The following is a 67,322-nucleotide window of genomic DNA, read 5'->3' on the forward strand; positions in this document are numbered from 1 at the left end:
GCCCATTGTTAACTTTGTGTCTTGTCCGGATGTAAAGGAGTTTGTATAACATGACTACAAGTAACATAAATATTTTTAAAATGACAACGTACATTTTAATAACATGAGAAACCTTTATTTTTTAATTTTGTGTTCTTTTATTTAAACAAGATTGAACTATTTAAATAGTAACGTAAACATTACTTTATTTTCAGTTGGGTGTCATTTTACACCAACAAAGTTCAGGTCATATGGCGACTGGAGGAAGACCAAAGGTGCCCTGCCGTGCATTGTGTCGGGCACGAACGGGCACCTGAGTAGAACAACCTTCAGACAAATCTTTGCTGATGGAGAGAACGTTATCGGCTTTTCTATTGACTTGATTAATTGTTCAATATAAGGGTAAGAGTATTTTGTCTGTTATGAAGTTTACACGGAATGTGGGGCGATTGGTTTAACGTCAACGATCTTAACCACTCGGCCACTGACGCCCCTAGTCCCTATGTATAACCCATATTAAAGATCTAATAAAAAGACATCGGTTTTGCTTTTAATTATTTTTAAGCATAATTGAAAGTTATCAATTAAGAAGATAATGATGGTATGATACCTGTCCAGTTCGACATTGTGTGGTTGAAATACAGTTGTTGACTGATGACACACCCGAACATGAGTAGCATTTAGGGATGGCAACGAGTAACCGGTTAACCGAGTACTCGATCGAACGTCCGAATATCGGTTAACAAAATTGATATTCGATTACTCGAAAAAAAAAATTTAATTTCTACTTTTTTTCGATTTAGAAAGATTAGTTCAGAAATTCGGAAATGTACAGGTATCTGTATAAATACTTGTTAAATGCAATCAAAACATCCTTGCAGAGGTGTGAAAATGATATCGTAAATTTAACGAGGCGATCCACAGTTTGACCCGTGTATGGGATTATTACACAGCCCTGTGTCGTTTACGTCATTCGGCCTCTTATGATATTTAATCACCTTTAAAATTATTAGACAGTTTGTAGCCGAAACTTGTTTATTATAAAAACGTAAATAATACGGAATATTATTTTGTAGCTTTGTATTTTGCTACCTACGTGCAGTGGTGGAAAAAATTGATATCTGCAAAATTGACATTTCTTATGTTTATATTTATTATATCTATTTCTTGCAGTCCTATTTATAGTTAAGAATTCTATGAATTAAAATAGAAAACGAAAGTGGCATGCAGACGGTGTTGATATTGTGTGATAAAACTTTAATTCAAAGATCATTGGAAATCATCCGAGTAACCGAGTACTCGATCGGAAAAATGACCGAGTACTCGAGTATTGATTTTGGTATTCGTTGCCATCCCTACTAGCATTCCAGACAATCTGAGTATTAACAATATGTAACGACTATTTACTTTTTGTAACAACATGTAGAATAGTCTGATATGTTATCATATTTATTAACCAACTTTCTTTGATTTTTCCCCTACCTCATAAATACATGTAAAAAGCTTACTTATTTTTGCAAAGAAAAAAATATTTGGCCACTGATACGTTATAATATGTGCTTGTTGCTGGACATGTAGTCTTGGGAATGTGACAACATGTGTAGAAATACTTCGTTTAACATGCAAAGATATGTTATCGGTTTGGTAGTTCTTTTATTCCATTGTAGATCAATTACCCAGTCAATAAGTTGGTCCATGATTCAGATTAATTAAGATTTAAATTCGTATCTCATTTTATAAATTAAATTGATGAAAGTATTTAACTTTAAAAGAAAGTACAAACCAACTATACTCAGTGATCCAAGTAGAACGAGGAAAGGTATATCTGAAACAAAATTAACAAAACGTTGAGGTTGATTATAAATAATTTATGTTAAGTATAAAAAGAGAGTCGAAACAACTTTTCAAATACTACAGGTTAATACTAATAATAAATTGTTTGATTTAACTCCACATTTAGAAATCGAGAAATACTTTGTTATGTCACGTTTTCATTTCTTCTTTATAATTATTAATGCTTCCTTTTAATATAATATCTATAACAAGTACACTTGTATGATATTTTGAAAAAGACATCCATCAAGAACTAAGTCAACATAACCGAAAGGTTCGTCTATGACGATAAGAGAACATCTCTAAAATAAAACAATACTAAAATCTCTAAAATAAAACAATTTCTATCAAAGTACTTACATAATGAATGCATATTGCGCTGAGTATTCTTCTTAAGTTTGTTAAAGTCTTCCTTCCATCTCGTGAGCAGAAATAAAGCTTCTTGAGATTTTTTTTTCTAATATATACTCAAAATATTGCTCTACATTGATAAGGCCATATAAAAAGAGGGTCGTTCACTTGATTTTATTTCAAGTTAAATTGTAATGTAAAGAATAAAGTATAATCCCTCATTTTTGTAACCTCAAAATCTAGTTATAAGTTTGCCCTAACACCACTAAGACGCTGAAATTTGCAGGGCTGATAAAGCGTAGGGAAAACACTTAAGCAAATGAAAACCAATTAAGTATTCTTAAATAAATGGCAGTACAATTTCGTATTTTTGTAGACTGTCTTTTAATTTTGGTATGATAGCACATACCTGGAAAATATCAAATGAATGACCCTCGAGGAAAACTCTCTAGATATAAGTTATCATCACATATATGTCAGTAGCTTCTTAGATCTGTCGGCCAATGTTTTAAAATAGAAAAATGGTATTACTAGTATCATTTGTTTTGATTCTGGGCCATAGTGAATGGTTCTTGAATTGATTAGGTTTTAAACATTGCTTTCGCAAAAAAAAAAATATCAAGAGCTGTCGACTCGACTATTTTAAGTGCTTGATAGTAAACTATTGCTTGATTAATGTAGAAATATGATAGCCAAAAAGGGCCAAAATTCTGTAAAAAAAAGTCATATAAGAGTTATGAGCGTTGGGCAGTGACCCACACAAAACCATAATAAAAGAGTGACAAGTACAATAGCTCTCCCTACTTTTCCAAAAGCCGAGCTAAATTAGACAAAACAGATTTAAATAATGGAATACAATCGTGAACAATGGGTACACATGTCCATATTTTAAATGCCAGAATTGATATCACATAATTTTCATTGTTTGATTGCTTTTAATAATTTCTTTATAAACAGGTTAATTTTACTAACATTTCTTGTTAACTATACCGAAAATAAGTATCACTATTTTAACCAAATGTTTAGTAAGGTCATTTGAAACTAATATTAAGTGAATATTAGACTTCGGGCACCTTCGACTTGTAAGTACATTTAAAGACAAGTACACCTCTGTAGGCTATGTCTGACATTATGAACATGTAGAAAAAGAAAATGGAAAAGACATCATAAATCAAACATCAATTCGTGCAATGGATTGATTACATGGCTTTAAAACGCATGGCAAACGATTCCATTGATCCTACTTGCAAAATTAACAGGAGTTTGTACAATATGATTAATAATCACCTTTCAGATTTAGTTCACCAACTTTGTCTCAGATAGATTAGATAGTGTTAAATGTCATTGCCCTAGATATTGGAAAATAATGGTGGTTGTCACCAAATAAACCATTAGATAATGTTACAAATTTGGAATTTTATGAAAAGGCTTTGAATGTAGGGCAGGACAAGTCTACATCGCTCTCTATACCAACTGTTATTTCGAACACCTGGCAATATTTCATGTTAACTTGTAAAGTTTTAAGTACAATAATATAGATCGGGCACGATTTAGGCTAAATTTTAAATAGGACTTGAGCTCTCAAACCGTCTCTCAAAGAATTTTAAAATATGTGGAAGAAAATTAGGGAATCGATGACTTTAATATTTCAACTTAATTTAGCGTATGGTCTATTATATGCGATCACGTTAACAAGTTATATTAAGATAGTGCTTTCATTAGCTCATGAAAAACATGCCAATTACTATAATTAGTTTTTTAAAAAAAATTTGTCCAATAGGATTTTAGTATTTTAAATGAATCGTAACACATTTACTATGGTAAAATCAGTCTAGTAAATCGACAGTTTGTAAAAATAATTTAAAACCGTAAACGGTTAAAATTTATTAGTACGTATTGGCCAACTAAATTTTGTAAATATGTACTTATAAACTTCAATCTATACTAAGTTAATATCATATAATTTTCTTAACATAGTGGATAGAAGAAAATTAATTTTATACACCTGATATTATTCTGAATAACATTTTGTTTTTTATATGTACATTATTATCTAGAAAATACCTTTGCTATTCTTCTAAACCTAATATGATTAATTGCGCCTATAATATCTTAGTATAGATTGAAGTTTATAATACCTTTGTGATATATTAAATGTTACCCGGTATTTTAATTTACTTCAGTAGATCCATTTTATAACAGATGTTCACAACTCGGATTTAAATTAGCAAGAGTATTTTAATTTTTTTTATGTAAATAGTAATTAAACATTTTGTTCTCTATTGACAATGTGCATTCATATTACATTATATATTATGTACTTCATTTGTGTACATCGATAAAACTCTAATAAACTAATAATTAAAATAAATAAATAAAATTAGAGATTTACTATGTCTTTAAAAAATCGAATTGACATATATTTAAATCGTAGTCATAATCTTTAAATCATCATCATTATCATCATAGATCTTTTGCTGTTGTTATAATAAATGTGATTTAAAGTAACCAGTGCTAGTTGCAATATTGCCTTACTTTCTTTGATAATTTATACTCGGTATTAATTGTTTTATTCATTTCTTTTGTCATAATTATTTCAATTGTAAAGACAAAAACAAAGTAAACTAAAACATCAATTACATCAGGAATATAGTTCATATTATGTCCCATTTTACTTGTATAAAAGGTCATGTTTTTGGTTCATAATTTTAATTTAAACGATGGAAAGATAAAAGAAAATAGCAATATTTGTGTCATAAGGTAAACTTGCCATTGTTCAAAAAATGGTGAATAATACCATTGTTTAGGTTACTTTTTTATATAATGATAACAGATATTGATTGAAATATATTTTCCCTAACCAGTGTTAGGACAACGGGGTTCGGATTTTTGAGCTGGGGTTATACATGTGGCAAAAAATACTTTTATTCTTGTTTGTTCAAATTATTCATGCGGGGCACGAACACACACAAAAGAATCCTATCCGTTCAACATAAAAGGAGAGATTCCAGTTTTATAAGAATCTATAATTACAAACTAACACGGATACAAAAACTGGCCTCTGTTGTGGAAATAACTTATTCACATTTGAATACAAATGTAACATGAAAATGCATGCACGTGTAAAACTAACTGGCACAGGGTAGAATTGTTATCAAAATACTACAATGTATTTCTAAAAGGGACTCTTTACTGGAAGCAAAAGATAATCAGCCAAACTTGACCCCTGGACCAGAGTCCGTACAATCCTGATAGTGGTCAACTACACAGTGTTTCATGTCAAGTATCCAGACTGTACCCCGAGGGGTTTCATAAAAACGTTTTGAAGGTTTTATTATATACATGACGTAACATAAAAAGAAAACCAAAGATCACCGTGGCAGCCATTTTGGATACCAGGGCCATAATTTAAACAATATCAGTAGAGATCCACTAGATGATTGTTCGTGCTAAAGTATAAGCTCAAACACTTAAAGTTTCAGAAATGTTTACCATATAGATATACATGTAAAGAAGCACATCCCCTGTGGCACTGTCAATCTTGATCACAGGGCTATAATTTACACAACGTTGATAGAATTCAACCAGATGATACAAGTATTGATCAAAACGTTCTTGGTGAAATTTACTTCTGGTAGTCAGAGAACACAACTAATGATCTTACTTTTCAATATAATGGTCCTCTACATCAATGCACTTTGCTTAACTGTGCTCCAACTTGTTTAACCCTTAAAAATAGAACTCTCTATTTTGGTCATCAAAGAACTCATTGACCGCCTCCGTGACACCTTCAATGCTTCCAAAACGTCTACCACGAAGCTCGGTTTTCAGTTTCGGAAACAGGCAGAAGTCAGAGGGGGCCAAGTCCGGAGATTATGGGTGATTGAGAAGAATTTCAAAACCGTAGTCAGTTGCAGTGATTGGCCCTTGTTTTATCCTGAGTTACGATCCGGTTGATAAAATCAGGTTCATTCTCGTAGCGAGACAAAAGATATCATGAAATGTCAAGCCTGGTCCGTTTCTGGTCGTCACTCAACTGTCTGAGGACACATCTAGCGGAAACCTTTGACATGTCATATACATCTGTCAGAATTTTTCAGACAAGATTATTGCATTTTGCGTTTTTGTAACTCCTTTTGGCACAGAGATCTACTTATGCAATAGGAAGGAACCATTTGAACAACTCTGATATGGTACTACCAAAAGATCATTCCTGTGAAGTTTTGTTTATATCCAGCCGTTGGTTTCAGATAAGATATTGTTCATATGAATTGTAGGCCATGAACGACTTAAGACGACAGACTCCAATAGCTTATCATGAGCACGTTTTGTTGAAGTAATATACTAGGTAGACTTAGGATGTCCATTGTAAACTATATAGAAACTAAAACCAAAACTTTTGTTTGTTTTCTATAGTTTTGTTTCAAACTTTAAGAAAATGAAAATAAACTACAGAAAGTATTGACTTAACATAAATCTGTATATCAACATGTCAACTCAAATACAAACATCCTAAATTCCCTGATTACAAATATTACAAAAGTTGTTTCATAAAATGACAAATATGAACCCATTTAGACAAGTGTTATGAGAGTACAATTGTAAAAAAGTGTTGTCATTAAGTCAGTAGCCTTGACTATTCTGAAAACATGAATATATAAACAAAAAAAAAAACACAACGAATTACGAACAAAGATATTTAAAAAACACAACCAAAAAGAGGGCATGTGGGCCCTAAATCGATTATCAGAGAATAGGATCTACATATGCAAATTATATTACCAGGACATTCTTTTTAATTTTAATCAAAATCTACCAATGGGTTGAGGAGATTTCATGTTTTATTTCTGTATTAAGCATGCTCGATGTTGTATGTCTTATTTTTTCAAAAGTACATGTACTTCTAAAAGATACTTTTTTAATGAATGTAATCAAAATTAGCTTTGCATCTAAAAAGTTTATGATATTGACTTCTTAACTATGTTGCAATGTTAAAACTTTACAAATTTTTCATGATTAAAAAGAAAAGTTATTATACTTTTTAAATTATATATTTGTTTTAAAAATACTATAAGCAATAAAATAGGGAGACATTACCTAAAGCTTTTTTTAGTCTTTTATCAAGTATGCAAGTTTGCTCATATTAATTTGATTAGCCCCTTTAAGGGTCTCTATAGAAATACCTTTAAATGTCTTTTTCTACAGAACTGAAGGATGGATGATCACCAAACTTTGTTTGAAGCATTGTTGGGTAGTCTTTTATCAAGTCATATTATTTTGATTGGCCCCTTTTAGGGGCCGCTAAAATTAAAAATAGATATACATTTAAACGTCTATTGCTACAAAACTAATTGATGGATGATTACCAATCTTTGTCTGAAAAAAAACAAAAAAAAACTTGTCTGTAGCATTATTGGGTAGTCTTTTATTAAGTTTGCTCATATTAATTTGATTAGCCCCTTTTAGGGGCCGCTTAATTAAAAATAGAAATACGTTTAAACATCTTCTCCTTCAGAACTAATTTATGGATGATCAACAAACTTTGTCTGTAGCATTTTGGGGTAATGTTTTATCAAGTTTGCTCATATTAATTTGATTGCTGAAGCTAAAAATAGAAAACCTTTAAACATCTTCTACTTCAGAACCAATTGATGGAAGATCACCAAACTTTGTCTGTAGCATTCTTGGGTACTTTTTTTTATCAAGTTTGCTTATTTCAATTTGATTAGCCCCTTATAGGGGCCACTAAAGCTAAAAATAGAAAAAGCCTTCGAACATCATTTCCTACTGAAATAATTTATAGATTATCACCAAACTTTGTAGCATTTTAAGTAGTCTTTTATCAAGTTTGCTCATATTAATTTGATTAGCCTCGTTTAAGCTACAGCTAAAATGCCCCAGGTCATGGCATTTCTTCAAATTATTATCTAAACATATTCTATGCTCAATTTAATATTAGAATATATTGACATTCCAACACTGAAAAGCAGTGGTTTCTGGTGAGCGACTCAGGGCCATCATGACCCTCTTGTTTTCTTTGAAGCCTATAGCACTTTTAAATGGCCATCACCTCCACTTGATCATAGCATTGCTTAAAATCATAAATTATTCATTAATGACATCCAGATACATTTTTAGGCTAAAACTACGGTGTCCTTATCGTGCCATTTAGAATGTCGTCCGTCCCGTCTAAGGGTAGACACACGACAATGCGAAGTGACATCGCGACAATGCGAAGCGACGCTCGACAACGCGAAGCGATATGCGACAATGCGAAGCGACGCTCGACAGTGTCAAACGATATGTCGCACTGTCGCCTAGAAATGTCGCGGTAAAAAAGGGCGACATTTAAGAAATGTCGCTTCGCGTTGTCGAGTGTCGCTTCGCATTGTCGAGCGTCGCTTCGCGTTGTCGCGATGTCACTTCGCGTTGTCGCGATGTCACTTCGCGTTGTCGCATTGTCACTTCGCATTGTCGAGTGTCGAGGTTGGTAGAAGTGCATACCACGACACACGACAATGCGAAACGACAACGCGACAATGCGATACGACGCTCGACAATGCGAAGTGACACTCGACATCGCGAAGCGACATTTTTTAAAATGTCGAGTAAATGTCGCGTTATTTTTATGATTTTTACACCGCGACGCTCAACATTGCGAAGCGACACTCGACAATGCGAAGCGACACACGACAACGCGAAGCGATACTCGACAACGCGAAGCGACACTCGACAATGCGAAGCGACATTTGGAATAATATCGTATCGCATTGTCGTGCGTCTACCGGTGCTTGGTCAGAATTTACTAACTCACCGACAAACGGTGCGATCATGGAAGGGGTCGCACTAAACTGCTGACGAATTAGCTGACGATATAGATATATAGGAAACTGCTGACCAGTTAAATAAAGAAGGATTATCGGAAAATGCTGACCAGTTACACAAAGAAGGGAAACATTGAAGGTGTGAAGTTATATAAACACGCCGTAGGGGGTAATAAAAAGATGGGAAATTACTTTTATTCTTTTAATTATATTTTTAATTTTTGCATTTATATGACTATGTTTATAAACTAAATTAATATATACATTTAAAGTACCATAATATCATACATTTTAACACGGATTTACATTACTACATGTAATATAAATCCGTGATTTTAAAAGGATATATTAAACAGCTTTTTATACCTCTAAAGATATGCAAAAATTTGAATTAATGTTTTATAAAGAATTATGATGTTATGAGTTTTATCAAAATCTCTTGTTAGTGATATTTCAATAGAAAAATCTTGTAACGGAAAAAAAATGTATTTTCAAAAGCAATAATTGCAATTTGAATTAATATTAAATAAGTCAGCAGTGTTTTAACTTAATTAAATGTCGACAAAATTTTATACAATATATTGAATTTCGTACATTATAAAATGAATTAAAATTTCACGACAAAATATATTTTTTTCTATATTTCTAACTGGTCAGCAGTTTCCCTATATATCTAACTGGTCAGCAGATTCTACTACATGTGTATATGTTTAACTGGTCAGCATTTTCTCGCCTGAATGTAAAGAGCGTTAAATTTGCTAACCATATAGAATAAGAAGAGTTTTACGGCTTAAATCAATTAGAAATAACATTAATTGGTCAGCAGTGTTTTTACTTAATTAAATGTCGACATAATTTTATAAAATATATTGAATTTGCATACATTATAAAATGAATTACAATTTCACGGCAAAATATATTTTTCTCTATATATCTAACTGGTCAGCAGTTTCCCTATATATCTAACTGGTCAGCAGATTCTACTATATGTTTAACTGGTCAGCATTTTCTCGCCTGAATGTAAAGAGCGTTAAATTTGCTGACCATATAGAATAAGAGAGTTTTACGGCTTAAATCAATTTGAATTAACATTAAATTGGTCAGCAGTGTTTTTACTTAATTAAATGTCGACATTATTTTATAAAATATATTAAATTTGCATAATGAGTAACAATTTCGTAGCAAAATATATTTTTCTCTATATATCTAACTTTTCAGCAAAATTTACAATATGGTCAGCATTTTAATAACATATTTTTGACTGTTTATTGTATTTTGTCATAGATAAATCAAGAAACACGTCGCGTGTGAAATCGATTTTAATATGACCTTGGGGCATATCGATCTCGATAAATTATCAGTTTAATGGATATCTGTGGAAACATGTTGTTTATAATGTAATAAAAGCTTATTAACTATAACAATTAGCACATTATTAATTTTTGTTCAATATTACTTATACAATTATAACGAACAACAAATAAGGAAACAGAAATCACTTTATTTCATATTTGCACTAAATACGACATAATATTATATTTTGTTAAAATATACATTACGTATATGTACATGTATATATTTTTAACCTATGATGCATAGTTTTATACATACTTGAAACAAATTATGATTTTTCGTACATCATATTTTGACTACATTTTTAAAATTTTAACCAATATATAACACATAGAAGAAAATTCATTAAGGTACTTAAATAAAATATTATATCAAAATAAATTGAGAAATATACAGTATATATCAATTGAATTTTTTATAATTAATATGTATCATTTGTAATATTGACATCTTGAAAAAACATTTTATCAAGTATTTCTCGACCTCGCCTGTAATATCACCAACGGCAATTTGACACCTTCATTGTTTTCCCTTCTTTATCTAACTGGTCAGCAGTTTTCGATAATCCTTCTTTGTTTAACTGGTCAGCAGTTTCCTATATATTCTATATCGTCAGCTAATTCGTCAGCAGTTTAGTGCGACCCCTTCCATGATCGCACCGTTTGTCGGTGAGTTAGTAAATTCTGACCAAGCACCGGTAGACGCACGACAATGCGATACGATATTATTCCAAATGTCGCTTCGCATTGTCGAGTGTCGCTTCGCGTTGTCGAGTATCGCTTCGCGTTGTCGAGTGTCGCTTCGCATTGTCGAGTGTCGCTTCGCAATGTTGAGCGTCGCGGTGTAAAAATCATAAAAAATAACGCGACATTTACTCGACATTTTAAAAAATGTCGCTTCGCGATGTCGAGTGTCACTTTGCATTGTCGAGCGTCGTATCGCATTGTCGCGTTGTCGTTTGGCATTGTCGTGTGTCGTGGTATGCACTTCTACCAACCTCGACACTCGACAATGCGAAGTGACAATGCGACAACGCGAAGTGACATCGCGACAACGCGAAGTGACATCGCGACAACGCGAAGCGACGCTCGACAATGCGAAGCGACACTCAACAACGCGAAGCGACATTTCTTAAATGTCGCCCTTTTTTACCGCGACATTTCTAGGCGACAGTGCGACATATCGTTTGACACTGTCGAGCGTCGCTTCGCATTGTCGCATATCGCTTCGCGTTGTCGAGTGTCGCTTCGCGTTGTCGCGATGTCACTTCGCATTGTCGTGTGTCTACCCTTAGACGCGACGGACAACATTCTAAATGGCACGATAAGGACACCGTATAAAACACATATAACTCTGTCCTGTGATATAATACTGAATTTTAAAGTTTCTGTTTCATTTTGTTATGATTATGATATGTAAAGTTAATACTGTGCAACATATTTGATATTTTAAGTAAAGGTAATACTGCATTTCCAAATCATATGGTTCTGATTGAAATACAAAATGATATATTTCTCAGGTACCAGTGAGATAACGATGGATAAAGCAAAACTAAAGGAATAATCTGAGAAAGATTATTATAAAGACATTAATGTCATATACATTTGTTGATTCTCTCATTAATTTTAATTAATTAATAAAACTGTGAGTACCAGCAGGAATCTCGGATATCCCAGCCTAGAGTAATATTAGGAAGTATATGAGGGTTACTGTTAATTTCATCCAGAGTCAGGAAGAACATTTCAATAGAAATTTTACCTGAACTATGAAAAGGTTTATTAGTTCACCAACTACATGTACATAATAATGTTCAACCTCGATATAATTATTGAATAGAAATTTTACCTGAACTATGAAAAGGTTTATCAAATAGTTCATCAACTACGTGTACATAATAATGTTCAACCTCGATATAATTATTGAATAGAAATTTTACCTGAACTATGAAAAGGTTTATTAGTTCACCAACTACATGTACATAATAATGTTCAACATCGATATTCCTATATAAATCCAATTAAGATTATGCTTGACGGTCTTCAAGTTTTTGGACATTTTGAACTTGCACCCATGTCTATATGTTGTAGTGCTGTGAATTATATTCAAGGTTCCATACAAAAATCAAATATACCTAAGAGGTTCTGTATCATGTTTTAAAGGATCAGAATTCGTGAATTTTACTCTTTTGTTTATTTAATTAAAATAAGATAGTTATTATCTAAAATATGTGCCTATACAATTACAATTTCGACTGCTATGTTTATCCCTTTTGATCCGAGTTGTTATTTAATTTAATTATTTTCAATTAATTAATTAATTAATAATAATTGAAACTTTTATTAGCTTATGTGGTTTTAGTGTATCTTGAAAGGTTTGCTATATACATGTATATGTTCATATTAATGTTGGTATTTCTTTACATGAATATGGGTATTTTGTTTATATTTGTGCTCATCTGCTTATAAAATATGATTGCATAATTTATACAGCAGATTTGTAATGATTTGAAATTTGAACTGTTTATTAGCTCACCTGTCACAAAGTGACAGGGTGAGCTTTTGTGATCGCTTTTCGTCCAGCGTCCGTCCGTCCGTCCGTCGTCCGTCCGTCTGTAAACTTTTACTTTTAAATGACATCTCCTCATAAACCACTAAGCCAATTTCATCCAAACTTCACAGGAATGTTCCTTTTGTGGTCACCTTTAAAAATTGTTCAAATAATTTAATTCCAGGCAGAACTCTGGTTGCCATGGCAACCGAAAGAAAAAACTTTAAATATCTTCTTTTAAAAAACCATAAGAGCCACAGCTTAGATATTTAGCATGAAACATCTTCTAGTGAGTGTCTACCAAGTTTGTTCAAATAAAAGCCCTGGGGTCAAAATTGGCCCCGCCCCGGGGAGTCATTGATTTTCCCCTTTATGCATATAGTAAAAATTTACAAAATCTTCTTTAAAAGAACTCAAAGAGCTAGAGCTAAGATATTTAGCATGAAATATGTTCTAATGGGTGTCTACGAAGTTTGTTCAAATGAAAGCCCTGGGGTCAAAATTGGCCCTGCCCCAGGGGGTCATTGATTTTCCCTATATGCATATTGTAAAAACTTAAAAATCTTCTTTTAAAGACCTCAAAGAGCTATGGCTAAGATATTGAGCATCAAACAAGTTCTAATAGGTGTCTACCAAGTTTTTTCAAATAAAAGCCCTGGGGTCAAAAATGGCCCCGCTCCAGGGGGTCATTGATTTTCCCCTTTATGCATATAGTAAAAACTTAAAAAAATCTTCTTTTAAAGAACCAAAAGAGTTAGAGCTAAGATATTTAGCATGAAACATGTTCTAATGGGTGTCTACCAAGTTTGTTCAAATAAAAGCCCAGGGGTCAAAATTGGTCCCGCCCCGGGGGTCATTGATTTTCCCTATATGCATATAGTAAAAACTTAAAAATCTTCTTTTAAAGAACTCAAAGAGCTATCATGGCTAAGATATTTAGCATCAAACATGTTCTAATGGGTGTCTACCAAGTTTGTTCAAATAAAAGCCCTGGGGTCAAAATTGGCACCGCCCAGGGGTCATTGATTTTCCCTATATGTGTATAACAAAAACTTAAAAAATCTTCTTTTAAAGAACTCAAAGAGCTATGGCTAAGATATTGAGCATCAAACATGTTTTAACAGATGTCTATCAAGTTTGTTCAATTAAAAGCCCTGGGGTCAAAATTGGCCCCGCCCCGGGGGTCATTGTTTTTCTTTATATGTGTATAGCAAAAACTTAAAATCTTCTTTGAAAAAACCCAAATAGCTAGAGTTTAGTTATTAAGCATGAAACATCTTCTAGTAAGTGTCTACAAAGTTTGTTCAAATAAAAGCCCTGGGGTCAAAACTGGCTTGGCCCCAGGGTGTTCATTGTTTTTAACTATATGTCACCGTATATGTGTATAGTAAAAACTTTTTTAAAAAAAAATCTTCTTTTAAAAAGCCCAATGAGCTAGAGCTTAGATGTTTATCATGAAACATTTTCTTATGGGTGTCTACCAAGTTTGTGCAAATAAAAGCCCTTGGGTTAAATTGGCCCTGCAACGTTGGGGGGGGGGTTGGGGGGACTATATACAAGTGAGCGATCTCAGGGCCATCATGGCCCTCTTGTTTATATTATAATAAGATAATTTTGAGAGATTTTAATATCAAAATAACGAAATTTAGCAGCTGGACTAAAATTAAAAATTTGGACATGCTGAATGAATGAATGTTGAGGTGGCCTAGTGGCTCTATTTTGGTTGAATCAACAGAAAAATATCAATGCCTGATTTTAACCAGTTTTAAATCAAGTGAAAAAGGTAGGAAATACATTATAAATGAGAAAATAGTCAATTGACTTTTTAGCTAACCTGTCCCAAGGGGTTATTGAATTTCCTTATTTGTATATAGTAAAAACTTAAAAATCTTCTTTTAAAAAACCCAAATAGCTAAAGCTTAGCTATCAAGCATGAAATATTCTAGTGAATGTCTGCAAAATTTGTTCAAATAAAAGTCCTTGGGTCAAAATTTGCCCAGCCCCAGGGGGTCATTGTTTTTCCCTTTATGTATATAGTAAAAACTTAAAAATTTTTTTTAAAAAAACCCAAAGAGCTAGAGCTTAGCTATAAAGCATGAAACATCTTCTAGTTGGTGTCTACCAAGTTTGTTCAAATAAAAGCCCTGGGGTCGAGATTGGCCCTGCCCCAGGGGGTCATTGTTTTTCCCTTTATGTATATAGTAAAAAACTTTTAAAAAAATCTTCTTTTAAAAAACCAAAAGAGCTAGAGCTAAGACATTTAGCATGAAACATCTTCTAATTGGTGTATACCATTTTTGTTCAAATAAAGGCCCTGGGGATTAAATTGGCCCCGCCCCGGGGATCGTTGATTTTCCTAATATGTATATAGTAAAAACTTAAAAAATCTTCTGTTAAAAACCCAAAGAGCTAGAATTTAGATATTAAGCATGAATAATCTTCTAGTGAGTGTCTACCATGTTTGTTCAAATTAACGCCCCTGGGTAAAAATTGGCTCCGCCCCGAGGGCCTATAAATAGGGGGGCGATTTCAGGGCCATCATTGCCCTCTTCTTTATTGAATAACATAAATATTTGGATTTTCGTTGTTGTAAATATGGCAATATTGTTTTCAAAATCTAAAGATATTGTGATAAAATATTACTTTTTTGCTTGTTTCAAAGTGTGTAATAAATGTAGAACACATGGAAGTTTTCTTTTATTCTGATACATGTACGTGTATAATTGTTTGTAACATGATTTTTTTTAACCATATTTTTGGTGTTTAGCGATTCGGTTCCTACGTCATTGTGCATGTTAAACGAGATTTGGATGATTTTATTGCTGATTTATGGCCTTAGAATACAAAAGGTGTTTTGGTCTTATAATGATTTTATATCCAAAATCTAATGTAGTATTATAGCCTATACATTATATAGCCAAATTACAGCCGAATTCTAAGTGAGGTTTGGTTGTTGTACCCCCACTATAGGGGGGGATTTAGATTTACATTTGTCCGTCCGTCAGTCCATCCGAGCTCACTGAAATGACGATGTGGGGTGAATATCCATGTTCAATCCGTATAGACGGTACTTGTGAGGAAAAAGGTTGCTTATGGGGTGCAAATACGTTGCTTATGGGGTTTTAGAGATCAAAGGAGATCAAAAAAAAAAACCCATAATGTCAACTCAGTAGGAACGTCCGTCCTTCTGTCCGTTACATTTTTGTGTCGCACGTAGCTCAAAAAGTAATTGACCTAGAGTCATGAAACCTTACAGGAATGTTGATCAGCATGTGAAGTTGTGCACCTGGGTATTTTCATGTGGATATATTTAGTATTTTTAGAGATTTACCTTTGACTTAGTAAAAATTTCCAATTTTCAACTTGTGTCACACGTAACTCAAATAATATTTAACCTAGAGTCATGAAACCTTACAGGAATGTTGATCAGCATGTATAGTTGTGCACCTTGGTATTTTCATGTGGTTATATTTAGTATTTTTAGAGTTATTTCCCTTGAATTAGTACAAATTTCCACTTTTCACCTTGTGTTACGTGTAACTAAAAAAAATATTTGACCTATAGTCATGAAACCTTACATGAATGTTGCTCAGAATGTGTAGTTGTGCACCTGGGAATTTTTTTTTTGTGTGGATATTTTAAGTATTTTTTAGAGTTATTGGCCTTGACTTAGTATAAATTTACAATATTTAATTTGTGTTGCACGTAACTCAAAAAGTTTATGACCCGTAGGCCTGACAATTTACAAGAATGTTGGTCAGCATGTGTACTTATGTACCTTGGGGTTCTCTTCTGGCTTTATTCAGTATTTGTAGTATTTGCCCTTTACTTAATAGAAGAATTTTAGTTTTCAACTTGAGCACATGTAGCCGAAAAAAATTGACCTAGAGACATAAGATTGACAAATCGGTGGAGTGTGGGGGCACCCGTGTCCTATGGACACATTTCTAGTTTTTGTTCACAGTCAAACATCTTTCCAGAAATAATGCACAGAGGAGCACATTATCGGGATAAATTCTTTGAGATTAAAACATCATAACCGAACAGTCGCGAATTTTTTATAACATGCTGCACTGTCCGAAATCGCACAAACAATCTGTCTTAGAAGACAACGAATACATACGCACAAGTTTTGACGACGTTACTACCTTATCATTTGAAATAACATATACTGTAGCCTTACCGTATATGTGGTACATACTTGTTTTACGTTCGATTGTATAGGATATTATAAGCTTAAAGACACAATTTGTGTTTTTTTTCACGCTTTTTTTATTAAAGGCAAATATATATATATATATATATATATATATATATATATATATATATATATATATATATATATATATATATATATATATATATATATATATATATATATATATATTACTTATTTGATTAATTAGTTAAGTAAAGTAATATATATATATTACTTTAACTTAACTAATTAATCAAATAACTAAGTAAAATATATACAGTAGCCTTCTTGTACAATATATTTAATATTCATTATTGATATTTGGGTCATAATTTAGTTTAAAAAAAATATTGATGGTTAAACAATATATATCAATGAACCAAGTATACTGACTTTAATTACTATACTAGTATAACATAAGACCAACGAAACCACTTTCACATCTCTTCATAAATTAAGTTATGAAACTACCATAATTCTTTAAACCCACGCGACTAACGATCCTTTGATACTAGTGCGACACGGTAACCACTCGGCCATGCCGCTCACCAAGATATGAGAGTTATGAATGATACGTCATTATAGTAATTAACATTGCTAGTTATTGACATAGTAACTAAGTCTCTGTCTTGTAAAAGGTACAATTACATGCCATGAAGCTGTGTAAAATATGAAATCACAAACACTTTTCAACCAGTTAAAATATCCCAAGGCCGAGTCTTGTGTTCTACAGATAGCATATTGTTGGCTCACGGTCTAGTTTATTGTCCTGAGACGAACCGTGGAGTCATCCGCCATTGAAACCTGTAGTAAAAGAAAATTCTAAATTGGAAAAACAATCGATATTTCATCTACAATATATTTCTCAAATCTGATTCATTTTCTGTGTTCATGTAGACAGGTAGGTATTACACTTTGATAGTAAAGTGCTACGATAGCGTACCGAATAGAGGAAAAGCCGGTGCCAAATATTTGCTGAATGGCGGCGTGGCGTGGCCGAGTTGAGTGGTCAACGCGTAGGACTAGTAATCTAAGAATTGTTGGCCGCATGGGTTCAAACCCCGTTAGGGGCAAGTCATTGAGCAAGAAACTTTACACTTATTGCTTAGTATTGGTTGATTCGAGGAACATATTCGAATGTGTTTCATTAAGCTAAAAGCAGCCAACAGAATCGAAAACTAGAATAAATTAGCACTAAATTACTTTTTATTTACTATAGATGATTCGACATATTAACACGATCAACAAAAGGCATGATTATGATCCTCATTAATATTGAAATTTCGGGAGAGAGCAACTATGCCAATAAGTGGATGAAACATGGATTCGCCGTTTTGATATTGAGCAGGAGCCTTAACTCAAACAGCGAAAACAGCATCAGTTGTCACTTCAAAATAAATCAAGTTAGCCACATGTGTTTGTAGTATGATTGTTTTTCGTTTCCTTTGTCTATTATACACATGGGTTACAACACGCGGGGAAAAAACGAAGAATAGCTTTAATCAAGAAGTCCGTTACTGTAGGAATGTGCATCATAAGTGGTTGTGTCAGAAGCGCAACACTTGGGAATACAACATGGCATGTAATCTTTTTATTTTTGCACTGTTTGAACCTACGCCTTTTCCACGTTAGTATTCGCCATTTTCTAGTTGCTGATGACCACATTCATTTATTCATGTTTATAGTGTTAAGGTCCAAAGTGACAAGGTGAGCTTTTGTGATTACAATTCGTTCGGCGTCCATCCATCGTCCGTCCGTAAACTTTTAATTTAAACAAAATCTCATCATAAACTGCTGAGCCCATTTCATCTAAACTTCCTAGAAATGTTCCTTTGGTGATCACAAGTTGTTCAAATAATTTAATTCCATGCATAACTTTGGTTGTCATGGCTACCGAAAGAAAAAACTTTAAAAAATGTTCTTTTGAATAACCCAAAGAGCTAGAGCTTAGACATTTGGCATGAAACATCTTCTAATGATTACCTACCAAGTTTGTTCAAATAAAAGCCCCGAGGTCAAAATTGGCCCCACCTTGTGGGGTCATTGATTTTCCAAATATGTATACATTTTGGTATACTAAATTTTTTTAAAAAATCTTCTTTAAAAAAGCTCAAATAGCTAGAGCTTAGATATTAAGCATGGATATCTTCTAATCAGTGTCTTAGAGTTTGTTCAAATTAAAGCCCCGGGGTCAAAATTAACCCCGTCCCAGGGGGTCACTGATTAATCCTTCTATGTATATACAAATTCTTTCAAATAGAATAGAAAAACCTTTTTACTCCTAGAGGCTGCCGTTTTGATCTAAATATGGGATAAACCTTGTTAACACCCTCGAGGCTACTGTTTTGATCCAAATACTGAAAATTGGTTATAAAGCTTGTTTTAATAATTTCTAACTCAAGTTTGAACATGGGTCATCCGGAGTCTAAACCTTATTATGAAAAACCCTAGGTAACACTCTAGAGGCAATGTTGTTAGCTTAAATACACTTGAATTTAGTCAGAAAGGTTTGTGTGTTGATTTCTAGCTCAACTTTGAATATGGGTCATCTGGGGTCAAAAGCTAGGTCATAGAGCCCAAATATGGGAAAAACTTTGAAAACCGTATAAATGTAATATCTTCAGCCCAAATTTCCTTGAAATTTGTCAGCAAGGACATTTAAATGATTTCTATCTCAAGATTATTGTTGGTCATCTGGGGTCAGAAACTAGGTGACACAGCCCAAATAGAATAGGCTTGTTTATATTTGCCCTATTATAGAAGCCAATATGAACGTTTTGATATCAGTTGTAGACGAGAACTTTATATCTGCTTTTCATTCAAAGCTAGCAATATTTCTTGTTTCTTGTCATTAAGAGGCTTAATAAGTAGTCGACCGATTAAAGGGCCATCATGTTTAAGATTTATCCGTTGATAAAGTTGTCCTGGAAATTACTTATAGATATTGCAAATGCTACCAGTTTCCTGTCTACTTCGTAGTAACTAAAGAGCATACCAACCGAAAGAAATACAGTTTATTATCAGAAGAAAACAGCTGCACGACAGTACTACAAATATCGTTCGAAAATAGGAAAGATGGGTAGAGAATTATTCAGCTTAGTAGCAATACATACATACAACTTATAAATATGCCAATTAATATGAGAGATACATAAATAAAAGAAATATTAAAAGAAAATAAAGTTGACTCTTCCGGGATATCTACATATTTCTTTTATATTTGATAAAATGTTTTTTTTTAAATAACAGGCATCGAATATATAGCTTATTCAATGTGGAAAATACAGTCTTAAACGCACCTTTCTGAGGTCTGGTTCTTGACTGCGGATCTTCCTCCATCGTCAGCTTGGTGCCCGCCAGATGTTTCGGCTCTTATCCAAGTACATCTGTAATGGCGGGTGGGCCCACCGTCTTACGGTGTTGAGGTTGATTCGCATCCAGTTTGTTCTCCTCGCGTCGTAGCCATAGCCAGCTAGACGCCCGCTCAGCAGCCTGGCTCAGCTTCTGGATTGCCCGGCGCCTGTCTCTGCCAGTGGTGCCAACAGCTGTCATCAATCTACATACAGATTGCGCACAGACCCTCTAGCGCTCCTTCGATGGGGAATAGCCAAGTCCACCAACCTCTGTTTCGGCACTTCCTCAAGTAGTTCAGTGTACTTGCCTTTCTTCCTCTCATAGGCCTCTTCACATCTCGTCTCCCAAGGTACTGTCCCAACTCGATGACAACGAGCCTTCTTCCTGTCTCGGACCACAGTACAATGTCTGGTCTCAAGTTGGTCTGGACGATACCCGGGGAACACAAGCTTCTTTCCCTAGATCGACTGACATATTCCATCCTGTGGCCGCCGTCAAGGATCGATTTCTTCTGTGAAGCTTCTGTCTTCGCAGTTTCACCCGGTCTCACAAAGTTAATGTGCCTGCCTGTAGTTTACTCCTGCGTGGCTTCTTCTCTCCTCTTCCAGCCAATCGGAACCTCTCTGAGGACGTTGTCGTGTCGCCAGCATATCTGCCCTGCGTCAGTGCTGTGGAGCAGGAAGATAAAACATGTTTTCCAGAGTGCCTGGTTTCTTGCACAGACTGCATGTTGGGTCTGTGATTAGTCCCCATCGGCAGAGGTTAGCTGGAGATGGCAGAGGTCATGAATGACCTGAAGGAGGCAAGGAATCAGACGAAGTGGTTCATACCTTCCAGATTGTCTTCCCAGGTCCTTCCTTTCCATAAGTTTCCCACGTTGTCCATGCCCCTGCACATCCATCTCTACCGCTCTGGCCTCTCTCTTGTTCTTCTCTTCCCCTTCCGTACTTCTGACTGTATCAGGGCTCGCCTCTCAGTCTGGTTGGCTTGGCTCCATAGGGAGCTGTTTTGGTTGCACCAATACCTTGTCGTCCGACAGCCGTTACACCCGACGATGTCCTTGTGCATGAGAGAGCTCTCCGCCTGGCTGACAGTCTCTGCCGCTGACCACTTTTCTTCCAGTACGGGTAACGATCCCTGCTTCCCGGATCTGCTCATCTGGGAAGGTCTCTTAGGGTAAGCACCAGTCTTTGTCTCCGCCGTCTTTTGAATTCTTCTACCGAGTGAAGATAGTGGAAGTTGCAGTTTGTTGGTTTTTCCCATTACAGCCAACACTGAGAAACTGGGTGGGATTCCAAGCCACTTGCGAAGATGTCGGCTGGTGATTTTCTCTAAGGCTTCTATTGTTTGAGCTGGGTATCTCGGTACAGCTTCATTGTCCAGATCAGCCTTGGTAGTAAGGCAATGCTGGTACAGGCCAGGCCCAGGCCTGAACTCTCCAGTGGGTTTGCTCCGGTCTATCTTTTTCAGCCCGTCTTCTATCTGGTTCTCTAGCCTCTTCTTGACGTTCGTCCTTTGTCTACTAGGCTGGCATCAACCACATCCAAGGCATTGATTGGGTTCTTTGTGATGGATGGGATCTCCTCGTTCTGTACTCGGAGCACGAATCTGTCTGTCGTCTTGCCTTTCTTGATAATGAAGGACCTGGACTTTACGGCCTTGAATTTCATTCGGGCCCATGACGCGACGTCTGTCAGTGCTGTCAACATCCATCTAGCCTGGACGTGTGTTGGTGTCGTCAACGTGAGGTCATCCATAAAACCTCGGCTTTACTCTAAAAGAGCTTCACTAAAATCAAAAGGGTATAAGAATTCCTATATTAATGAAGATCTTACAAAAAAGCGAAGCTCACTACTCTTCGAAGCACGACAGCTGGTCAAGCATAAGTCGATACTTAGCACGTGGTCTTCTGATGGTACTATACTGGCTAAAGATTAAATTCAATCCAGTGCACGTAATAAAATCAGAAGAGGATCTAGCGGCACATTAGATTAAGACCATACGGTATGCAGAAGTGGTTTAACTGCGGGAATTCTGGCAGTTAATAATGTAACTCATATTATGAGAGTTCTTAAAACAAAATTCATGTATATACTAAAAAACTCATTTATATGCTATTTTTTTAAAAATTTATTTGTATTTCAATTTACATTCCCCGTATTTAACAAAAAAAAATGGGGAAAAAAAACCCGTTTGTTGTTGGGGTTTTTTTTTAAAGCATTTGTAATTAATTTAGAAATTGGGGAAAAATGTTTTTATGTCCTACATGTTTTATAATTAATAACCCTTTTTTTTAAACGATTTTCCCGGTCTATAACATCCCTGATCTACTGTAATACTTTTAGTTGGGTTTTTAGTTTGTATTTAAACTTAGGGCCACCCGCTGTTTTCTCTTTGGGGCCCAAACAGAGAGGGTTTAAAAATTTTGGGTAATCCCACACATCACAGTAAAAACGTTTGATTAAAAACTACATGGGTTTGTATTTTAAATGAAAGGAAAAAACCCTTAAAGTGTACGCCTTTTTGAGGGAAAAATTTCTATGTTTTTTGTAAAAGTAAATAGGGGGTAAATTCCTTTTTAAAAAAAAAAACAGGGTAGCAATTTGTCCTTTTTTTACCAATTTTTTTTGACATTTCTCATTTTGGGGAAAAAATATTACTGGGGGTTTTTTAAATAAGGAAAAAAAATAGCCCAAAGCGTTTATTTTTTCTTTTTTTTAAAATTTTATATGGGGAATTTTTAATTTTTCGACCGGGCTTTTGTGCTAATATTTGCAAAACACTGTGAATCCTGAAAAATATGCCCAGCTCACTACCTTTAGCAGAACACGTAATGTACATTCATTTACTGGTTTGGGGAGAGGGGATTTCACTGGTGGGCAAGGGGGTGAAGTTTCGAACCGTGGCTGGGCTGTGGTTGCAACGCTAAGGAAATTCTTTGCTTTAAGACTTAAGTGACATTTGTACTATTTCTTTCAGTTCATGAATGAAGTAAAAAAAGTCAATGCAGGATGTATATAAAACATACAATAAATAAACGAATCTATACGACAAGTAAAATATTTTCAACTTCAGCCGGACAACCAATAAAATATCCTGAACCCTAGGGTTTGTTTAAGCATTAAGGGAAAACGTTTTAATAGAAGTTACCTTTCCTTTTCTCCAACGAGCCCACTCTTGATAAGAAGCCATCGCCCATGATTTTTGTCTAAGAGTACATTACGGTAAGCAGTCTTGCTTCCAAGCGCAATGTACGGTGTTATATCATTAAATCATTTAAATGATAACAACAATATCTCCCAAGATGCGAAATTATAATGTTATCACATTCAGAAATGTTAAATTCTTCCCAATTTTCTTCTGAGTGCACCTTTGCGATAGAATGTGAAATCTATCTATCATTCAATAGATTGTGTATTCAATAAAACAACTTGCATTATACCATTTTCTCGTGCATTTGTTTGGCCTACAATAAGGTCATATAGATTGAATAAGAAATATTTGGATATCTCTATGTAATTCTCGGAGAAAAAAAACCGTTATACATGTTAAATCATCACCTTAACCAGAGATAACTACCTGTGGTCTAAGTCAGATAGATCGCTCGTACCAGTTGGATGTGAGATTTATCAGCTCGCTTCGCTCGTTGATAAATCTCACATCCAACTGGTACTCATGATCTATCCTATACATAACATACTTTTTCGACCTACTTATTGTAGGCAAATAACTTAAACGGGAAAACTAAGTCAGATTAGATCGCTCGTACCAGTTGGATGTGAGATTTATCAACTCGCTTCGGCCTCGTTGATAAATCTCACATCCAACTGGTACTCATGATCTATCCTATACATAACATACTTTTTCGACCTACTTATTGTAGGCAAATAACTTAAACGGGAAAACTAAGTCAGATAGATCGCTCGTACCAGTTGGATGTGAGATTTATCAACTCGCTTCGCTCGTTGATAAATCTCACATCCAACTGGTACTCATGATCTATCCTATACATAACATACTTTTTCGACCTACTTATTGTAGGCAAATAACTTAAACGGGAAAACTTTTAACAGTTTAACGGTACTTATGATTTGACTGATCACATATCACGTTTTTTTGTTCGGTTTTCAATGTACCGGACTGTTATATAAATCTTCATGATCTAAATTGTTGCTCTTCGCGCGTAATAATTTATGACATTATGTCTGTAAAACATTCCAAACACAAGTAATTGATATATTATCTTAGTAGTATAATTTTATTTATTATTATCTGTAACAAATACATTGTATACCTATACCATTACCATTACAAGGTCTCGCTTCTCTTTTTTTAAAATCTAATAAATTATGATAGATAGTTGATTATTACATTTTATCAAGTTAAAATAAATATTGTATATCTCTATCATCAAGTACTTACCGCGGCTTCAGATAGTCGAATATGCCCGTAGTTGTGTTTTCGTGCGTTATTTGACATGTTGACATCAACGTATATAATAATTATAATACTCAAGTAATATCAATCTCTCTTTTTATAATAATTAAAGTGCATAGTATAATAAATTGATCGATATTTAATAGTTCAATGAAAGAATAGTCCATTAAGTTTATCAGAATTGGCACTCGCTTAAGTTAAATTGTATAAACTTATTTTAAGAGATGTTTTTTATTATTGAAAATACTTTTGTTTTCCATAGTATTGCTATTTCTGTTATGTTCTTGTATAATTAATACATTTGTATTTTTAACCCTGGTAGCCGATATATACCTGCATTACTTTGAATGTATATTAACTATGATTGTAAGTATAATTAATGTGTAAAATATTTATGTGCTTATAGGTCATTTTGCGTTTATACTAGAACAAATGTACTACTGACAAATTATGGACTTCTTTGCTGATATTAATGCGTTTATCCAATACTTGTGTTTTTTGCCTTATTATGCAAATGGATTTATCATTATATTTCCCCCTTCTCTTTTTTATATTCTTTATATAGGAAGATAAAATCTTACTGCCACACACATCATTATAATAAAGTTTACAGTCATAATGAACACTGTTTTTAATTCGATAATTTGCCTTAATTATATATTTCACATACATGTATAACATTGTAAAAGTTAATATATATTTTTTTCTTTTTTTCTTCACTATCCTTGAAGATCAGTGTAGCAGTTCATGACATTCATAGAAATCTTGCATATTTGTAAATATTTGTTGATTACAACTTACCAAATTATTATCATTTCTCCTTTCAACAATTACATAATGGAGTGTACTTTTTTTTTCTGAACAGAAACCTGTTAGTAGAATCAAGATTTTGCCCGTTTTCACTTTTTACTCCTGACAATTTGGTTGCTTCTTAATAATCCTGTATATTGTTTGTCTTTTTAGTCAATATTTCGAAGTTAACGCTAGTCGTTTCCATTCATTGAAAGGACTGACTAAAACACATTCTGTAAAGTCTAGGGTATTCTATAGAAATCTTTCATTTTCCAAAAACGTAGCTATTGTTTTCACTGTTTGTTTAATAATATCGTGGTCAACATTTTTTCCTTTTACAGTATGGAGACTTTCATCCGCATCCTGGGCCCGACAACTCATTTCCACATGCATCACTTGATACATCATTTGATATTTCACATAACTTGTCCATTCTACATTACAATGTTCAGAGTCTTTTACCCAAACTTGACATTATCAAGACAGGGTTTCGATTCTTTTGACATATTAGCATTTAGCGAAACATGGTTACATTCATCGGTTAGCACAAGTGCACTACTATTAAATATTTTTCATATTCCCGAGCGCAGAGACAGAGGACATGACAAATATGGGGGTGTTATATTATACGTCAAAGAAAATTTAGCTTAGGTTCGAAGGCATGACTTAGATTTCTTAGATATTGATTGTATTTGGATTGAACTTATTCTAAAGCGGAACCTTAAGATGCTTATTGGACTCTTCTACCGCCTACCAAACTCTGATGCCCAATATGACCTTAAAATTGAAACAATCTTTTGACCTTCCACTTAATTCTGGTATTCAAAAACATTACAATTGTTGGCGACTTTAACCTTAATCCTGCCATACCCGCATCCAAGCGAAAACATATACACCTTGTAACCAATTTTGGGCTTGCTCAATGTATCAATGATCCAACTCACTTCACTGATCTTATTCTTTTAAAATACATACGTAGTTTGGTACTTAGTGGCGTTGGTGAACCAGTTTTCGATCAGCAAATTCGTTATCATTGTCCACTTTTGCACTTTTTAGATTTACTAAACCAAAATGTCAGACTCACTCCCGTCAAATATGGCTGTACGGCCGAGGAGATTATAATGCATTGAGATACTCTTTAGAACAATTTGATTGGCAGACCATTCGTAACACTGATATTGACCAATGGGTCTTTGCATTTACATCTACCATATTTAAATTTTCTAACCAATATATTCCTAATAGGTTAATCACCATCAGACCCACAGAACCACAGTGGATATCAGGTGAAATTAAACGACTTATACGCAAACGCAAGCGTCCTTTCAAACAAGCTAAGCTCCATAATCGAACTTCGGACTGGTCGAAATTCCGCCAACTTAGAAATAAAATAGTCTCCCTTATGAGAGATGCTAAATCAGAATATACAGCCAAATTAACCCAGACTCTCACTAATAAAACATCTAATAAATCATGGTGGGCCACAGTTAAAATGTTTATCTCCCCTAATAGTCAAATAAGATCTATTCCTCCACTGCTCAATGACTCAAATATTCTCTATGACAACGAGGAAAAGGCGGACGCCTTCAATCGTTTCTTCGCTCAACAAACATTTCTTGACGAACCTGATTGGCAAACCCATTCCACCAATTTATTCTTTCTTCCTCAACTCTATCATCACTTCACTTTGAACCATCTGATATCGAACCATTATTACGAACACTACCACTTGGGAAAGCAGTTGGTCCTGATATAATAAACAATCGCGTTTTAAAAGAAATATCGTCTCAATTAAGCTGTTCCTTTGTCAGATATTTTCAATTATTCTCTTTCTATCGGTACCTTTCCTACTCAATGGAAGGTTGCAAACGTATGTCCAGTTAATAAAAAGAATGAGACCAATGTAATTAGTAATTATAGACCAATTTCACTTCTCTGTTCCCTAAGCAAAGTTTTAGAAAAAGCTGTTTACAAACACGTATATAATTATTTAATTAGCAACAACATTTTAACAGAATATCAGTCTGGTTTCCGCCAAGGTGACTCAACTATAAACCAACTATCAGTAATATATAATTCTTTCTTTGAAGCAATAGACAATGGAAAGGAAATTAGAATTGTATTTTGTGATATAAGCAAAGCTTTTGATCGGGTATGGCACAAAGGACTCATAACTAAACTGTCATCTGCTGGAATTCGTGGAGATTTACTTCTTTGGTTTCAAAGCTACTTATTCAATAGGCAGCAAAGAGTCACTGTCCAAGGATCATCATCATCTTCTCTTCTTTACGTCAAGGCTGGTGTTCCTCAAGGATCCATTCTCGGCCCACTGCTTTTCCTTATATTTATAAACGACATTGTAAAAGATATCTACGCCAACATCAGACTTTTTGCAGATGACAAAAAGTTTATCCCTTATCGTTAATACACCCGAAATAACAGCAAATGTACTAAACTCTGATTTACAAAAGATTAACCAATGTTCTAAAGAATGGCTGGTTTCGTTTAATCCAGCAAAGACCATATATATGACCATATCTCGGAAAGCTATTAAAACACAATATCCCCCCCCCCCCCTACTTCTGCAAAACCAAGTCATTTCTGAATCTTCTTCTCACGAACATTTAGAAGTTGTTCTATCAAACGATTGTTCATGGTCAAATCATCTCGAATATATTAAAAACAAAGCTTGGACAAGGATCAATATTCTCCGTAGTCTAAAATTTACACTCGACAGAAAAACATTTGAAACATTATATTTGACATTTATCCGTCCATTATTAGAGTATGGAGATATACTTTTTGATAATTGTTCAGCTAGCGAAAAGCATGAATTGGATATGATTCAAAACGAGGCTGCCAGAATAGTCACAGGTGCTACTAAACTTTGTTCTCTTGAAAAACTTTATGACGACCTGGGATGGGAATCATTATCAACTCGACGTAGTAATCACAAACTGGTCTTTATTTACAAAATTCGAAATAGTTTATGTCCTACTTACTTAAACACTCTAATCCCAACACGTCAAAACGAAAGATACACCTTCAGAAACTCCTCTGATATTCCTCCTATCTATTGTCGAACATCCTTTTATCAAAACTCTCTCAACCCGTCTAGCATCCGTTCCTGGAACACGCTCCCTCAGAATACAAAATCATCAGAAACTTTACAACAATTCAAGCGACTTCTTTCAAACCCACACAAACCCCCTAATTTTTTTTAACACCGGGCCTCGCAAACTTCAAATCCTGCATACTCGCTTAAGACTTGGCTGTAGTTCCTTAAATGATGATCTTTTCCGAAAAAATATTTCCGAATCAAACACATGCGCCTGTGGTCAAACAGAAACAGTGTGTCATTTTCTTCTAAACTGTCCTTTGTATCAACATATGCGAGATATCCTCTATAGGAACATCTTACAACTGGATAGATCCCTGATCATAACTCACACTCTGCTATTGCATGGTTCGAATTCCCTTTCAAACAACCAAAACGTAGAGCTTTTCAGGTCTGTATACCTTTATATTGATTCTACGAAACGATTTATATAATGTCTGACAGTTACTGCTATGCTGCTTATATTCTTTTCTTTTGTGTTTTTTTCCTTAGTTGTTTTCTGTAGTTTTTTACTTAATTTTTGTCAAAACTTACTAAAATTTTGTCCTTACCATTAACATTTCATTTTTCCTTTTCAATCTTGCATTATCAAATGTGTGGTTTTTTTTTTGGTAACTTGTTAATTACAACCACCACAGACATTGAAGATTGTTATTGTTAGAAGTGATAGGCTTTCTATAAGCTTCTGCTTTCGGCCCAAAATCTATAATTATTGTTATGTTTGTTATTTACCCAATGTACACAAAATTAAATTCTAAATAAGATATGTTTAAAACTAAACCTAGGCCCTTAAATTGAGGGTAGATACCTGACTCTTGTCTTTGGGGCGCCAGGTTCTCTAATGGAAAAGCATTGATCAGGCCAAGTATTCACCCCATGGACGAAGAGTACCACAGAAAAGACATCCGGTGATATACTTTCTCCAGCTTCTGGCCACTTGTCACTGGTCACCAACAGAAAAAACCGAAGCTTGAAGCCGTTCAAGGTAAGCTGGTGATGTTTTCTGGACCATGGTTTTCGAAGTGGGGAGGGCTGGTGTAAGATTCAGCTGATGGGGAATAGACCGTATGCGTTGGCAAGATCGAAGCCAAAACTTGTCCCGGTTTTTTCTTTTCCCCCTCTTCGCCTCTTTTAATTTTGTTTTGGGGAATTTGCGCGTTGCTCTATAACAAAACCCGGAAAAAAACCGGGGACTTTCCCCCCCCTTTGGACTGAAGTGTCCCGGGGTTTCGCGGTTTTGGGCCCCAGGGACTGGGGGGTTTGGGTTTCCCCGGCCAGGTAGCGAAAAATATCTTTCCCCCCCGACAAATTTTTTAAAACGAAAATGGTTTTCCCGGGAAATGATTGGGCTGTCTTTTGGAAATTCCTTTTCCTTTGGGGTCCCAATTTTACCCCCTTTCTTTTCCCTTCCAGGGTTTTGGACTTTTCCCCTTTTCCCCCAAACCCCTTGAAAGGGGTCTCCAAAAGCCCTTCAAATAGGAGTGGGCACATCTTGTACACTTTTTTTAACGGGATGGCGTTAGAACCAGGAATTTGAGCCCCAAAACGAGCCTTCTTGACCCACCCTCCCCTTTACCTCTCCCCCAAAAGGGGGTTTAGTAGTTTCCAATGGGTCTTTGGGGGAAGGCCCGGACTATTTCCGGGCACAGTCCCCTAGGGGGTTTCCCCTGTTTTACATCTGAAAAGCGTAAAACATGAGGCACTTCTTTCCAAACCCCTTTTAATGGGGGCTCCAAAAAGTTTTTGAAGGCCCCCCCCCTTTTTGGGGGCAAGCAGGTCCTTTTTTCAAAATTTTTTATGGGTTTTGGGTTGAAAAGGGAGTCTCCTTTTCCCTTTTTCGCTCCCTCCTTTTCTCCTCGGGGCTCAGCTCGCCGCAGGGGGGAAATTCCAAATGTTTTGCGCAGTGTGTCACGTGTTGGGACAGGCCCAAGGGGCCAAAAACTGGTGAGCTGTCTTGGTACTGCTTCTTCAGCTGTCTGATTTCTTTCCTCAGGTTCTCTATGCGGTGTTGCCTCCGGTTCGGCTTTAGAGCCTCCTTGCGTTTTCTTTGTTTCTTCAATCCCAAACCTCTCCCTTGCAACAGAGTATACAAGGGTGGAAAGTGTGTGTAACTTCCGGTGTACTGGACCTTGCATGGATGATTCGAGGATGATTTCTAGGTCCTCGTCAAACTGTTTCCATGGTGCCTTCTCAGATGCCTTGGGCCACTTGATCTTGGGTGTTCTTGTGGTAGCCATTGGGCGTGGTCGGTCAGAGATGGCCTCTTGCTCCTGTGGTTGGCTGCTAGTGTCCTGCGAGTAATTCAATAGCTCTAGGAGGGGGTCGTCTTCATCCATCATTGGATCCTGGGTGGCATCGTGCGCTGTCTCTTGAGTGGAGAGTTCATCAGTACTGTGAATAGTCTCCTGACTGGAGTACTCCCGCGTCTCACTAGCCATACTGGCTATGCGCTGCTCAAGTGGCCTCACGCGCTGGCAACCAGACTTCCCCTGGTGAATGCGTAACCCTCGTTGGTTTTTGCAGACTTTGCCACAAGGGCAAGTTACTGTTCCTGGTGCTGGGTTCGTAGTCGATTGGGAAGGCCGTGTCGATTCCATAAAATCCGTCCATGTGAGTCTTTCATCCTCCCCCCTCTCGGAAGACTCTGGGGGTGTCTTTCATTAGTGGAGTCTGTAGCTTGTCTGTGGGTGTCTTCTCACGAAGACTGCACGTCGGGATGCTACCCCTAGTGCCCCGATTCCAGTCTGTTCCTGGGGTCAACTGTCTCTCCAGTGTCACCAATCTATTCCTGGTTGCCATCCAGTCTTTCCTAGAAGTCACTGGTAAACCAGATGATCAATGTGGATAATACAGTCTTAAACGCACCTTTCTGAGGTCTGGTTCTCGACTGCGGATCTTCCTCCATCGTCAGCTTGGTGCCCACCAGATGTTTCGGCCCTTATCCAAGTACATCTGTAATGGCGGGTGGGCCCACCATCTTACGGTGTAAAGGTTGATCGCATCCAGCTTGTCTCCTCGCGTCGTAGCCACAGCCAGCTAGACGCCCGCTGAGCAGTCTGGCTCAGCTTCTGGATTGCCCGGCGCCTGTCTCTGCCAGTGGTCTATTTACATCGGATTTGAATATCAGTAGATTAAATATTTTGAAGTAATGATTTAATATTATATGTTTAAATGTAAAACAATTTGAAATAAATGTGGTTACAAAGTTTGGGCCTTAAAAAGCTTTAAATGTCATTTCCTCCTCAGTTGCTTGATAAATTTTGAAAAGACTCTACAGAAATGGTTCCTTATTAAAATTGATCAGGTTTACTAAACAAAAAAGCAAAAAGTAGTAAATCTCCGACTCAAAAAGTTGGTGGATTTGTGGAACAAGGTATTGACCGGAGCTAAAAAAAGAAATTAGTTTGAAACAACATCTTCTTAACCACTCGGTAGATTTTGGTAATTTTGGACAGCAATGGTCATTAGTTTGTGCTTGTCAAAGTACTCGGATGATTTCCGTCATGTTTCCCACCAGAGCTTAAATGAGTCGGCAATGATCATCAGGTAGTCAATATGATGGCTACTAGAGCTAGAAATAGAAATAAGCCGCCTTTAATTATATCTCCTATTCAACCATGTTGCAGTTATTAATGGACCGCTATATATTAAGGTGGTTCTATAGAAAAATTGCTGAAATAATTTCATGCTAAATAGAGATATAAGACTTAATATCCTCAACCCATTGGCTGATATTTATAAAACTAAATGAATAGAAATTGCCTTATTTAATCTTGTCAACGTAGACCGTTTCCCCTTGTTAGAGTTCAGGTGCGATTATGGCCCATTTGTCAATTACCTACGTTCCCTAATTGTCCTCTATGCATATGTCCTTTATTGACAGATAAGTGGCTAAGAAGACTGATTCTCAACCGGGGTGATTTCAAATCCTACTTTATAATTGATACGAATTTGGTTTAGTTTGTTCGTGTTAGAAGCTATAAACATACTGAAATTCTCTTGAAAACGACCCTGGATCGAACCAACTATAACTTAGAACTTATTTAGCTTACAGAACGTCTTACTTTTGTCTCACATATTCCACCAGAAAGCGTTAGTTTGAAGGAGCAGACGGCAAAGTTGTTAATATCAATCGCAAGCTGTTAAATCTAAATTGAGCGATGGATATACGTCTCACAATATATTTGCCTCATAAACTTGGGATCTTTGATTCAATTACTTCCAGGGTGACAACCATATTTATCTCACCAGAACAGACTGTGGCATTGGTGAGATATTACGATCCCCACTGTGTCCGTCGTCTGGAGTTGATTGTCATCAATAATTCCTTTAAACCACTTTTCTTTTCAAACCAACAGCAGGATATTAACCAAACTTCTCGGGAATAATCCTTAGGGAGTCACCTATCAAAGTTGATTTCCCCTTAATTTTTCAGGTATATGTGAGACAAAAGTAAGATGTTTCTGTCAGCTAACAAAAGCTAAAAAAACGCCGAAATATTAAGGGGAAATCACTGCGTAAGGATTGTCAAATGACAGGCGCATTATTTCTCGGAGAAGAAAAAATCGTTCCCGATTGGTCGAAGATTTCTAATATTGTGTTATTCTTTACAGATAAACATGCTTATATTAAGCTCCATGATTATTTACATCAGAGTTTAACAACAGGTTTACCGTGAAATTAAGGAGGAAAACAAACCCTAATTTAGAATAATGTGGTTTTCTTCAGGCTTGAACCTTCACCGGGGTCGAGGAGTTACACGCTCGGTAAGTAAGCGAGAGGTCTCGAGTTCAAATCCCAAAGTTGAGGCAACTTTTTTTTAATTAATTAAGCCAAATAAATATTGAATTGAATATCAATGTTGCAATAAGCCTTATAGCCAATTTACTACAGTTATAACACCGGACACAAAATTGTTGGCACTATACAAAAACGAATTGGTTTATAATCTTTCTGACATTCTGAGACCAAAACAAATTAGCGCCTTCTGTGCGTTAATGTTTAGAAATGTTGTTGTGCGCACTTTGTGTAAAGTTCTCTATGTAAATGTCCAATTGTTAAGCTAGCAAATATCTGAGTTTTAGGCGAAATTTACATCAGTTTCGGGAAGGCACACTTGTAGTGTTTAGCGTTTCTTTCTTTTTATTATTATTATTATTTCTTTTTTTTTTTTTTTGAGATCTGAATTTCTTGTTTTGTTGATTTGTTGAAATTGGTTGAATTTAATTGTGGTGATCTTAATTGATCATGGTTGATTCGTTGTAATTAATTGTTTTGGTTGTTGCATTATACATGTTTTTGGTTGTTGAGTTATATATCTGTTTGGTAAGAAATATTTGGTTAATATTGGTTGAATGTTTGGAGTGATTTTGTGTCAATCATCTTAAATCATTTTAGTGATTAGTCTGTCCATGCTATCTGCCTAACGCCCTTTCCTGTTTTTGTTTGGGGTCCTCCTGGGCTCTTTGTCGTTGGTTTTTGTCGCTGGGTAATGTGGGGGTTGAGTTCATTGAGCAACGCCTTTCCTTGTTGATCTTGTTTATCATATTTTATATTGTATCTTCGAGTTGAAAATAATTCATTTTGTTTCTTTTTGTATTGTTTTATTGTTTTAATTGATCATTTGTTGTTAAGAGCTTGGGCTCGCCAGGTGTCTACCATTGTTTCGTATAAAAGACGTATACGTGAAAAGATATTTCGTATAAACGGTCAATAAATGATGTGTGTTTGTTTGTGGTGTAAATAATGATAAGAGTTTGTTGTATTATGAATATATGGATTTGAGAAAGTAAAAGATAAAAATACCTTTCAAAAACAGTGTTAATGAAACAATTAATGCTAGTTTTCAAACTCAGAATATTTCAATTTTAAATCCAAGTTTTAGTTTCATATCTTAATCCTTCTTTAGATAAAATGACATCAAGGAGAGAAAATGACATCAAGGCAGTCATTCTCATGACAAAAACATAGTAATTTGATACATTTATTTGTCCTCCCTTTCCAAAATGATAATATAAATGTTACTTTTCTTTATTTCTTTATTTTAATGCATATATGTTTACATCATCGCCATGGTTTCATTTTAATGTGCTTTTACTATTTTGGTATGTTATTGTTTTCTCACATAGCAGGTTTGGCCTTGAGTAATCATAATCTTCGAATTTGACTTTTTCTAAAATTAGCTGGATGTATTATATCCAAACATGGACCAAACAACCCTTTATAAAATACCCTTCAAGAAGATCAAAATAAAACTTGAACTTTAAATGATCTTGACATTTATTTCAAGTTATAAAATTGTGCTAAATTTAACCAATGCTTTGTTATAAATGAACATATTTAGACAAAACAGCACGTTACATTGTAAAACCGTCATGTTCATAAATTCATTACATTCAACATAAAATTACATTGATCGTCAATAATTCAATAATGTCCTTACAGGCAATTACTCAAAAAGCATTTGAGGTATCAATTTAACACTTCGATGGTGGATATAAAGAGCAGCGCTCAAGAACTCTATATGTTTATACTTCATATGTTCGTTCAGAGTATAACTTTCATTCAATATGATATTTTAACATGAAACTACATAATATCCTATTGCCACGGTCTCGCATGGGGTATCTTATTCAGGACAGTGTCTTTTCAAGTTTTAACGATAACTATCTAAAGTTTTCTTTTTATCTTCCTCGTATATTATTCCTTAAATGAGAACACAGTTCTGCACTTATATTTAAACGTATATTTAATACACTACCCCTTATAATGAAGGGGTTGCTGGTTGGATCCGCAGCGAGGCATAAATTTAGCGTAACAAATGGCCATGTATGTCTGATTCATAAATCATCATTAATTAGTAGATGGTCAATTGCAGAGAAATAAGTAATGTCAGGAATACCAGTTAGGTATACCTACAGCAGAGATATGACCAAAAATGCATCAAAATTGACGTGAAAACCAACAAATACTCTTGACTTTAAGATCATTTCTCGTTCAGAATAATTTCTAAAAAGACATTGAAAATGTCCAATTTTATCTTGTATTGGTATTATCTTTTTTTTTCAAATTTCAGCTTTACAATTGAATAATTATAACAGAAAAATACATTGTAGATTCAATACTTTTCCCCATAAAAATAAAACTCACAAGAAGTAACACATACTGATACGAGTCTAATGTTCGAAACAATGTTAAATTAGGTTGGACATTATCCTACTCGCGCTTACGTCTATATATTATCCGCCTTTATTCTATTTTGTTGCAATAAAAACAAAAGATAATTATAAAATATCTTCTACAACCTATAATATCATGTATGATTATGGTGCGACGTTTATTTATTGTACACAACAGTGGATAATAATAATTTATACTGTTCTTGCTAAAATGTAAATAAAAATAGAAGAAGAAAAACATTCAAGAATTGCATGTGTTATTTCAAAAATAAACATATTTATAAATGAAGTCTAGATATAAAAAATGAAATTAAACATTTTAATCTGATTTGTACATTATATAATTCAATGTTTTATGCATGAAATTTAATACTGTTTTATAGGCTTAATAATGAAAGTACTTGAATACTCTTAGCTTCGAATCAAAATACCAGAAAATGAATTCATGTGGCTTTCATTTTCAAGCATTTTAGTCCCACTGTCTGCGCTGCTACATCTTACCCAAACCCTGTCTCCCTTTTTAAGGTAAACAAATACTTTTGATGTGTTGCAGACGTATGTATTTGCCTCATAAAAATGAGACGCAGAATAATATGAGTTGTTAATCATGATATTAATATACATATTTTTACTTAGGGTAAGAAAGCAAAACTGGTAACTAAAAGAATAAGATCCATCCACCGGTGCTGTAAAATATCCAGTTGTATTGCTGTATGCTCCGCCCACGTTGACAAGGTTTGTTGTAAAGATGAATCTCTCACCATTGCTTACACTGTATGTGCTAAGGGCATGTGCGAGAAACACCACAGAGGCTGCAAGCAAATGCAAACATATGACGTTCTTTTAACTGTTCATTTAAAAAAAAAACATCTTCATATAAATTTTTAAGTACATAAAATTTGATTGTAGAAAATATAGACATTATTTTCCTTCATACTGTTTTATTTCATTGATATACATTTTTGTACGTGTATATGTTTATAAAATGATTTGTTCCTTAATATGTGACACCTTGGAAAAAATATTTTAGAGTCTTTCCAAGTGACATAGATACATTTGTATGTACATGTACCTTTCCTGTTCAGCAACTTAGAAAGATAGAGTATATCACAGGTGCACCAGATATTAAAATATACATTCGCTTGGAATGTTTTACTTATTAAGCAATATTATACTCTAGGTCAGGACTGTTATTTAATTTGTTTTATCTTATTTTATTTATTTTTATATCAGGTTCAGTAAACTATTAGACTGTTTTTGTGTGTTTATTCTTTTTGTTTTCACTTGCCTCTTTCGAAATACTTTTCATAAAAGTATTATATTTTGTTGATTATGAAAGAAACAGTTTGCGAAAATATTGAAATTCAGACATGTGAACATTATCAATTAGTCATGCCGCTGATATGTTTATAGTTATTTACTCGTCTGAGACTTTTATTCAGCTGCAGATCACATCACGTCTATGAAATTATGACTATTATGATGAATTTAATGTAGACCAATTTATGTAAAATTCTTTTACTGGTTTCCAAGCAAATTGCACCAAATAAAATAAAACTATGTTTATTGACAAATTACGAGTATAATACTTTCAAAGAACAATATTTGGTGCATAGGCATTAAAACTCGAATTCACCATGTGTGGCTTATTTTTAATTGTAACTATAAACAACAGGAAAAAAACTTTGAAACATATAACTATGCTATTTTAAATGCTGTGTTACATAGAAAACAAAAGCCTCTCTGATTTGACGAAAAAACAAACTATACGTACTGAACGAAAGTGATTAAGGGCCGAAAAATGTTCGGGCCGGAAATTGCTAGGAAATCAGTATCTAAATATATATATTTAACTTTTTTGGCAGCCAGCCTGGCATTAATCTAAATTGAATTGAATTGGTTGAATCGATCATCTTGTAATTGAAAATACCTTTTCATTGGTGGATTTAATAATTTCTGGTTTAAAGATTGTATTTTCATTGGTTAATTATTGAACGCATTGTGGATAGTGGTTCTTTTAATGATAATATATACAAAAATGGTCGAGACAGACAGAGAGAAAAGATGTACCATGGAAGAAAAACAGTACTTTTAAGCAGATATGCCAGAAATAGCTTTGCAGTATACAACAACACTATAACAACCAAGCTATAGTTGTGTTTGATGGCTATTCATCCTCTCAAAGTCTAAAGAATGTTACACATATGAGAAGGACAAAAGGCAAAACAGGGACTATTATAATACGGCATTATTCAACCTTGATACAACGTTCAAATCAGATAAGGAGAAATTTCTCAATAACATAGAAAACAAGCAAAATTTTATTACTCTCCTCGTTAATTTTCTGAGAGATAACAATGTGACTGCAAAACAAGCAGAAAATGACGCTGATACTTTGATAGTTAGCACTGCTATTGAGGAAGCTGCATCACAGGATACTGTTGTTGTTGGAGAGGTTACTGACGTGCTTGTCTTGTTGTGCCACCATGCAGACAATTCAAAACATGATCTGTTCTATAAATCAGATATAAGACGAACACATCAGACAAAGAAAGTATGGGATATAAAGAAAACGAAGAATGTCATTGGACCTGAATAGTGAAACATGCTTCCATTCATCCACGCGTTCACAGGTTGTGATACAACTTCTAGGATATATGGTTTAAGCAAAGAAGCAGTACTGAAGCTTTTCAGAACCAGTTCCGAATTTAGACGTGTTATTGAGATATTCAATGAAGCGGAGCCAGATAAAAACGAGATTTCAACTCGTGGTGAGCAGGCATTGATTCTTCTCAACAATGGTATTTCTTTAGAAGGGCTTGATATCCTGAAGTTCCGTAAGTTTACACAAAAGGTATGCACAAGCAAAACATCCGTCCAGGTAGAGACATTACCACCGACTTCGGCTGCATTTTTGTATCACACACTGCGTACATATCTTCAGACTCAGGCTTGGAAACAATGAACTGAATCCTGTAGACTGGGGATGGGAAGTAACTAACAACAAACTATATCCAATAAGACACATCTTCTGCCAGGTCCGGAACCTCTACTCAAAGTTGTACGATGTAATTGTAGACAGAACTGTGATTCAAAACGGTGTACGTGTAGGAAACATTGATTAGATTGTTCACAAGGTTGTGGGGCCTGTCGGTGGACCTACTCGAACTCTTCCGCCCTTAATGAGAATGACGATGATGTGTCTGAAAACTGAATAACTGTGATGTATTAGTATTCATTTGCATTGTAAGAGGATTAAGAACATTGTTAGAAATATTTAACTCATATGTACGTTGTAATGGATAACCGTATACACATCAGTTTTGGTTAACTTGTGTTTTTATTTAACAACCAAACTTGTATTTTCTTGTATACTGTATAAATACAGTATAATATTTGTATGAGACTGTATTTCTATAAAGCTCAAGTAAAACAAAAATGTGGTGTGCTTATATTATTGTTTTATGTTATTTAATTGCATTCTTGTAATTTATAAGCATACAAGTGCTTATTTAATATATTTATTTTGTAGCTGTAGTTGAAATATTTAAGTCTCACTTATAATGATAAATCTACTCATATGTATGTTATAATGCTATCGTATTTCATAACGAATCAATTTCGTTACATACCTACCAAATCCTGGTTTTGTAAAAATAATAGTTTCTGTATTGACCACGTTCATTTATAGTCCATATACCTTGTGTAATAGCCTATTGACAAACAAAATGTAACTAATTTGAATTGTAGCTTTAATTTTAGCGACCAAAATTATCTATATAATTAACAGTTAATGCAGATATATATGTATATGAATTTCATTTGATATAAAATCAAAATGAAGCTTTAAAAATAAATTGAACTTTGAAATCAATTGGGAACAAGTCTTAAAGATATATATTTTGTGTACAATAGAGATTTGAATAATTTATGTCATTTTGTATTTTTATTATTGTAATATTTCTTTTTGAAATAGGTGGAGTAAATTATCAACCGTTTTGTCATGAATGTAGTAAAATGGTTGAAAAGTGGTTTCTTTATTGTTTATTATTACTTTCAAAGAATAACACTAAGATACATCAACTGAATGATATGTTTCAATGAGTATCTTAAAAGTAAAAACTTGAGAATGTGTTGTCTTTGCTGAAAAAGTGGGTGGGGTAATATTTTACCCCCGACATATGACAAATATGATCTAAATATAGAAAACATGGCCAAGTTTATGAAACCACAAGTTTCTACAAACATGTTTTGTCTTCAATGGCTCAAAAACAATAAAACGAACAATTTTAGCGGAAAAACATAGAAAAATTAAACAAGCTCAATTCAGTCTAATTCTAGCAAAAGTTTAAGGCATGTTTTATTTCAAATATTTGAGTGTTTTCCGCCAAAGCAAAACAGTTTAAACCCTTATCGCGTTATTCTACACAAATAAAAATACTTAAAAACATGCAAATAAATTCTTTTGCATTTTTTTTTCTACCTTTGGCCATTTTCGGGCTAGCATGACTGGACTAAATTTAGAGTTTAAGGCGATGGTGCCGCAGTTTACTGGGAACATGTATAGATGCTTCTAAAACCGGTTGGAATAGTTGGTGTAAATATGAATAAAAAACTGATTTAAAAAATTGACTTTGTGAGTTTGTGCTTGACATATTATAACCTTATACAGAATTCACAAAACAGGATAAAATTGATTGTTTTCATTGCTGTATGAAACACTGACCTATATAGATAAATTGCCCTAGCGACCATGTCTATCAAAAGTCATTAGTGACCAATAATATTTAGGGGGACCACTTTTACCAATAACGTCTTCTGCAAACACAAGTGTCAACAATCAAAGCACATTTCCGAGTCATTTTTTTCAAATTTCAATAGTTATTAAGAAAAGTGGAGAAGTATAAACTAGTGGAACAATAAAGAAAGCAAAGAACTTGAATGAACTTTATTCAGTTTGAAAATTTACATATACATGTAAATTTAATTTCAAATCTAAAAGTGAAATTTCTACATCAACAGTATCTATTACTGTGCAACAGTTAAACACGTTATTTAATATAAATAACTGAAATTTATGCTTGCCAATATTTTTATAAAAATCTAATATCTAAAAGATAAAAAATTGAATAGTTGTATACATATTTATTTGTCACTCACTCACTCACTCACTCACTCACTCACTCACTCACTCACTCACTAACCAACTTACTCACTCACTCACCCGCTCACTCACTTACACGAATGTTTTAAACAAATAATTATATATTACATGTTTTAACAGGTAAGTGTTGGCAGATTTGTCAGATAATAATTGGAAATCACAAGGGATATGTCTGAAGTCTTCCGCATTATTATACACATTATTTTCGGATAATTATCCTACTAACATTAAAGTTCATATAAGCAGATAATCATTTTTTATCTGGGAAGTGAATTTGAAAGTTTAATAGATGTTCGTCGTTGAACTGTTAAAAGACACTTTTCAGATATCGTTTATTTACCTCATTCACACGAAAACTAAGAAATATAAATAACCTGATAATTGAGTGTTTGACTGTTGGCAGAAAAATGCCACTCTAGATCATGGTTAAAACAGACAAGACGAGGATTAGTATTAGGAAGTACTTTAGTAATAATGCCCATTGATTGGCCTTTAAATATCATGACGACATGGGAATCATTGACACAAAACTGAAATGCCGTTAATTCACTCAGCTAGGTATGGGTTAAAGCGCCAGAAAAGAATGTCCTCGCATTTTGACTCTCAGATGTTATTGTTGCACTTCCTCCTATGCAAGTTATCCAAACGCGTTCACCTTTGCGTAAGTATGCATCGATGTCCGTTGATTTACAAACGTCTGAATAACCATCATAAAATTCAACAATTGAGTATACCCTACTTTCAACCATAAACTTTAAATAAATATGCTGCCCATTCGTATGACAAATATTAATGCTGAATGAATATGACCCATTAAATGGGGCAGTGAACTTTCCAGTAGAACTGCTATATGCTCCTCCTTCGTTAAACAGAACAGTAGGAAATACTAGATCCTGACCAGATCGTGGTGTTGTATCTGTGACACCATGAGCAAGGAAGACAATAACTGCAATCAGAGAAGAGCTAGCCAAATAATAAGGAAAGAGATTATCATTTTACAGATCAACATAATTAACTTAAGTTTGAAATATTTCAACAACACAAATACTGGTAGTAAAGATACAAATTTTGTAAACCAAGATGAACCATCATTAAAATGGTAAAGTATGGTTTCTGTTATATTATCTACCATACAAAATCACAGAGAATGAATTATTGCTATTTTCTTGTCATAAAAAGCCATAATATTCTGTCTGACTGGGATGTGACACGGACAGATAACGGACTTATTCATGATAACGCTTCCACCAGCAGAAATAGTACAATAAACTGTTCAGACTTTAGTTGTATATGGAAGGAACATTCTTGTTAGATTTTACTTTCTAAAAAAATGTTATATTGATGGTCCTCTATTCTCATAGAAAAATGCTTGCCGATAAACTCTGTGTCTGATGAAGGAAACACTTCATATTATGCACACTTTCAATACTTCTACCACTACATTATAACAAGGGGCAAAACCTTGCAACATAAATTATATTTTATGTTGCTAGAAGAAATCAGAAAGATGTGAAACCATTGATTCCATCCTTATTCTGGTAACCTGACTCTCAAACAGAACGGTAGATCAGTTTAACATTTCCTTGATTTTCCGATAATAATAATAATAAGGGTATCAATAACAATAAAGTCCTTAAGACAGTTTGGCCAATGACAGGACTAACTTGGTACTTAGGTCAGCATCTGTATTTCACAAGCAAGCAACATTTATATGTATTTCCACGGCTTTAACATCAGCGTGGCAAAATTCATTTTAATTACATAATTTATTTTTAATATCCATTTCAAAGTTGCTAAAATGATTAAGAAATATGATTAACCTGAATATTGTTTTTTAATATTGTCCATGAGCAAATCATGTACACGTCTGATAATGATAGATATCTCACATCAACATTTTTATATGTTTCTCTTAATGCTCTGTGTCAAGTAGTGTAACATTCTGAACGAAATGTGTAATTAACGAAGGCATATATCCTTTTAGTACGTATGTATTATATTTTTTCTAAATATCGGTTCAGGTATATCGCTGTGATACAAGCAAACGCATATAATTATAATAAATATTGCACACTTGTTTAAATTACATTGAAGTACAAGTATTATGCTTACTTTCTGTTTCCAATCCTATTTATTTTTCATGAAATAACATTACATGTATTTATTAATATTTTCAGGTCATATTGTATTTTACGTAATAATATTTCATATCATTACATGAACATTAGAAATCCAATAATAAGATATATTAACATGAAATTTTTACATGGTAATACAGAAAACAAATAGTTTATTGCAACAAATAGAGTATGAACCCCACTCAGTAAATTTTAGGTAAATACTCGTAGTTGCGTAGCGATACCTTGTACATTTATATTATGGACTTTATATTAATACATTAATACATGGCGTTTCATTCTCGTTTCGTCAAGGAATAGATTATCCATTTATATTTTTCTTCCCAACCTATTAAATATGGTCTTATGTAAGTTAAAATCAAAGAAAATGTGTGCAACAATGAAAGAACCGTGTAATGCTGAGGTTCATTGATTGCATGTAATCCATTTACTTTAATGTAGCAAGGAGCAAGTTGTTTTTTTTTTCGAATATTGTTCGACTGATTTTAAAAAAAATTGCAATGGTTCATTTGAAGAATAAAATCTGAAATAGAGATACACAAAAACTGCAAAGAAAAAAGTACATACAAATTTAAACTCGTAGAATCATTTTAACAATGTTTATTATGGATATTAAAAACACGGTAGAGGATCACGTGACTTTTACGGTAACGCGTACTGACAATATTGCGGCCTTAACACCTCGATTCATTCACATGTGTTTTAAGGTAGTTCTCTATCATATCCCTTTTCACGGTGTTCTGTTAGGGCGAGCGCGGTTTCGCTCTGTCGTCCTAAGGGCGAAATCGCGAAAAACAAGATACCTTGAAGCGAAAACACGATGCTATAAAGGGAAAAACACGATAAGAGATCGCGAAAACACGATGCGAAAAATATCGCGTCATCGCGCTATTAATATCGTGTTTTCGCTTTTTCGCCCTTGATCTCCCATAGTGTTTTCGCGTTTTCGCCTTCGCAGTCAGTAAGGCGAAAACGAGAACACGCAATATCAATGGCGCGAAACCGTGATATTTTTGGCATCGTGTTCTGGCAATCTCATATCGTGTTTTCCCGTTTTCGCTCTCTCAACCGCGAAGGCGAAAGCGCGAAAAGACGATGTTTTTATATCGCATGTTTAATATGCATGTTTCTATCCGTTTTGGCTCAAATTAAAAGACAAAATATCAATTTTTTTGTAAAATTTAAATCAGAATGGAAACTAGTTCAAATTTTTGTTAAAATAACACATAATGACACTAAACAGGCAAATGTATGCTTGTATTCTGATTCTTGGATGGGGTAAATTATCATGTTTTGGTTCTCAGCAGCTGATTTTGTCACTTTCTAGTAGAATTCTCACCCAATTTAACATTCATGTCTGGCAACTAAGCATGAAATGTGCTTATTTTAGCCTGTTTTTAGGTACAAGCAACAAAAATTCTCTTTTCCGTGTATATGCAGCAACAGGTCCCGTATGTAAGTAAAAGGGATATGATAAAGAATTGCACAAAAACACATGGGAAAGGGGTTATGGAGGCCGCAATAATATCAGTACGCGTTACCATAAAAGTCACATGATTCCCTACCGTGAATTTATTGAAGTTTGTTCGACATTTTTAATCTTATTTCATTCTTTTTAATTTCTTCTTACCACATTCTTGTTTGTTGCAGTCTTCAACCTCTGAAACTTCCCCAATGCAATATTGCCCATGAAGAGATGGCACAGGATTTGTACACTTCCTTAATCTGGACCGCAAACCTCCATCACACGTCACGGAGCAAGATGTCCACGCTCCCCAGGTAGACCATCCTCCGTCTGTCCATTAAAAACAGTTGTGTTTCAGAAAATCGGTATTTATGTAATTTAAAGTAAAATAAGTAGTAAAAGATGAAAATATCATTATACGACCGATGCTGTAAGCCAATACAGTAAGGTATTGGTTCTTCGTTAACGGTAATACGTTGAACACATCTCCGAAAGATCTGTTTTTATTTTTCTAGTACATTTCGTTGAAGATAGTTTAATGACATTGAACGCTGGAATAGTCTAGAATGTCTTTCTGAAATAAGATACTCTTCCGGCCACTATTAACAATGCATTACAATTAATTTGCGTATACTTACTTGCACATGGACCTTGCACACATATTTTGTCTTCAAGTGGATCTCCAAAGCAATGATCTCCAAAGCGTGAAGGATAGGGATTTGTGCAGTTACGAACCCTTCTCTGAATTCCTACATCGCATGTTACTGAGCATGCGCCCCAATTTTCCCACCCTGTCCATCCACCGTGAACTAAAAGAAACAGGACATAGTTAAAACTTTTGAACTGACATGGTTTTAATCTAATAGCAATAATGTCAAAAAAGCTTAGATAACAAGATTACGGCTTGCTCAACTGTTTTAAATAGCTAGATTTAAGACCAACGAATCACGATATGATAATTCTGTTATCAGTTCAAAGTCTATGGTTAAAAAAGAAAAATAATTTTTGTCTCAAAAAACAAAGATAACCTGCCACTGTCTTGCCATCATATGAAATTAAATCTATTTATGATCACATTTAATCACTTACTTGGACATGGCTGTAATAAACATGTTTTTGTATCGGTTTTGTTCCCAACACAGTCAAGGCCATTGTGTGCCGGCGGAGGGTTGGTACATGTTCTTTTTCTTGTCTGCAGCCCTTTCTCGCAGGTTACGTCACAACCAGACCATTGCGACCATTCTGCCCAGTTTCCATCCACTTTAGATAAGAAAATAACACATTTAAGTCCAAAACATTTTATAACTTGCATGTCTTTTTTTTATTTATTTGATTTTATACATTGAAAAAGATATCCAACGTTTTGGTCACAGATCCAGTGTTCGAAGTACAAAAAGTAGCTTATTTTTTAAAGCTAAGAATAAATTTTATTAATTCATATTTTATACTTGTATTGAAGATATTAGTGTCTGCATCTGACAGTTTAGGTAAAATATTAAGAAATGAACACTTAGATAGCCTTAACATAACAAATGGAATTTCCTTACATGAAAATGTAAGCTTTACCTAATGTGCATAGGCCGCAGAATTTTGGACATACATTTTTCGAATGCTGAATATCTTTGCATATGTTGAACATAGCATTTAAGTAAGCACAATCTACTTTCACATCGTCCATACACGTTGTAGCTGAAATAAAACTATAATAATTAAAGATAATGACCGACTCTGAATTATCTGAACTAATTCAAAGTACTAGTAAATGAAAATAATATGCACTTCGTCTAGCATTTGATCGTTGATTAGTATACGACATTGATATGTCATATATACCCAGCAAACAAAAGACGTTGTACCAACGTTGTACTGACGTTAGACCCTGACGTTGGGTAAACGTTGGCAGAAGGTTGGATTTGAAAGTTTTTTAGACGTCAGAATCCGACGTCTATACAACGTCATAAAATGACCCTTATCCAACCTTATCTGACCATAATCCAACCTTTTCTGACCATTATCTGACCATAATCCAACCTTTTCTGACCATAATCCAACCTTTTCTGACCATTATCCAACCTTTTCTGACCATTATCTGACCATAATCCAACCTTATCTGACCATGATTTAACCTCATTTCAAACTTTTTGGAATATGATTTTTTTCATTTTAAGTTCATAAGTAAGGTAAACAAATAAGCATTCTTATAATTTTAACAATTTATTTGCAATACGAATCACATGTACAAATCAATAAATGCGGTACTATAACATATGTAACATTAACATAATGTATTATGAAACTATTAAACTTGACAGTATGTACGTAAATAACGCTTCATATATTAAATAATCATGTTTTAGATATACAAAATTCTTCATAAACATTAACACTGACATTTTTTATGGTTAACATTCATGCATGCTTTTCTTATATCACCAAGTCTTATTTCCGACTGAACCGATCAACCTGAGGTTGGGATTTTCCGATCATCTATCCAACTCACTGATTGTATATTTTTCTTTGTACTTTTTATCTGAATGTTAAATGAACAATACAATATATTGTGAATATTTTGATATTACTACAAATAGCAATGTTCATATATCTTAATTAGCATTCTTCTTTCGTCCACCTACACTATGGCAATCTGGGGCATACTTTAAAGTTTAAGCATATCATAGTCTGAACCTTTACCGTCTCCAAACTGAGATATCATCATTCACACTATCTGAAATTTAAAAATAAATTAAATAATCACTTACAATTGCAAGAAATAAATCACTTTTACATATTACAAATAAATGAAATTCTGACAAAACTCTCCAACTACTTTAACAAAAGAGGCTTATTTTTTTACTTTAGTTTAAACCATGTAGTTTCATGTACCTATATATCATTTGATTTTGATAAAAATGGCTTCATGATCAATGTAATATTTTGAATTATACCTGTCACAAAATCTTGTGTGTTTTTCTTCTTCTTTCCCTTTTAATAATTTCATCTTCCTCCTCTGAACTTTCGACAGTTGTTGAATTATCATAATTTTCACAATCTCTGATATTCACTGAAAGACAAAACAATATTATGATTATCAAAGCACGTTTACGAAAAAAAACCTGATAAAATGTTCAATTAAATATTTTCATTAAGTATGACCTGAAAATTTAGTAAGAAATTACGATTTTTGCCTGCGCAAAATTTAATATGAAATGATATTTTTTTATATTTATCATAATTTCTATAAATGCTACAACATCAAAGAAATTCACATGTTACTGTCATTTTTATAGATATAATCTCTGCCCAGCATGATCCGATCTGCTAAGAGTATAAAGGACAGACTGGCTGAGGGTACAAACGTTTTATGATATGAGCATATAACTTGTTTCACTATATTTGATAAGCAGGCTAATTAACAAACTATTATTTTTATTGATTTATAACCTTGATAATGTGTTTACTGACTGATACTATGTTGTCTTATTACATTAATGAAAAGATAAGTAGTCGAAAACAATGTGGTTTCAGATATATCTTACCAAAGATGTATCATTTACATAAAATGCCAATAATCATTATCATAATATAAGAAACATGTGGTATGCTCATGGGCAAAATACTTCAATTTTACAACCTGTAGTTAAACAACTACACAGACATCAAAATCAAACTGTGCTTGAGACCCTACAGTTATCTGATACATGTGTAAATGAATGGCCCCTCATATAAGGGAAATTCATGTTGATAAGAAATAAGAGGAAATTTTATATGCCAGCATTTGAATAATAGAGTCTAATTAACGTACTGCATTTAACCTTTTATTGATATATTTTATGCAAAAAAATAATTATGCAATGGCGATATAGTGTGGGAAAAATAATCCGATAATATAAATTGTTCTAAAGCAAATAATAAAGTGCTCTAACGAGGAAACGAAAATATTTATCTCGCGAAATCATGTGACTTTAAGTTTTACCAATCAAACTTTACAATGATCAATTAACCGCCGAATCCATGCAAACATGCGGTAAATAAGCATTAAAACAATATATAACGTTTGCCTACCTTTTTCTATTTGTTTGGAATATACAAGGTTGTCTGTCAACCGGTCGTTTTTGTCCGCCAATACAATTGAATTTCAAATCCGATAAGACTCCAATTCGAATTTACTAGATTATTTACCACTATAAAATGTAGCCCACAAAAATGATTACAACTTCATTGTTAATTATTTAAACACTTCTTTGACTAATTTGAGGAGATAAGTTATTAATAAAAAGAAATAGAGCAAATATATATTATACTGATCTGCGGCTACCCGTTTACCGAGCGCCACCTATCGAATATCGTACGGTAGCCACCCACGTGACATTGTTGTTGTTTTGATTAGGCAAATAAATTTATAATGTTCCCTTTCTAAAGAAACTTAAAATTCTCACTGTTTATGATAATATTTATATATATTGGTTTTATAAATTAAATTTACCAATTGTCAGATTACCGACCAAAATCCGACGTCGAGTCGACGTCAAAATGATACGTTTGTTAGACGTCGGGGTTTCAACGTTGGTTTGACGTTGTGTGAAGGTCGCCGACGTCGCGACCAATTTTCAACGTTGATCCAACGTTGTGTCAACGTCGGGTGTTTGCTGGGTACAGTTTCAAGTGCATATTCTCAATTTGCAACATTGTTCATAGTTTGAATTAAGGATGCGTGTATAAAATTCTCTGTTAGGTTTCAGGGAAGAAAATGCAACGTGAGTTGCAATTATAAAATAATATATATATCATAAAAACGAAGCATTTTTTCAGTTAGTATGTGTTTAATTGCCCGTGCGTGTGTGTATTCCTTTGTTTTGTTGTCTTTATCTTATTTAGGGGATTATTTCTCCTGTTTGCAGAACCACACTTTCCATATGCCGACCAAGCCATATCAAGGGAATTTACATAAATTAAGATGAAGAAAGTTGAATTTTTACTCTATTAGATAAGTTATATCTAGAAAACAAACATACGTTTAAAGTGGATACATAGTTGATTGTTACACCTCGCTGTACTGCAGCATTCATGGCAACTCGTTTCTCGTTCACTAACGTCTCGACCAACAATTCCTGATTGAATACCGCATTGCTAAATGTAAAACATTATATGATTTTAACATTCTGATTTATGCTAAAAGTATTTCATCATAGCATTTATTGTTAGAACTATGAGTCTAAAGTTTTTTGTTTGTTTTGGGTTTTACGTCACATCGACACAGTATAGGTCATATCGCGACGTTCCAGCTTTACTGGTGGAGGAAGACCTCAGGTGCCTTCCGTGCATTATTTCAGGCACGAACGGGCACCTGAGTAGAACCACCGACGTTCCGTAAGCTAGCTGGATAGCTTCCTCACATGAAAGAATCGAAAGTCCCTGTCGGGATTCGAACCCACAGCGGTGAGGGGCAAGTGGTTTGAAGTCAACATGAGTCTAAAGAATCAATTTTATGGTTTGCTATTTCCATTACATACCTTCAAATAAGTCGAACAATTCATTGTGGCATTCAAAAGTCTTTAACTTGAATACTTCCTTTATTCTTGTTCAAGCAAATGCGCGGTATATACATGTACATAGATCAACCAAAAATGCATTTGATCACGTACTTTGTATGCTGAATATTATTTATTCGGGCGTTCAAACTAAACAAGTGTTGCAATCTATCAGCTAAAATGTAATATTTTAATTGAATTATATATATTTGTCTGTTAATAATGATAAAGAACTACTAAAATGCAATAAGATAACGGCAGACAGTATAAAATGGAAGGTAATGCGAATGTCATTTGAGGCAAGACTTTAACTCTTGTAAACTAGCCGTGTTTTATTACTCACACTTTATGAAACGTCAAACTATCTGTAAGATTACTGTTATCTAAAGGCCCTGTCACACTAGACTGCACTTTTACTGCGTTAGCTTGGAGTTGTTAAATTTAACAAAGCGCCGCAAGATCACAAGAAATATCTGATATTTTTGATGACATTGAGACTTCACGGCGTCTTCACGGCGATCATGCCTTCGCTACGGAGCTTCCACGGCGTTATAACGCGTTCCAACGGCGTTTTGATTGGCGATTGTCTGCGTTCGGACTGCGCTTCTACTGCGTTCTTTGCGCTTCCACTGCGCTTTCACGGAGCTTACACGGAGCTCTCACGGCGTTCACACTGTGTATATGTCGTGTTTCATATAACAGATATCACTGATTCTTAATAGTCGTGTACCTGCTGCAACTACATGCAAGCTAGCAATATTCCAGCTTGCCGTTCTTCATCCACTGTTAAAAGGACATTTACTTGCAAACACGTTTTATATATATACAGTGGCAACCCTCTATTAGGACTTCCAAAAGGACTAGACTAAAGTCACAGTGATCTTCATTGTTGATGGTCTTAATAATGGCTATAATTATCAAGGCATATATATTTCATGACCACTCTATTTGAACTTTTATGTGTAAACATGTTTTTTTTTAAATTACATGATAACCTTCAAAATAAATTTGCAGAAAATGACAAAATGACATTGAACCACTCTGAAGTTTATTTTCTCACCTTTATAGAATTTACTAATCACAACAGTTGCAACACCTGTTTCATCAAGTGTCATGCTTTAGAGAATTCAAGCAGATGAATAACAATATACTTGTGATCTGAATCTGTATTGACTGGAATACCAGTGGCCTCAATAGTGGGGTTAGATAAATAAAACAATGAATTGGAACTGGAACTGGTGGTCTTAAAAGTTGATATGTAGAGTGGTCTTAAATGTGGACCATGCTACCATTAACATAAACAATAGGAAATCTCGTTCTTTTGAAAATAGATCTAAATAGAGGGGTGATATTAATTCCGGAGTGGTCTTTCAGGGATTCTACTGTACTGTATTCTGCAATATCAGATGAAAGCAGTAGAATCGCCTTGAAAGCGCAGTGGTCGTCGTGACAGTGTCGTAAAGTCGTTGTAAGAGCTTTTGAGAAAAAATACAGCTCCGTACAATCGCCGTTCACACGCAGTATAGGCGCGATAGCTAGAGACGCCGCACAATCTCCGTACAAGCGCCATGACTAACAAAGGCGTTCATTCGGCGCTCGTTCTGCGCTTTCACGGCGCTCCTGTTGCGTTGTAGGAGATGTTATTGAGTTGATACGGCGTCCTTACAGCGATCCTACTGCGCTCTTATCAGAACGCCGAGTGACGGCGTTTGTTTTGAGCATGCTCAAAATGCGCGCCGTCGGTCAGCGTTCTATGAGATGCCACTGCGATGCTGCGGCGATACTACGGCGATGTTTGCGATCTTACTGCGCTCATCTCGGCGTTCTGAAATTTCTTTGGACGCCGCGAGAACGCCGTCCTAGTGTGACAGGGGTTTAACACAAAGTGATTTTACATATCAAATAAGATTGCTCAGTGCTATGCGGTTCAAAGTACTGTTAGCTATTTCTTATACCATACAGCACTTTACTAGATCATAATAGTGGTCAACGTGAAACTAATCATATTGTTTAATTAACAAATTCTATACTAAACCGTTTTGAAAACTGTTCGTGTTGCCGTTTTATAAAACATTCCTCTCGATTACACGCCGCTAAATTTTAGCGATTGTCGCTGTCTTTTTTTATTTGACGGACCGCGTGAATCTCAGTACGAGTCAGATCAGATTGTTGATTGTATAGGTAGTTAACTTACGTCGTTATTAGTGCATCCCATTGTGAACTTTGTGTCTTGTCCAGATGTAAAGGAGTTTGCATAACATGACTACAACCAACAGAGATATTTGTATGTAAATATAACAGCATAAAATTTGTATTATATATTCATAACATTCGATCCATAAATGTGTATTATATATTCATAACATTCGATCCATTCTTATTTTTTGTTACACATGAAATTATCTAAGAATTGAGAATTTAAATAGCGTAAATATTCTCAAAGCCTTGGTTCTCTCAGATATAAGTTTGAGTACAAAGAAGTACCTGTTCGTGTTATAAATTGTGTAAAAAAAAGCTGTATGTAAAAATAAAATGTAAAGATCTAAGACATAAAGGGATTTCGCTGTGAAAATTTGACAGTTCGATAGTTCGGGACTGGAAATAATTTTGAGATTTAATATGTACCATTTACTTGGTCTGGACCAAAAGCGTGTGTGCAAAGGTTCATTCTTTTTTTTCAAGAGTAGTATTCTTATTGTGAAAAATGACACAAAATGACAAGCGTTGAAACGCGTTTGAATAAATTTGATTTAGTCCTATGGATACTTTTCAGTTTTCTTCTTCACATTTTATGTTAACTTTTAACTGTCCCAGTTATTCTTTGTAAGAAATTCAAATTTTGTGTTTAAGGGAATTTGGACCTCGCTGAAGGAAATGATCATTTGTAAACAGATGATGATAAAGTACCTGTCCAGTTCGACACTGAGTAGTTGAGATACAGCTGTTGACCGATGACACACCCGAACAGGAGTAACATTCCAGACAATCTGATTTACACAAAAAGACTTAATAAGCCTGATCCGCAGGTTAAGGGCAAGGTTAATAATATATTGACGTTCCAAAGATAGATTCTGAAATATGTTTGTTCTGGGTCCGAACATCGCTTCTTTGTCCATACACAAAATAGCACAATTTATCATCGCGTAGTACAATTTGTTGGACTAAGGGCAGGGGCGGTCGGTTTTGACCAGTTTCTTTACGGTAGCCAATTTTGAAAATTACCAAAGAGTTGAATTTTCCTTGAGAATATTTAAAACATGGCATACCTGTATCACATATTGATAATGTTCTTATAATCTGAACAAAATATTTCTTTGGCCATTGAATATGTTATCTTTGGATGTTTTGACGGCTTATTTGAAACAGTTTTTATATATTTTGGATATATTTTTTGATCAATGTTTATTAATTCAGAGTGACCCGCTCTTAACAACTATTCGTTTTAAGTTTATTCTGACCAAAATAATGGTTCTTTAAGTTCACTTAAGAGTAATATGCCACTCAATATTAAAAGTCAATAAGTACGGATTGATGAATGAGATGCTGTATCGTTTTAATTAATTTTGATAATTTGATAAAATTTACATCTGTAATACGTTATAAATCGTATATGTTAATAAATAAGTGATTTGATATTGGCCTTGTTATTTGTCCGAGGGCGGTCGTATTAGCCCAGGACAATTTTATTAAATAACTACATGTACTTAAAATATTTCACATTTAATCCTCGGATATTTTTCTTATTTTAATTCTAACATATTTTGATTATAACAAAGAACAACTGTAAAAATAACTACATTTAATCAGTTTGTTTGGAAAACCTACATTTTGTATATTGTTTATGCAACCTGTCGGCGTCTACACAGACCGATTAAAAACAAAATGGCTGCCATTTCCCAGTTTCTTGCAGAAATCTTTATCATTTTTTTTGGCCCTGCTTTATTAGCCAATCAAAATACTTCAAATGCGGGCTTTATATATCGAGCCAAAAAAGTGATATAGATATCGGCATTGTTTAATTTGTTTTAAGACAGGCCAACGTGTTATTGAACATGACAGGTGCTTTTTATAGGACTACAAACGTATGGTTATTTAATAAAACGAAATACAAACCGACTGTGCCAAGTGCTCCCAGAACGACAATGATAGGTATATCTAAAACAAAAAACAAAACGTGAAAGCTTGATGAATTAGGTATTATAAGAAGCAACTTTCTTTGTTGTTTTACACAATTACCCAGTTTAAAAATAAATAGCTTGGTTGACTACTTCATTACCATATATTTCTAATTGTGTGTGTTTTTTTTTGCATATCCTTATATTGTATTTATAATACCTTGAGAAGAAATAAAGTTTTCTGTCTGTCTGTCTGTCTGTCTGACTGACTGACTGACTGACTGACTTGATCTTAATGATTATTAACAAATTGAATAGATCTCGACTGTGCAATGCACTGTTAATTTGTATTTATTTTACTTCATTATTCATTTTTTTCTTTTTAAATACATTAATTAAATCATAATGAAAAATATAAAAGATGAAGAGCGGAACAACTTTATAGCAATACACATGCCATCAGAATATGATATGTCTTTGAAAAAAAATGTATTTACAAGAACTTTCAGAAATAAAAGGGTAAAGTATTGAGGAAAATATGTATTGTCTTTTCACTGTCATTCATAAGATGGCACAAAAGTATAGATTTTATATAGTGTGTTAGTTATAATACTTAATATCATTTTTGTCTCTCAAAAATGTTTATTTACGTAAAATTATTCAAAGTATAGTGTGTAAGATATAATTCTTTATTCTTAATATTAAATCTTTTTTTTTTCTCTCAAAAATGTGTATTTTTCGTAAAATAATTTAAAAAGTATAGATTTTAATGCGTAAGATATAATACTTGTCATATATTTGTTTTCTCTCAAGAAATGTTTATTTTCGTAAAATAGTAAAATAAGATCATATGTTGAAATAATAAATAATTAAAATCAGAGCATCCCGGTAAAAAGAAGTATAATTCTTGAATACTTAAGAAAATTTATCAAAGCACTTACATGATAAAATCATTTTGTTACAATTTTTCATGTCTGTCAAAGTCTTCTATCCATCACGCAAGTAGAAATAATGCACTTGGTGATTTTTGCTTACATATATTTAGAATATTGTTCTACATTGATAAGACCATGTAACAAGAGGGTCGTTCAGACCATGTAACAAGAGGGTCGTTCAAATTTTATTACAAGAATGTTAGAAAACTTGAACAACCTTTTGTAAACTATTCTAATACTCCTGCCTTTTTTGTAGCGTGCAAAAAACGAAGGTATCGTACACAATTATATGTCAGTATATTTCACGTCAAAAGTTTATAAAAAAAATTACTATGCTGATAGTCTGCTAATCTCTGCATTTTCTTTCCAAATAAACTTTATATATTTTTGTGGTAATTTTATATATACAGTCAAACCTGTGAAAAAAAACATCGAAAGGAAAGACCATACATGTAGTTTATAGACAAGTGTTGTATTTTTATCATTGAAGATTTGTTAAATAGTGGTCTCTATATGCAAGGTGGTCTTTATTCCGAGGTGTTATAACACAGGTTTAATTGTATTCAAAAACAGGAAAGTTATCTGGAATTAATTAATGTGTCCGTTCGTCCTTTATAAAACTCCCTTTAGAATGTAGTGCAAACTAAGAGCACAATGCAACCATCATTGCATTGGGAAGATACATTTCGGTACACTAGCGCATTCGTCGACTTCGAACATTATGATGCGGAACAAAATGAATTTAAAAATATCTGCAAAATGAAACGAAAACAATGCGAAAAGGAAAGACGCGAAAACCTTATTGCGAGTATGGTAACGATCCAAAACAATTCTGGGAAACACTGAGAAGGGCAAACCCGATAATAAAGAGTGTTACGAATTATATAAACGGGGACGAATGGGTTTTCTTATTTTCGCAATTTATATACAACACAAGATACAAGATAGCGCTGATATATTAAGGACTTCAATCCCACCACCAATCAATAATCTTGTTGAGGAGAGAGATGCGAGTTACTTAAATACTCCAATTACAAAAGTGGAAATTATGTTAAGCATTTCTTCATTAAAGTCTAAAAGCGCTCCTAGAGTAGATGGCATATGTTGCGAAATGTTTAAAAGCACTGCCAATATAGTGGCAGAACATTTGGTTGGCTTAGTCAATGAAATTTTCGATAGTGGACATTTTCCTCATTCATGGAGCGAATACATAATTTCACCAATTCACAAAAAAGGATCACTGTACGACCCTAATAATTATCGCGCTATAGCCCTTTCAAAATTGCATAAGCAAGATACCTGTACATATTTTGTCAAAAAGACTAAATACATGGTGTGACGTTAATGACGTTATTGATGAATCACAGGCAGGATTTCGAAAAGGGTATTCAACTATTGACAATTTGTTTTATCTACAGTCTATTATCCAAAAGCATCTATCAATAAAAAGGGGTAGAATCTACGTGTTTTACGTATATTTCCGTAAAACTTTCGACAGCTGCCCACATCATTTGTTATTGTCTTGTTTACGAAGATATGGAATGAATGGTAAATTTATGACTATCTTTCAATCCATATACGAAAAACATAAATATTGTGTTTAAGTGAATTCTGTCCCAGGTGAAGGTAACTCGCAACAGAATGGCGGGATCACTGACTTCTTTAATAGTAACATTTGAACCAAACAGGGCTGATCTACGTCTCTGAAAATATTTGCAATGTACGTCTATGATCTTGTAAAATATATGAGATCCGGTTCTACTCATGGAATATTTATATCCAAAGATACAGGCCAGCTGTACGCTCTTCTTTTTGCCGATGACGTTTCAACATTTGCAGATACAGCTATAAACTTACAAAGACATATAAATACCATAGAAACGTTTTGCAATAATAGTGGACTACAATTAAACACCGATAAATCTAAAGTCATGGTTTTTCGAAACGGTGGCCCATTGCGTAACCACGAACGCTGGTACTTTAATGGTATCAAATTAGAAGTGGTATCATACTATAAATATTTGGGACTATATTTCATTCCTATATTGTGTTGGTCTCTCACGCGAACAACTCTTGCCAAACAAGCTTTTAAAGCAGTGTTTTGCATTCTGAGTCAGCAACGATACTTTGGACCCTTTAACCCTAAAGACGCTTTTAAATTATTTGACACGATAGTCCGACCGATTTTGCGTCATGGTGCAGAAATTTGGGGTTATCAGTATTCAGCCATTATTGAGAACGTGCACACAGACTTTTGCAGACGTATTTGTGGTCTAAACCAGAATGTAGCTAACTTTTTCCCGCTCCGCGAATGTGGCAGGGCTCCAATTTCAGTACATTATATAACCAAATGTGTTAAATACTGGACTAAACTATTACAAATGCCAAATGAGCGTTATCCAAAACAATGTTATTTAATGTTACGCAGACTAGACGAGGCTGATAAGAAAACATGGGTTACCTGTACGAGTATTAAGGATGCTTTGTTTGAATATGGGTTCGGATATGCGTGGATTGCTCAAGAAATTGGAATCATACAAACTTTATGGCATTACTGGTTGATAGAGTCATCGATCGAGCTACGCTAAATATCCTCTCGCAAGAACAAAACTCTCCCAAAGCCAATTAATATAAGCACTTTAAATCACATCTAGATACAGAGAGATATCTGTCAATACATCTGCCATTTAAACTGAAAAGACAATTGGCGAATTGCCGATTGATCTGGTCACAATTTAATGATTGAAAAAAGAAGCCACCAAAATATTGATCGACAATTTATATATTGTCCATTTTGTCTAAATAACCAAGCTCATTATGTTGAGGATGAGTATCATATGTTGCTTGTATGTAAATTATATGATGAACTGAGAACACAATGTTTTATTCAAACTTGGTTTAACTGTGAACCAAACATGAACTTATTTTATTCAATAATGTCATGTGACGATGAATTGGGCATTTTCGCTCTTGCAAACTATATATACAAAGCTTTGGAAACTAGAAATATGTTCATTAAAAATGTTGGAACATCCTAATTTAACTAATAGGAACCGATCATATGAACTAGATGATGTTAAATGCATAACAAAATTATAAAGTGAACAGTATTTAAAGAACACGAATAAGTTGTTCCTTTGCCGTGCTTTAAAACACATACTTAAATTCAGCATTGTTAATGTTGATAATAATACTCATTTTACTCACTTATTCGCACATAATTACTGCTTATGTATTGATCACGAATAATATTTGTATATGAATTATATATTGTTGATGCATCATTTATATTGTAAATAATGAATTACTAAAAAAAATGTACAATATTATGTGTATCGTGGGCCGGAGGCCTTTAAATACAAATAAAACGTATGTTATGTTATACACTTATAACTTGAATAAACAATATCTTTTTATCAACTTTCAAAGAAATTTACAATTCCAAAGTTTTTAAGTGGCAAAATTCTTACCCGATGAGTTATTTGATTCGATCAACATGATCTAGTATCATTGCTAACCAGATATTGTTTGGAAATTATTATAATCAATAAAAATCGTTACCGATTTCTTATCTAGGAACTGATGCCGCGTATTTTCAGGACAGTTTTTTTTGCCTGGTTTTTACGTCGCATCTCATATGGCCCAGAGAAAGACCTCATGTGTCCCATCGGTGCATTATTTCGGGAACCAGCAGAACCATCGACGTTCCATAAGCTAGCTGACCAGAATGCCTTTTCACATGAAAAAATACAAAGTTCATTGGGGCTTCGAACATGCAGTGTTAAGGGGTAAATGATTTAAGCGAATGGTCAACGACCTTAACCATTTGGCCACGGTCGCCCCCACCCCCGTTTTTGTTATAAAAATTATATTATTGTATTTTGTTATTTTTACTGTGTGATAATGCCTAAATGAATCACTGCTTACTTGTATGGTCGTATTAGATTACAGCATTATTTGAATGTGATATTACTCAGATCAATACGACTTGTAAATTAACCCTAAGTATTCCTTCGTTTGCTTTTATTTTACAAACCATGTGGACAAAACAGACCGAATATATCTTATAAATTTGTGCACCGAACAACATGACACACATGAATTGTAGTTCTAATTGAATTGTTTCCTGTAATATTTACTTAAAGACACATTATGCCTTCAGAAATTCTTTTTAGTTTTATTTCTCAAAAGCTTTTTAAGTGCTTGTTGTTTTGTTTTTATAGTATCCAAATAGCAACTCATTTGGAAATTACACGAAGCATCTTTTTTACCTGTTGCTTTTTTGCAATTAGTACAGTTATAGTGAACGAGTATTTTGTTTGGAAGTCAAAATACTACTTTGTTAACATTTTTTACTTTTATGTCATATTGTGTCACATTTATTGCTACTTTCTTCAGGTAACAGGCATCTAACATTCTCTAAAAAAAAATTAAACATTATAAAATTTTTATGTTTGCCATTTCTAATGCCTAGGTCACAAATAAAACGGGCGCCGTCCGATTAAACGATTTTTATAAAATCGGCAGATTTTTTGATGTCGTGGACGCAGGGCGATTTTAAATCTGATACCTTGCGTGGTCACGAATGAAACAATCGTCGGTCGATTTTTGCCGAGTGGATTTTACAGAAAGAATTGAACGGATCAGGCGGTCGCCGCCCGATGTCCGTACGGCGCCTGTGCGATTTAAAAGTGAAGCGGACGGTTGCCGCGCGGGTGCCGGGCGACAATGACTTTACATTTAATGACATCCTAGATAAATCAGCCAGTTGTAATTATGCCAGCAAAGAAGCCAGCTGCCAATCCCAAGGGGAAGGCCAATGAGTTGGTCCGTGTTGTTGACAACGAGTCACCAACGGCCAGTATCGAGGGCGTAGAAGGCGAAAATCAATCAGACATTCGCATGGACATTGAAGAAAAAATTCATGTTTACTAGTATTCAAAAGAAATTCACAAATATATTTTTGAGGCAATTTCAACTTTTTCAAGCTGAAACTACAACAAACACAAACAGCCCGGTCGCCGGATGACAAAACGATGACCGCCCGGTGCCTGTACATGAATCGTCCGGGTTCCGGGCGATAATCGTTTGACTACTTAGCTCTATTCAGGCACCTGGCGGTCGAAAAAATCATCGCCCGGTCGCCGCCCGGCGACCGAGCGATGTCCGCTCGATGATATTTATACTTAGTGACCCCAAAAATTATCGTCCGGCCGCCGTCAGCTTTTAAGTATTACTTAAAACTCTAAGGCGCCCGCCCGGTGAGCAAAATTTTCAGCTGCTGCCGTCCGATAGTCACTGCCGCCGGACGGACACCGGCCGATATTGCGATTTTTTGGAGAAACAGACGCCGCCCAGCGGCATTTTCTTATTTGTGACCTAGGCTTAAAGAAGTAAAATTGTATTTGTTTGTGAGGCATAATGTGTCTTTAACAACAATCATCTATGACGCAACTAAATCAGCTATCAGCTTTTCTTCATTTAGTTTGTTTCAGATAGATCTGATAACGTCATTGTCCTAGATATTTGGAAAGAGAGTTGTAAGGGTCTTCACGACTTCACCATATACACATTAGATAACGTTACAAATTTGGAATTCTACGAAAAAGCTTTGAATGTAGGTCAGAACAAGCATGTTTTATCCTCCTAACAAGACTAGATAAGGTTGAAAAATTGTAAACATCAGACATTTTATTTTATTGGGATGGTTTAAAGCCGACCGATGTTATTCAGAACGCCTGGTGACATTCCAGTTTTACTTGTGAAAGATGGTCCCGGATGTTGCTATAATAATAAGATCAGGCACGAGTGGGACAACATTATTGAACTTTTGCTCGCAGAATATATTTCTCATACAGACTTAAATAGTTTTAAGATACGCGGAAGGAAATAAGCCAATTTTCAATACAATATATATTATCAACCTTAACTGACTTTATGCTTATCTTTGCATTTATACACTGAGCAACATAAAACGGGGATATCTCTTACTAGTGTATCCAGATAACTCTGATTAAATTTCATTACTTTGAGACTTTGTTTTGATTTACTCACATTGTCGTCGATCTAATCAAAAGAAACAATTTATACTCATTACAAACAAATTCTGGCCCAGGGGTCCCTCAAATTAAAATCCAGGAACATAGTAATGTGCATGGCCAAGGAACTTGCAATACACCCTAGAATTCCCTTCCTCGTGAATTGAACGTAACGCCTTAATTAGACGTTAGGCAGGGTCCGCCATTCCACCTGCGGTGCCCATACGAGGTCGTTAACGTTGTCTATCTAGTGATTTGTCTTTACTCTTCGTCCAAGTTCATCCCAGATATGTTCAATGGGGGATTCAAATCCGGGGAGACAGCGGGCCATGGAAAGCAACCTAGAAAATTATCTGTTAAACGTGCATTGTGTGGTCTTGCATTGTCTTGCTGGAAAGTTAACCTAGGACCATGAGCCTGCATGAATGGTAAAAGAGTGTTTGTCAGAATATACAGATAACCTTGTTGTTCTTACCGCGCATAACCACAAGCTCTGTCCTTCGGTTCCCGATAATCCCTCCCCATACCATCACAGTCCCCCCCCCCAAAAAAAAAAAAACCCTATCCTTTTCGCAGATGCAAAATTGTGCCAAAGATTCATTTCTGCGACGATAGACTCGCACCCTGCCGTCAGCATAACTTACTCTAAACTGAAGATAACCTGACCTCTCTGGTTGCGTGTCCAGCGTAAGTGACGCTGTGCCCAAAATGTTGTGCAACGTCCATAACCTTAGCACCCGTTTGCAGCATCCCAATAGCCTGATTACGTTGATTTTCAGAGCCGAGGCATGGCTGCTGAAAGTCTTAAGATTTAACAATATTTTTTTTTCGAAATTGTGAATAAGAGCAAAAGTTTCTGTGTAAGAAGTTTTACTCAGAATGACACGAGATTATTTAATGCGTGCTCTGTGTAAAAAAAAGGAAATTGGCGTTTAAGTCGCCCGTGCATGATACAACTGCACGAGATTATCCGGTTTGTGTAATGTATCGACAGGTCCATAAAATGATATAGACCTACTTATCACGCATGATGAGTACGCACTGAAATTCAAGGTTACATAATGTCAAAAGGGTGTATTAAAATAATTAAACACTTTAACAGTGTTTAACACTTTTCAAAAAATCTTAATTTGTATGGTAACATAATTATTATTTCAAGATCAACATGAACGCCAAAAATCACATCGCATAACATTCCACACACACACAAAAGAAATTTACCCCTCTAGAACTCATATTCAACACGGGAAGTCCAGGCTTTCAATTATTCCATGCGTTAAATTCCATTCTGAAACTACAAGAGGTATCAACAAGAAACTTTTCAGATAGATCTTATTGAGCAGAAGTGCAGTGCAAAAAAACCCCGTAACTTTGCCTTACCTGTTAAGTAATTTTGGATTTATTGCCTTTTGTTTACTTTTTACACTTTGAATTTTGTCCGCGACAATACTCTTAAATTGCAAGAGGTATCAACAAGAAACTAAGTAGGTAGAAATGTAACCATATCTTGCCTAATTTTGGAATAATTGTCCTTTTTTCATTTTTACACAACTTTGTCCGATACATAACTCTGAAACTACAAGATATATCAATAAGAATCTTTGTAGGAAGGTAGATCTCATTAGGTAGATGTGCAATGTAAAATAACTCTCCCTTACCTTATTTTGGAATTATTACCCTTTTTTCATTTTTACACTTTGAACTTTGTCCGTCCGGGACAAAACTCTGAAACCACAAGAGGTATCAACAAGAAACTTCTCATTAAGTAGAAGTGCACTGCAGAAGAAACCGTAATTCTGCCTTGCCTAATTTTGGAGTTATTGCAATTTTTCATTTTTGCCTTTGTCCAAGACATTAACTTTGAAACTACAAGAGGAGTCAACAAGAAACTATTCTGTGTCAAATACCTATTCAGTGAGCATCACTTGGTTCTACCGGCTCACAATTTGGTTCTTTTCACAGCACATTTTTTTTTTGTCAATGTAAATTTTGATAGCATTCAGAGATACAAGAATGATTTTGTGTGCAGTGTTTTGTACATGTATATCAATAACTAATACAAACATTTTTTTTGTGTTAGATAGTTTTATTTTTAGCTATTACAAAAAAATGAAAATAACACTGAAAGATCTAACTTTTGTTTGTTTGTTTGTTTGTTTCATTTTAACGCCTTTTTCAACAGTATTTCAGTCATATAGGCGGGTAGTTTCCTAACCATCGTTCCTGGAGTGTTACACCAGTACTAGACTACCTTCCTCCGCGCTAAACTACCAAAGCATCTCCCGGGGATCGAACCCACGCCAGAGAGGTAACTGAATTAGAAGTCATCGACTCTAACCCGTCGACCACGGAGGCGGTATGAAAGATCTAACAAAAACAATCTAACAAAAACAATCTATGACAGAATGTTAACAATAACTTTAGAAAAAATATTTCTGTACTGTATTTTCCAAATCTACAAAATTTACAAACAATGTTACATAAAGTGATATTATATAAACCTGCTAGACATAATACAATGCATTGCTAAGAAACAGTAAAATGTAACTGTATCCCTTAATAACTAGTATAATTTGGTCTCCTCTTTATATACAGCATTCATTTGGGAAAAAAATCTCATATTTTCAAGTTTTAATCAAGCATTGCTACTTTTCATAGATTAAGATTTCATAGCCAAAAAGGGAAATTATTTTCAACAAAAGGATGCTTAGATCACCAATCTTCCTTGTTGCTCTGTATCCTATGTCATGAAAAGTAACACAAATGACAAATTGCTAATAAAATGTCAGTTTGATCTAATTGCAGTGAAAAAGAACAAAAAGCAAAAAAACAACCAAATATTTTAATCATAACATTTAGAATTAAACTAGAACTATCGCTGAATGCGATTCATACCCCCACCAATGTCCTTGACAGAAGACAACTTGGAAAGGTGGTTAAGGGAATAACTTAAGTGGCACAAATACATAAAAAGAAATTATCTCTGGTGAAAAAAAGACTAATTGTACAGGTAATAGTAAAAATATCTATTATCAAATCATGTTGGAAACAGTAACAAATAACCTTTCATTTTCCCAATATACTTAACTTTTTATAAGTCAATTTTTGACCTTCAAGTGTGGCCTTGACCTTCAGCTGGCACAAGGGTATGATGGGTTCTGCACATCGCCCAATTGACATTTGAGTAAAGTTTGAAGAAAATCCTTCCATTAGTATAGAATTTATAGAGCGGACACAACATATTGTCTAGTATTGATTGTATGTAAATTTAAAGACTTAAAAAGGGGCATAACTTTGTCAAAATGCAATACAGAGTTATGAAACTTGACCTGCATATTGTAATTGTGACACCTCATATATCTTTTAAGTTTCAAGCAAATACCTATGCTAGTTTCCGAAATATTCAAGAACATGTTTTAATCTAAGAACATTTTCTAAGTCATTTTTTGACCTTCAAGTCTGACCTTGACCTTTAGCCTGCACAAAGGTGACATGGATTCTGCACATAACCTTGTTTAGGTGAACATTTGAGAAAAGTTTGAAGAAAATTCTTCCATTAGTATAGGATTTATAGAGCGGACACAACATACATGTATTGTCTAATATGTGATTGTATGTAAATTTGAAGATTAAAAAGGGGCATAACTTTGTTAAAATCCAATACAGAGTTATGAAACTTGACCAGCATATCTTAATTGTGACACTTCATTTATATTTTAAGTTTCAAGCAAATACCTTTCCTAGATTCAGAAATATTCAGATATATGTTAAAATTAAAGAACATTTTCTAAGTCAATTTTTGACCTTCAAGTGTGACCTTGACCTTAAGCCGGCAAAAGAGTGACATGGGTTCTGCACATAACCTGGTTGAGGTGAACATTTGAGCCAAGTTTGAAGAAAATCTTTCAATAAGTGAAGGACTTACAGAGCGGACACGACATACTGTCTAATATTTGATTGTTTGATATTTGACCTTCAATTGTGACGTTGACCTTGAGCTGACACATGGGCAACATGGGTTCTGCACATCCCATTGTTGAAATGAACATTTGAGCCAAGTTTAAAGAAAATCTTTCAATTAGTGTAGGACTTACAGAGCGGACACGAAATATTGTGTAATATTTGATTGTTTGATATTTGACCTTCAATTGTGACCTTGACCTGAAAATGACACATGGGCAACATGAGTTCTGCACATCCCCTTGTTGAGGTGAACATTTAAGCCAAGTTTGAAGAAAATCTTTCAATAATTGTAGGACCTACAGAGCGGACACGACTAATGTCTAATATATATTGTGTTTGATATTTGACCTTCAATTGTGACCTTGACCTTGAGCTGACACATGGGCAACATGGGTTCTGCACATCCCCTTGCTGAGGTGAATATTTGAGCCAAGTTTGAAGAAAATCCTTCAAGTGGTATAGGAGTTATAGAGCGGACACGAAAATGGAGACGGACGGACCGACCGACGGACGGACGGACCGACCAACGCGACAAAGCGAATCCATTATAGCCCCCCCCACACACATTTTGTGGTGGGGGTATAATGAAAGAAAGAGAATTAAATAATAAAAGTGTTCAATGATAATATAAATAACAAAATTTCTCTGTGGGCTGCACACTATACTTTTCTCAAGACAATAAAATAAAACAAGAGGGCATGATGGCCCAAATACCGCTCACCTGAATTTGAATATTCTCCAAGTATTATTGTTAACTATAAATGAAAGCAGATATATAAAGTTAATATAACAAAGTTCATATTTGTATCTGAAAAAGTGCAAGTGTAAAAACTTTACAAAATAAATGGTTTCCTTGGAAGTCAGTGCCTGCTATGAAATTCAATGCTAGATTCACTCGTTGCTATGGAAAGTAAATGTTTGCTGGTTCCTATAATTTACAGGTTGCTTTGAAAAGTTGATGGCTGCTATTAAATCACTGGTTGCTATGGAAACTAAGCTCTTGTAGATTAAGGGAAGGATTTTTAAAAAATTTTTAAGACATACATATAAGGTGAATCTATGTTTCCCCAGGGTGAGGCAAAATTGACCAGAGTGCTATAATTTGAAAATTTTTGTAGAGGTCTGAGAGACCATGTTTTATACCAAATATCTAAGCTAAAGTTTCTATAGTATATAATAGAAGAAAATATTTTTTTATTTTTTTTCCAAATAGATATAAGGAAAATCAATTAATTACCCCCGACCCCTGGGGCCGACCAATTTCAACCCCAGGGCCTTTATTTGAACAAACTTGGTAGACAACCACTAAAAGCTAAAATCTAAGCTTTAGCTCTTTGTGTTGCCGTGTCAACCAGAGTTCTGCACAGAATTCAATTCTTTGAACTATTTCAAAGGTGATTACCCAAAGAACTGTAACGAACCTCCAAGAATTAATGTTTATATATATCAACATAAGTTATCACGTCCATATTTATTGAATGAGAAGAAATGGTCGATTTATACCAGAAACTTATTGTTTCCTGTTTATGAACATTTTAATTCTTAAAAGCCACTTAGAATTTAAATATTTATCAGATATATACTCTGATACGATGTCTGTCTTACAACGATTCCAACGATACCTTATTTGTCTAAATCGGTAAAGGAATAGCCGAGTTACAGTGCAAAACGTGCGATAACGTTACCCCACCCACCGAATTTACATATAAACAAAATCGTTTTTATGTTAATAAAAGAAATATATTTCTGTTTTTCCTAAATAATTACCCTTAAATTATATATCGTGCTTCTAAGACAATATTTAGTATCTACATCTTCAAGTGGGCTTTGAAATATCTCCATAATAAGCCAAAATAACTTTGCCAACTTCGGCGGAAGTAGTTAAGACAGCCATATTTGATACTCGCGAAAACTAATTCTTTGAAGCGAGCACTTGTTGTGACGTCATGAGTTTAGTCTTATAAATAGTCGGAGCCAGCCTCTGGACCATTTGTGTTGGCAATCTTCGAAGA

General features: G+C 34.5%; 2 protein-coding genes and 1 long non-coding RNA gene across 4 annotated transcripts in view; all 3 read right to left on the reverse strand.

Annotated features, from left to right (window-relative positions):
- Positions 1-654, reverse strand: part of LOC132741970 (coadhesin-like) — a gene marked incomplete at its 3' end in the record, with an annotated part of 2,844 nt that extends 2,190 nt beyond the window's left edge. Inside the window, exons 1-2 of the mRNA XM_060730246.1 lie at positions 590-654; positions 1-54 (exon numbers count right to left, since the gene is read on the reverse strand). The exon at positions 1-54 is cut by the window's left edge and continues 15 nt beyond it. Of these exons, the coding sequence (XP_060586229.1) occupies positions 1-6 (6 nt within the window). The remainder of the gene's footprint in view (positions 55-589) is intronic.
- A 34,427-nt stretch (positions 655-35,081) lies between these two features.
- On the reverse strand, positions 35,082-55,420 carry LOC132741969 (thrombospondin-1-like). 2 transcript variants are annotated; one of them, XM_060730244.1, is made up of 10 exons: positions 55,316-55,420; positions 54,373-54,414; positions 53,167-53,246; positions 52,454-52,522; positions 49,744-49,858; positions 46,298-46,420; positions 45,821-45,991; positions 45,370-45,540; positions 44,897-45,061; positions 35,082-36,776 (listed from the first exon to the last, which is right to left on the reverse strand). In XM_060730244.1, the coding sequence occupies exons 1-10, from the start codon at positions 55,344-55,346 to the stop codon at positions 36,376-36,378; spliced, it is 1,368 nt and encodes a 455-aa protein (XP_060586227.1). In that variant the 5' UTR covers positions 55,347-55,420; the 3' UTR covers positions 35,082-36,375. The 2 variants fall into 2 exon arrangements, with proteins under 2 accessions (XP_060586227.1, XP_060586228.1); XM_060730245.1 differs by lacking the exon at positions 35,082-36,776 and adding an exon at positions 40,899-42,074.
- LOC132741968 (uncharacterized) lies at positions 46,563-49,318 on the reverse strand. The gene is made up of 3 exons (XR_009627369.1): positions 48,794-49,318; positions 47,677-47,792; positions 46,563-47,456 (listed from the first exon to the last, which is right to left on the reverse strand). It is a non-coding gene; the product is annotated as an uncharacterized LOC132741968 (long non-coding RNA).
- Positions 55,421-67,322: the final 11,902 nt, after the last annotated feature.

Source organism: Ruditapes philippinarum, unplaced genomic scaffold, assembly GCF_026571515.1.
Source record: "Ruditapes philippinarum isolate M1 unplaced genomic scaffold, ASM2657151v2 ctg4600_1_1_1_1, whole genome shotgun sequence".
Lineage (NCBI taxonomy): Eukaryota > Metazoa > Mollusca > Bivalvia > Venerida > Veneridae > Ruditapes > Ruditapes philippinarum.

Excerpts from the sequence above, each read along its gene's own strand:
- LOC132741969 (XM_060730244.1), bottom strand. The coding sequence starts at position 55,346 with ATGAAAAATTGTAACAAAATGATTTTATCAT. Across the intron at positions 53,247-54,372 it reads GGGAGCACTTGGCACAGTCG|ATTGTCTGGAATGTTACTCC; the intron begins GTTTGTATTTCG and ends TGTGTAAATCAG. Across the intron at positions 45,992-46,297 it reads CTGCGGCCTATGCACATTAG|TGGATGGAAACTGGGCAGAA; the intron begins GTAAAGCTTACA and ends TCTTATCTAAAG.